Source organism: Falco rusticolus, chromosome 2 (genome assembly GCF_015220075.1).
Source record: "Falco rusticolus isolate bFalRus1 chromosome 2, bFalRus1.pri, whole genome shotgun sequence".
In the NCBI taxonomy this organism is placed as follows: Eukaryota; Metazoa; Chordata; class Aves; order Falconiformes; family Falconidae; genus Falco; species Falco rusticolus.
In genome coordinates, this window is record NC_051188.1 from 53,193,927 (window position 1) to 53,266,015 (window position 72,089).

At 36.9% G+C, this 72,089-nt stretch overlaps 2 long non-coding RNA genes across 3 annotated transcripts; both read left to right on the forward strand.

Annotated features, from left to right (window-relative positions):
• The first annotated feature begins 14,272 nt into the window (after positions 1-14,272).
• LOC119143626 lies at positions 14,273-34,950 on the forward strand. 2 transcript variants are annotated; one of them, XR_005102757.1, is made up of 6 exons: positions 14,273-14,548; positions 17,531-17,626; positions 18,619-18,727; positions 23,862-24,035; positions 29,326-29,389; positions 32,982-34,950. It is a non-coding gene; the product is annotated as an uncharacterized LOC119143626 (long non-coding RNA). The 2 variants fall into 2 exon arrangements; XR_005102756.1 differs by having other exon boundaries at positions 29,326-34,950.
• A 1,136-nt stretch (positions 34,951-36,086) lies between these two features.
• On the forward strand, positions 36,087-37,810 carry LOC119143857. The gene is made up of 2 exons (XR_005102852.1): positions 36,087-36,460; positions 36,722-37,810. It is a non-coding gene; the product is annotated as an uncharacterized LOC119143857 (long non-coding RNA).
• The last annotated feature ends 34,279 nt before the right edge of the window (positions 37,811-72,089 follow it).

A 72,089-nucleotide genomic window follows, 5' to 3' on the forward strand; every position in this document is an offset into this window, starting at 1 on the left:
ATGCTTAGTAGAATTGCTCTTACCATGCTTAGCTTGAGGGAATGATGAATTTCCATACTGGGGTGACGCCTTGCTGTATACTATTTGAACAGAATTTTCTTGTAAGAAATATGATTTTGGGGGGGTTGACTTTGATGAAATGCAGAAAATAAATATATTATAAAGCTTGCTTTTTAGAGTTTGGAGTCAGGGGAGTAAGTACCTATGAAGGCAGTTGCATGCTTGGTATCACTACTATATGCCATTCATTACCCCCAGCTTCTTATTCTATTTATTAGATTACAGATTTTTCACCTAATAGTAGAGATAATAAGCATTTTATTAGCAATATGAAAGAGAAAAAAGCTTTAGCATCTGCATTATGTTAAACTCATTCTTTCATTGATTGAACTTCCCAATAATTTCACCACAGACAAAATCTAAATATTTTTAAATTCTCCCAGAACATGCAATGGAAAAAAAAATATTTGTCACTACTGGGGGGAGAGGGGAAAATTAAGTAAGTGCATCCAAATAAGACTTTCTGAGTCAGAATCAATCACCTAAATCCATATTCAATCAGTCACCTAAATGTACATTCTAGACCAAGCAGTGGTATAACACTTTGCTTCAACTAAATATTGATGTGGAGCAGAAAAACTGACCTGGGATTCTTATTAGCAGGACCTGTAATTATTATTATTTGTCCTTCCGGGGTGCATATGGAAGTGGAATATTCTGCTTGAAATAAGGAAATTAAGAAATCACATATGCTTCAAGGGTGACCGAGACTTCATAACATAAATAATCTAAATTAATATGCCAATAAAAGTTATATCTCCCTATCAAAATACAGGATATGAAATGTACATTTGGTCACAAATATAATTTAAGCAGAATTAAATTTTATGCATAATAATGTTCTCATATCACTATATATTTAAAAATCTTAAAAAAATTACAGAATGTACAATGAGTGCATGTTTAAGATTTTGAATCTGCACTATATCCTAGTCAGCTGGCTAGACATCAATCGCCACTAAAGTGCATTATCTATAAAAAACAAGTTGTTAGTCAAACTTTTAATTGGCATGTATATTTTAAAAGAAAACTGAAATAAATCCTACTTTCACTTGACATAGAAACTTCGATGTGACCTTTCTTTCTGGGTTAAGTTTGATAGTGCATTCTAAAATACCATTATCTTCCAGATGGCCAGAATAATATCAAAGATATAGGGTGTGAAGCTGTTTAGAGAGTTCTTGATTGCACCTGAGAAGATGAGAGCAGGCAGCTGACATTTCCAATGCCTTGATAACATCTGTTTTTTCCACAGTATCACTTCACAAGACTTTCATTATTTATCTTTTTTACTGCACTGCTACCAATTTCTCAATTCTTTAAAAAGAATCTGTGATATGCATTTTCTGCCCAGACTGTCTGATGTTATACTGTTCCGGCAGTTATTTTCCACTAGTCCCTGACATTTATTAACTTCCTGTTACTGATGCATTTGTTTAGTTTCTAGAAAATAGTTTTCACTACTTTCAGTCTTCTACAGGGATGACAGTATTGCTTTTGTTCCTTAAACTACCTTGTTTCAAGTTTTCTTACTGTAAATCATCAGTTTATGGAATAAAGGGCAATATGGTACGAACCCCTTGGTTTGACAGAGAGCAAGGCAGTGAACAAAGTATTACATTTCAAATTCATGTTCATTTTAACTTTTTTTCTATACAGCCTTTCACCATCTTCATACTTAGTAAATCAGCTAATCAAACTCCCCTAGGTTTTCTGCTGCAGCTCAAGAACTTTGACAATTACAGACACTTATGAGATGATTTTTCTCACCTGACTTTAGACACCTAAAACCTAGATAGCTTAAGAGAAATATGTTGAACTGTTCAAGTTGCTTTAGGATCTCTATTTAATCTACTAAGAAGAAAAAGGATTTGGTGCAGAAGGGCCACCTGGACACTTATTTTGGGATGAAAAAATTAACTATTTCTAGAGGTATGCCTTTATTCTACTTCCTGAAAAGGAAAAGGGAATGTAGTATTTGTAGCTCAGAAGCAAATGGTTGACTTGGGATATCTAAAACAGCTGAATTCTTTCTCAAGTAATTTCACTTGATGCTTGATGTTTTGGCCTATTATTATTATTTTTTTAAATTTCTGATAAATCATTTGTAGCTGTAGCTGATACATATTATGTGAAGCTGGTGTTTCCATATGTAACTTAAGAGGAAAACTTGTTAAAAAACATGAGAACACCTTCATTGCTAGTTTGATTTTTAAAAGCCTGTTCAGGAGGAAAAAAATTGAATTATTGTTATATTCTATTTTTCATTCAGTGAATTATTTTATCTGTTATTAGCAAAGGCTAATTAATATCCAGGTGGGTTTTTATTTGTTTGTTTGTTCTAACTTTATTCATTTAAGTTTTACTTACTGTGTTTTACTACACACATGTAATAAGTGAGATAACATATGTAGTTTGATAACAGCATACCTGAGTGAATGACTAATGAATTCAAGTTGTTAATCTGATACAAGTCTGAAGAAGTTTTCATACACTCATGTATTTAGAACACTTGAAATCCTACCACCAAGCAATATGAATGTTAAGCACAAGAATTTAGGTGGAATTTATATGAGCTGAATTTCAGGAGTTTATCCTAGCTAAATTTATATTGCTTATTCTTGTATCTACTCTGGGACCTTGTCACCTCTCCACTACCTGTTTGCAATAGGGTAGCATGGTACAAATCTGTAAACTGCTTATTTTCTTTGCTGCCTTTTTCCTAAAATGTCTTAAGCAGAAAGCTAGTCCCAGTCAGAATTGTGTTTTCTTTTAAAAAAATAGGAGATTTCTCTAAACCAGCTCCTTTCTTTCTGGCTTTGTGTTTCAGAACTGTGTAAAATAAATAAATAAATAAATAAAAAATAAAGCAAGGTCAAATGGACTGGTAATTAACAGAAGTCAAGAATTGCTGAGTTACTGGAGACAGAGAGGTGGAGGAAAAAATAAGGGACCAAGAAAAGAAGTTTAGGATTATTCATGATTTTACCACCTAAACAGTTGACTACAGATCAGAAATGAATAAAATTACTAGACAATGAATAAAGATTTATTTACTTTTGTATGGCTTGATCTAGATGTTTCATTACTAGATATAATTAATTGACATCAGCTTGTGTGAGATTCTTTTTCTATGCCATAAGGGAAGTAATTCAGACATACATGTTGGATGTCATTTTTTCCTAGTGTATGGTTTGGAGAGGTGAGTTGTCTCCTCTTTTTTTAAGAGGAGCTGATTTATTTTTATTTTTTACAGAGGGAAGAAACAGATAGTGAGGCTTTAGAGAAATACTGAATGTGTGGGTGGAAGAACAGGAATGAAGGACCCAACATCAGCTCATTAATCAATAACTTAGGCCTAATATTTTGAGTTAAAGTGATGTCTGTTGAATCACTGTCTCACCGGTAATATTAAAACTCATTCAATCCAGAAAGAAAACAGAATATAAATCATAGAATGGTTTGTGTTGGAAGGGTCCTTAAATAGCAGCCAGTTCCAACTCCCCTGCCATGGGCAGGGACACCTTCCACTATTTGAGATGCTGCTCAAAGCTCCATCCAACCTGACCTTGAACACTTCCGGGGATGGGGCACCCAGAGCTTCTCTGGGCAACCTGTTCCAGTGCCTCACCACCCTCATAGTGAAGAATTTCTTCCTTATATCTAATCTAAATCCACCCTCTTTTAAAACCATTACCCAAGGTGTTTTCATTTATATGTCATAAATAATTTGAGTAAGTCTCTTATTTGTTTGTTCCATTTTTTTCAGAGCCAAGATGGAGAAATTTTTCATCTATGTCCCTTTAAACCATAAGAAAACAGCAAGAACTCACTGTGCTTGCTGCAGTAGTTGCACTGGCTTGATGATGTGATATAAGGAAGTAAAAAGACCCAGCAAATTTTAAGAGCTAAACTCTCTAACCAGTTCACCAGAGACAACCAATCTGTATCATGTCAAGAAGAAACAGAGTGGAAATGCAAGCTAATGAATAGCTAGTGCAAAAATTTTAGATGTTATGATGTGACATAACGGGTAAGCACCTACCTGTAAATCAAAAGAGATTTAAAATGCAGATTCAATTTTTCTCTTTTGTTATGAAAAATGCCTCTGTCTCTTTATATCTGAGTATAAATAAATTGTTAAAATGAGAACAATTCTACATTACATTGCAACTGAAAATATGTGTATGTATACACACATAGAAAAAAACTGATTGCTGTGGTGAGAATCCTTAGTATACAGGTAAGTCAGATTGCCCTTAAACTTTAAAATAAATTTCTGCTAAATTCACTCCTTAACAGCACTTTTCATGCTAATGCTGAGTTCTTAAACATTAGAAATCATCAATATTGATACAAAATGTGTCAAAGCGCCTTCAACAAAGTGTCAGTACAAACAAAGTGTATCAAAGTGTATTCAACAGTTTATATTCCAAATTAGCTGGGTGTATACAACACCACATCACTGGTGACTATGGTTCATGGCAGTCTTTGGTGAGATCAAGGTGATCAGGCTTTAGAGATCTTTGAAGTCAGAAGTGCAGTGTCATGTCTTGTTCTACAATTTTCTTCCCTTGTGCCTGATCTTTTTTCTGCTATTTGCCACTCACCTCCTACCCTCAAGGGGGATATCATTTCCTCCTCATAATGATTATTTGCGGGTGAGGGGTGTCTTTCCAGTTATCCTGGTGTACGTGGTAGGAAGCTCTGTGAATTTGAATACAAGTGATTGTATTGTCCTCTGCAACTTTTTATTGCTTGGTTGCCTCCTGCATGCAACCTGCCTTTTCCCTCTTGGTGGTCACATTATTCTCATATTATGTAAAATGCTTAAGGATTGTGTCTGGCTATGCCTTCACACTGTTAGAAAATGCTTGCATACTCTTGTTGTTGTTTACATTATTTCAGAATGGTTATATTCGGGTTTGTATTAACTATACCCTAGTCAATACATTTCTAATTTCTAGATGTCACAGGGCTCTGGTTTGGCTACAATTAGTTGTGATATGCTGTCCCTATGCCTCCTGTGGAACATACAGGCTTCCCAAAATGAAACAAAAGCCTCTTCATTTTAGCTACCCAAACTGCATAAAGGCTTCCTGGCAAAGGAGTTTCAGACAGTATCTCTCTGAACAGGGACTGTAGAAACCTTCAGCTTGTGGCCATCTATCTTTTCATAATTCATACAGTTTAGAAAGTGCTATTTATATGTATTTCCTCTTTGCAAAGATTTTTTCTAGAACTTTGTCCATACCAGAGGGTAAATTGTGAGGAACAAACAAGCATGTGAATTGGAGGTATACAGTTAAGATACACTGAGTTCTTTGTGCCTTGAGGGGTTTTCTTCTTGCCAGAAAACCTTCAGTCTTGCTAGCTTGCTAAAATAAATCATCTCTGCCTATGCTATTGTGACTTGCCTCCCATTCCTCCTAAATAAAAAGCAGATTATAACATCAGTGGCACTTCAACGTCAAAAGCCAAGGAGATTAATGTCTGCAGTGAAGAGCCTTGGCTGAGCAAAGGTGAGTGCTGAATAAAAGGGAGGTGGCTATTTGCAGATGGAAGGAGACTGAAATAGAATGTGGAAGTACGAGTGGAAGTACAAACTAAAGATAAAATAAACATATTTGGAATTCTATTGACATTAATTTCCTTTCAGAACTTGATACTGAACCTGCACATAAAAATCCTAAATCCAATTCAGTACCTGTAGAGATGCCACATTCTGTTGGTTGTCCAACCACAGTAATTAGGTGCAAAATGGTGACATCAGCTATGCTCCTTCTCTTGTAATTTAAGGGAAAAAACCATGAAATTCCATCCCACAGGTCATGAGTAGAGTTGTTTATATAAACAACTGAGCTTTGTTCCAATCATCCATTACAAGTAAATCAAGCATTCTCTTTTTTTTTCTCATTTAATAAAGGGCTGCAAAATTATTCTGGTTCCTCCACATGTGTTGGAGAATTATTTTTCAAAATTATTCACTAAATAGTATGGGTAAAGCACATTAATCTCTGGAATTCTTCACAAATTATGCACATTAAGTATTTGCAGTCACTGTTACACGTTTTTGGTATCTGATGACCAATTACATTTAATTGTTTCTGCTTCTGGCTACTTTGTCTTATTTAGGTGAGAAGTAAATAATAAACAGTGCATGAAAAATACTATGTCTGCATTAGAAAGCTATTTTGTACCATAGGAGATGCTCTTTAGGTCAGAATACCAACGGTAAAGTGACTATGTTGACAATGTTTTATATGCAATATGGCTTTTTCTTCCTCCAGACTAAATTTAGTCTGTTCCCCAGGATGAATGATCCCAGCATTCTTATGATTTGAAGACATCCAAAAGGGCAAATCTTTGGTTCAAACACTTAGATCTGCATCATCAGTTTGAGTGCACCTGATGCATATCTGAGAGCAGAGATTCTGCTGTGGTTATCTCCAAAACCAATCAAATTCTTGTGAATGAATATCACTTTCAAACTGAATCAATGCTCAGGGATGGCCAGAAGATTCACTTTGAAACCTCACTACTGCTCTTACCAAGCATGCTAATGTGGACACAAATAACAGATTTTTCCTTCTTTTATGTTAATAATTTTTGCCTATAAATATAAGCTATTACATTTAGAAATGTAGTACAAACCATATTAACAAATGTAATAAAATATAACCATTCCTCCAAAAGCATGTTATTTTTAGGAATCTTATTCTTAGGGATTAAAAGGGGTGTGATACAGATTGAAGAGAAAAACCATACGCAATTCACACAAATAATCACAAATAATCTATTTTTGCAGCTTTTTTTTTTTATTTTATTTGTTTGGTTTCATGGTGTGTATTGTTGTTGGGGTTTTTTTAATAAATATAATGTTATTACTTGTGGCTTACCACTATCTAATTAGCTTCTGCTTTTCCAAGGCAAAATCACATCTTGACAGACTTTTTGTATTTTTTAATTCATAATTCCACTTAGTTTCTTTTAACTTTGAAATAACTGGAGCTGTCTTAAGTCTTGTTTAACTTTGTCTATATAATACTTTAACCTGTCATGACTTGTATGTGTAGCAGTCATTTAGTCAAAAATTGTAACTATGTCCTGAAAGATTAAATGAAATACCATCATAGAATAATTTCTTTTCAACTAGGCCCATGATTTATTGAGCTAGACAGAAATGCATGCTCCTTTATGCAGCTTCTCAACCCTACCAATGAAATGACATTAGTAAAGCATCACTTAACTGTAGCTCAGAACATACAGAGTACATCTATAACAGAATTAATTTTGCTTTTTCTATCTAAATCAGCTTATTATGTAAGTAGCACTCTAGTAGCATTGTTCCAGTAATAATCTATAAATCAATATATCACATTGCAGCACTGAAGAAACCTGTAAATTCAAAATCTTCATCAATAAAATGATAAAAGTTTGTTTGCGTGTTTTTCCAAAAAATCAGTATAAAATATAATGTGTATTATAGTGATAGGGCTAATGTAACTGTTAAAGATATAGATACACTTGAGAATCTAGTCAATATGGAAGCTTCCTGAAAGTGTGTATATTGTTTTCCTGTATGAAGTTGTTCTTTTCTTTTTTTCACTTATGTTTATGGGTTTGATCCTTTTACGATTTTTCATTTTCTATCCACAAAATTTATATTAATGGAATGCTCTGATAAATAATATTACATTTATGAGGTGTTTAAACTTAAAGCTAGAAACAATTGAGTTGGTAGTGATTTCAATGCCTGTGAAAATAATGCTGTTTTAATCTAAAAACAAGTATTTTAGAAGCATGAAATACCTCAGACTTTAGAAATATTTGTATCTATGCTTCCTCCTATGGTGAACTGTGTTATGGTTCAAGCTTTCCCAGTGACCTTTCCATGTGCTACCACCACTAACTTGCTGCCTCTAGAAGCAAGGGGAAAAGTGTTAATTCACCTGTATCTACTAAACTGTTTCACTCAAGATTTGGGTGTAAAATACATGATATAAAAAGGAAGAAGATGTTTAATGGGAAAATCTATTTATTTTCTCTGAAACAAAATGAGATCAAATAAATGTACTCATGTCTTCCTCTGCGCAGTGCAAGGCTGTTTACAGATTACCAAATTAACATGTAGCTATTACAATTCTGTAATAAATCCACTGAAGGCTTTTTTTTTTTTTTTTTTTTTTTTAAATTTAACTCTCCCACAAGTGATGCAGAGGAATCATTCTTCCATTGGTTTTTGCCAGTTTCATGCTAGGTTTAAGCTTGTTTAGCCTTAGTTCTGTGTCATACTTTGTTGCATCGCTCTAGGTGCTCCTGTCTGCCAGGCCGTACTGCTGTAGGTATAAAACTATCTTGATATAGTTATGGAAATGCTTCCCTCCTAACTGAAGGCATGTAAAAGTTTGACAGTCAGTTTAAACTCTCATCATAGTCATTGCAGAAAGAGAGAGAGAGGACAAAGCATCTCTGAGGGAAGACATAAACCAGCCTTTGGAAGAGCTCACTCCACAGACTATCAAGGAAACCTAGATTACATTAGATTAAATTCCTACCTTTTACAAGGTTAAAGTAAATGAGCTAGAATTCATTCTTTATACCAAAGCTATTATAACTTTCTCTATTCCTTATCCTAACTCCTTCCACGCCTCTTTGATATTTATTGGTTTCATTCTTAAAACTCTGCCCTTTAGCTGTCTCACTCTCTCTCCTTTGTCATCTTTCTCCACTCTCCCCTTCACCATACAGGTGAGTAACAAACTCTGATTTTTGTTCTTAACAAAATGCCTTCTTCCTCTGCTCCTTGAAAAGTTTTCCAACTCCTGTAACAGCTAGTCTATTTCTTCCCTGCAATTTCACAATCGGAAATCATTTTTATATTCTATTTATTGCAATTCTATAAGTCTTCCTTCTTTAATTCACTTAATTCTTCAATACACTGCTATTGAAACTGGAAAACATTGTGTCTTTCTGGTCTCAGGAGCTCCTCAGTTTTCCTCACTGACCTGAATATCATTTTAATACACTGACGATAAGTATGCAAAAACTATATATTTATTGAGTAGCATTTTCCATGCAACATTTTCAGAATAAATGATGGCATAAATGCATTGACAGCAACTACTCTCAGAGGATGAGGTATGCATCCCCAATAAGCTCTTTATTCACCTTAAAGGAGAGTAAATGACAGGGAGCACAAGATCTTATCTAAAAGGCAAAATACATTACAGCACATAATGCACATAACAGGTCTGCTCAGATATGAACTATGGAAAAATGCAAGAAATCACTACAATAATATGCCTGAAGACAGAACGCTTATTCTAGTTATGGGTGAGTGTGCTGTTCAGATCAATTAGATCACGTAACTCCTACAGACAGTAAGAACAGCAGTAATAAAACCTAAAGCAAAGAACATATTGCACAGTGTGTTGACAAGGTCAAATTGATAGTAATGATGTGTGATGGCAGCACTGCAATAAGGTCTAATACTGTATGCATCTGATATTGGCTTTCATTACCTATACCCTGGAGTACCGTCAGAAGCTCACTAAAATGATAGTGATTACCCAAAGGGCAAAGGCAAGTAAGACAGGCAGTTTGGTACTTGTGCATCCTGCAAACTGCATGAAGGCAGACAAAATTGTACCTGAAGCTAGATCTACAAGGCTTACTACCACTGGGATCAAGTTGAGTTTATACTGCCTTTTATTCATTTTTAAATTGATGCAGTGCTTTAAAGTGTATGCTTAGTGACTTTATTAAGACAGTCCATCAGAGACTGTGATAGCTCTCTTCAGAAGTCTACAATCTACATTATAACTATGTACTCTAAATCAGACTGTAATGCATACCAGACACAGGGTATACTGCTGCTCTGGAAGCTCATGTTTCAAGTCAATACTGGGTGACACTTAAAAGCTTGGGGCTGTCCCTAGTATGAATAAAGCTCAAATGTTTGAATGAGTGTCCAGTAGTTTTGTAATACAGCTTCTCTTTCATTCTTTAAAAGCCAAAACAAAGTCAGTCCTATGCCTTACTGCCAATAAAATACCTCCTGCTACTTCCTGATATTCTTCAGTATCTTTTCTTTACTTCTTTCTTACAAAAGAGGTGATTTAAATATAAGTAGCTTTAGTCTCTACTGAATAAGACATGCTCACACAGAGAAAGGTTAATGAAAAGTAAGGAGTGTCCTTTGGAAGGGTATATAAACATTGCAAAGAAATGCATCTGGGAAGTTACTTCTGGCCTTCTTTAATGTCCTCACAGCTCATGCAGAATGTGAATAGTTGAATAGAATTAAGCGGAGAATTTTTCTATGGGGTACTTCTCTGGATCATTTAGGCATTTATACAAATAGTGGATTTTGTAATGTCATCATGTACAATGATCCCCTTGCCACCCCCGTCCAGAAAAAAACAAAAACAAAAATAATAATCTGAAGCCTGAAAATTTGGGGGTGACAATCAAAGCAGAGGTGAACGTTCAGAAAATGGGAACTTAGGAAGATGGCTGCTCTTGGCTTTCCTCTTCTTTCCAATATTGACATGAACACCTGCTCTTTCCCCAACTACATGACATTTCCTGGGTGTTGTGACCCCTTTGTTTTGCAATGTTAAATATTCAAGGAATCAAGGCTGGCATAACAAGATTTCAACAAACTTTGTTAATCAGCTATGTGCACATACTCTGAATCTTCCTGCCTTTGCACATCACGCTGCTCTGAATTTTTGTCTAGCTTCTCTGACACAGTTTGGAGGATTTTTGTGGCTGTAACTTCTTGTACAGTCCTGAAAATATGGGGGGAAGGGGTGTCAGGTTGGGGAAAAGGAGCCCTGTGAGGAAGGGGCTGGGTGCTGACACCAATTCAAACACAGTAGAGATGGGTGGGGACAACAGAGATGTGGTGTCCATAGCATTTGGATCACCCAGATGAGCCACCTCAGGTATTCAGTTGTTGCAGAAGGAAAATATAGCAGTCTGGCACCTGCATGTTTCAAACCCTAATGTAATGTTTTAAATAAAGGCCTCTTTGTATCAGATGCATGAAGCATACAGACTGGAGGCTTCTGGAGAGTTGGTCTTTAAACCAAGGCAAGCCTATTTTCTTCTCTCTGCTCAATGGCCCCATTTCTGCCCCTCAACAATCTCTTACTATGCAGCAGTACCATGGCTGCAGCTGTGATGCTATGTCCTACCATTACATTCATAACTCCTTCAGAAACTTAAGTGTGTGGACTCTCTCTCTCTTTATTCATTACCTAATTGGGAAGTTATATTCTGTTTGGAGAATCACTACTGGATATACACATTCAGGAAATCCAGTCTCATTGGCATTATGTTGCATATTCTTGGCAATGCTCTCTGAATATTGTTTAAGTTTGTATTTGTCTGGTTATACCCTTTTTCCTCCCAAAGGCCTGGGTTTCTCACAGAACTTGTTGGGGAATAACAAAAAAATATTAGAAAAACCCAGACTAACTTGTCCCTGTAAGTAAGAGCCTAAGAATTCACTTTCACATCTGCAAATATTCAGAAGTTAATAACCCTTAAAGTGTCCAAACTCATAAGTGTAAAAAAGTCTTTAAAAAATCTTAGCACAAATTTGTCAACATTATGTTTTAACCTACGCATGATTCCTGTAGAAAACTGTACATACTGCACTTTTATTACTAAGCATAACTTTTTGTTTCCCTAGGTTTTCTTTCTCAGAGGAGAAAAGCCGCTTGCTTTATACATGCCTTCTATTATTTTACTCCTTTCCAGCTTAACTATAAAAAGCCAAAGTAATTATCTACGCAGATACATTATTTTGAGGTTTGCTAATATCAGTTTATTGTTGACAGAATACTATCCTAACACCTTCTCTTACATATATTATGCACTTTCAATCAAACAAAAAGCTTAAAGATTTGTCAGTGCTTCGATTATTCTATACGCTCTTCTTGTAACAGCAGGTATGATTATGACTAACATAGCCTGCATCAAGATGACTTCCCTAAAATACTTATATTAAAAAGGAGAAACAAAACCACATTAATTATGTTGCAGCTCAGAGTTTTGTGCTGAATAAGAAAACATATACATGTAAGCAGTATTACAATGGTTGTAATTAGTTCTGCAGTAAGAAATGTATTAAAATCTACTGTTCTTTATCAGCTGGGAAGCCCTTTTTTTCTGAAGCATTGTACATGCTTCTGTGAAGAACAGAACAAGAGAGACTCCTGCTGGCTCAAACTCAAAAATTTAACACTCTTACCAACTTTATTTTTTCCATTCTTTGTGCACTTACAATTACTCGTTTGTTATATAATAATACCCAAAGGCTTGGAAAATGAGTGAATGCACTAGACACACTCCCGCAGCTCAAAAGAGCTGACTATTGGAATTTTTTTTAAATTTCTGAGACAAGTAGAAGGAAGAAGGGCAGAAATTGAGGATACATACATACAGTCACATAATTTATCACCTAGTAGCTTATGTGATCTGATGCTGTAGTGAACTTACATCTGTAGTGAACTATGAGGCTACTTATTCACTGCATGCTGTTGTTAGTGTATAAAGTGATCATTTGGCCTAAATATTTATATATATCCTATGCCAGAGTAAGCTAAACCAAATCATCAAGTGCACACTTCACAAAATTTTTGTTCAGCTTAATTCTAGTCTCAGGCTAAACTGCAACTTATTTGGGCCAACTATTAAGAGTAACAATGACATTATCATATACTGTTTTCCTCACAGGACATTGGCTTTATTCTGTGCACAGGATGATGGCCACTGCTCAGAGAATGAAGCAACAATGCCTCAATATTCCTTTATACTCCGCCTGCAGTATGTCCCTACGTACTATGCAAACCTGCACTGAATAAGGAATTATTCATCTCCCCTTGGGCTTTTTTTTTTATAGTGCTCACTTCTGTATCTGAGAGCTAGATCCTTAGAAGAATTTAAGGGGTGGACAGAAAAAGTTATTTAATATCCAAGTCCCAGTTAATGTAGTGGGAACTACACACTTTGAGAAGCACAGAACCACCAAGACAGCTCAAAGACACCTATCAAGCCCCAAATCCAGGCTCATAATTTCTAAATAAAGGAGCAAACTGCTATGCAGACAGTAGCGGCACTCTATAAAATACTGAAAAAGGCAGTCCACCTGAGCCACCAATTCCTGGCTCTTGGAAGGACAAGTGATCTCAGTACCTCTTGCTTCTGGTGAAGTGTTTCTGCCCCTTGCTGGTTTTTGTACACTACAAGGAGATAACCCCATTCCAACATTAAGATTCTCAAACCATTTACTTGGCTGCCTTCCAACCCTAGAGGTGCCTAACCTCCACAGGTTAAGTTTCTCAGGGTGTGTATCTGCATCAAATTAATGTGTTTTGTCAACAAACAGGCCTTGCCCACTACTCAGCCACCACTAGAACTTAGTATCAAGGATTTTACACACTATGTCACCTAGGGTGAGAAATATGTTTTCTCAGAGATGGTAAACCTCACAGAACACAAAGCTGGGAGAACAGTAACATTTTCTTTTATTGAATAAATTAGTAGTTATGAATTCTTCTGGGAAATGGGAGATTCGAATTAAAAAAACTTCTTTAAGGGGACTTGAATGCACATTTCCAGAGCCCTCCTGGCTCTTACTGGTTTAAGATTACACCTACCAGGATGAAACATTTCTGAAAATAAACGTTACGTACTTCAACTTGAAAAACACACCTTCACCACATTACAGCAAAAGGAGAAACATCTGATTTGCTCAGTATCACATCAGATACTTATAAAAGGTCTTACCACAGAATCCATTTTGCAGAATATTTCAAAAACTTAAGTTGTGAGTCTCCCACTCTCAATCCTTCATCTTTAATGTCTTTCCCATCTTCTGGGAATAGGCCAGCGACTTCACTATCACGTTCATGTTAAGGGCAAGAAGGCAGCGGCAAAAAAAGAAAGCTGATACAGTGACACGAAATTGAAGTTGGCATTAAAGTGCACAAGACCCCACGACTGCAAACGGCAGTCTCTGCGATCACAAGCGTTGCCTCAACGTGGCGCACCCCAGCCGGGGTCACTGAGCGCCTCCGGGCGCCGCCGCCCGTGCTGGCTGCACACGGCCCGCTGCCAGGGTGCGCCCGGCCCTGCTGGGCCCTTCCCGCGCAGGCAGCTGCGCGCTGCGAGCCCGCAGAGAGCATGGCGGCGGGGGCCCAGCGCCCCGTCGGTGGCAGCCGGCCCCAGCACGGCCGCCACGCAGAGCCCTGCAGCCAATGTGATCGGCTCTGTCATCAGGGGGGCTTACCAAATGGCGGAGGATAAACGGGAAGAGAGCCCAGAGCAAGGGTAGCATGGCAAGGTGTTCACCTCTGGGGGAAGTTCTGCCTCCCCTGTAGCTCACTGGGCTGAGCTGACGGTGGAGGCAGCGGCCAGTTTTGTTTCAGGTTGCTGCTGCTGATGGGAGGTTTTTTCCCCTTGTGAGAACCAGGTTAGTAATTTTGCTTTGTGGGTACAACGGTATGCCAATTTGCTACAATATATGCTTTCTGAATAATTATTGGCTGTTCTATTATTTAATGGCACCAGCTTTTTTAGCAGTCAGTTAAAGCTTTAACTCACTGCATCCATGGGCTCGGCTAATTTTCAGCAACTCAATAACAGTAAATTATTTAAAGCAATACAGAGGACCTGTGTTTTCTCACCACTTGACAACTTGTGAAGCAGGAGCCAAGGACTTAGTAGGGCTGGGAACTTCCATAGCAGAAGTGGGAGATCACAAACACTTTCCTCTGAAGCCTGAAACCACCATGAATAAGGGCACTTGTGATTGACAGCTGTCACCTATTGAAATTCATTTATGTTGCCTTCCCTGATGACACTGGAGGTGCAAATGAGCTCAGAGAACTCAAGTCTGGTTATATGGTTTAATTTTGTGCTATTTAGAGATTCAGCTTAGCCTTCAAAGCAGAGGCTGAAGCTAAATGTATGTTGCCACCTAAAAAGTTAAGCAGGACCTTGATGTGTTACGTTGAAAACACATATTCAGGTGGGAAAAGGAATTTGCCCTGCTCTAGGGAGTCAGGGACAGGGCACTGGCAAGGGAGAAGCTCTCTCTTGGTCCTTTACCATCATCAGAAGAGGAGATGGAAAGAGGTTCCCAGGTATCCCCTCAGTTGTTCCACTCCTGGGTTCCCAGAAAAATCTGGGATTCATCTGGCAGATGAATCTATTCAACACTTTGAAGGAAAGGTTTTGGTGATATCAATATTGCCGTAAATACTTCAGAACTTGCAGCAGGAAATCGATGCTCCATGAACAAGGAGCATGCTTGACTTTGCTAAGCCAGGTGTTAATAAAGAGCTAAGCAGAAATTACCTGTAAGTTAGAAATCATTAACCTCAAATTTCAAAAGCACTGCCTACCTCTTCTGAGTCTATGACATTTTCTGCTGTTGGGCGATGTAGACAGGTTCATTAAATAAAGAAGTGATGGACTCTTTTATAAATGTAAATTGATGTACAAAGCTTACTAATGATGTATTATTTACAAGTACATCACCAGAGTTACAGCAGTGGTTTTTTACTTTTACATTAGTGCAGGTAGCAGCAAAAACTATTGTAGGTTGCTAAAGCTGTCAAAATGTAAAAATAAACCAGAGCTAAGTCTTATATAAATGGGAACTATCTTCTACTATCTGAAAACTTCTAAAAGAATACAAAAAAGTAAACATTTTTCTATTGCAACTGCTGGGCCTGATCCTGGTGCTGTTGATCGGAACAAAAAGATTTTGAGACACTTTTTCTCAACTCAGCCTGGATGTAGCCAGGAGCTTTGCTGTAATATGCTGCTGCATGTGTTTATTAATCTTTACATTGCCCTGCATCAGAACTTTAGACTTGTTAAAAGTAACAGTCTGGCTTTTAAATGGAGTGTGAAAGTTAGATAATAAATGTTATTGCTCAAGAAAAGACAACAATGTATTTATTTGTTTGACCCAGAGGGATTGGCACAAGCTTTCAAATTAATTTTTTAAATTATAGAATCCCTTAGGTCACCATAAATTCAGCACTCCCTTGTTTCTGCTGAGAATATGCTAATTTCAGATTTCCTGCTGATGAGCATCCTATTGTATAATAAATATGTGAAAAACTCAGTGAAGCATCCTTTCTTTTCAGCATCTTTGGATGCAGGGGACATTCCCCAAATATACAGATTCAACTTTACTAAGAAAGAAAAAATGCGTGTTGGTTATAATTACAAAGATATAATAATTTTGATTTACAATTTCTGACCAGAGATGCATGCCAAATATTCTTTTTAATGTGGTTCAAAACTATGTAATTAGTAAAAGAATTAGATGCGCCTGCCTCAGCTAGTTTGTCCACCAATGTATGACTGACATTGTTAGGACAACGGGCAGGGTACTGAAGATGACTAAGTAACAAGATCTAGTCCAAATGTATTGTATTTCAATGACCATCCTCAAGTATTTTAGGCTGAAGAAAACTTTCCAAGTTTTCCAACATTTTTAATCATTTTCTCTCATCCGAGTTGCCAAGATGCTGCAAGTTCCATTCAAGCATGGAAATCTTGGTAAGATTGAAGTTTCTTATACTTAGAAGAGACTGTACTTCCTTCTGCATCTGTACATTCACAGCTCATCTTCACAAACAAATAGGAAAACAAAAGATTGGTAGTGATCATTTCCATTACATTTGAAACACAGCATCAGGTATTCTGATCTGGAAGCAGTAAGAGGAGGTGAAATATGTGATAGAAAGATGTTGATAAAACCTAGACTTCACAAAAGTGTAAATATGCTTGGTGTCATTTTTTGAAAAGTCAGCACAGACTTTTTAAATACAAGTTTTCAGTATGTGAGCATAAGAGCACACAAATCAAGAATTAACAGTTCTGGTTTCATACCAATTGTTTCCCATTATGAACCTTTAGATTTTTGTTGCAGTATGGGGAGAAAAAAACAAAACTCCAAAATGAAACCAAAGCCACAGAACTGAAAAACAGATGATTCCATTATTATTTGCACCATTTGTATAGTGCAAGTTTTAGACCCAGGATATTAACAAACAAACAAACAACCACCAAACCCAAAACAATAGACAGACTAAAGAAGTATACTTTCTTGCTACTTATTACACTTTATTGGTGTGTGTACAATTTTAAAAAGACTGCTTGCATCCTGTTTCAGGTAAAGTGTTGTTTGATAAATGAGTTTAATATACACGTCTGCCTCAGAGAAAACTCTCCCTAAATTTCAGAGAGGCATTTGTGCATAAAATCCGTTTATCACATTGTCTAAGCCAGGATGCGATCAGCTCTTGTACCATGGAAAAAGCAGACAGACTTCCCATTAGTCTTTACAACAAATTATTTGTGAGTTACAGAAACTGAAGTAAATATAACTAAAGACTTCATGCATTGAGAAACACCATGATACTTTTATTTATAGGTTGTTTCAGGAAACAGACATACATACCTACACAGAAGACAGTGCCGCCTTGGCAACCAACGTACTAATCCAGCTCTCATTTCACAGGAGACCAGAGTAAGTGGGGTTTTGTTTCTTTGGGGGATTTTGTAGCTTGGTTTATTGTGGGGTTTTTTATTAGTACAAGGCCCACATCCTTCAAAGAAAGAACTTCTTACTAGATAGAAGCTGTTTTTCTCTTGTGTGCACTATCATTTCAAGGGTCACTGTGATGTCACTGTCATCTGAGATTGATTGAATAAATGAGAATACTTGGAATTTGCCCAGATCTCATTTTTTCCAGTATTACCTATCACCTCCAATAATAGTGCCATCCATTACTTTCTACTTGCATCTTCATAACAATTCAGAATACAGACAAGTTCCACAGAACTTGCATTTTGTGATTTTTCCCTTGTTAAAGACATGATGGTTTCATATAGTTCCTGCTCATATATTCTCAGTGTAACTACCTACATCCAAAAATCAATCAAGACTTACTGCATTTTTTCAGTTTTTCTGCAGCAATTCAGACATGGCTATGAAAATAAGGAAAATATTTTAGCAGTAGTTCTTACACAAAAAAAATGCATATTGCTACAAAATCAGAATATCGTGTCTCTATTATTGCAAGATAATAGGTGACAGGCATTGTTTTTAAGATAAACAGTAAGAGGGCTACACAATCAGAGATCATAAAAAGAACTGGACATTACATCTCCTGATATACTTAAAATAAAACTCTACAACAAATTAAAAAATCTGTTTGTAAATCATACATGAACTAGTGGACTTATGGAACTCTGTAATTTAATATTTGAACAGCTATTGATTTCCATGCATGCCATAAAAGTCCATGCTCAATACTTTCTCAATAATGACAATTTGTCTTTAATTGCCAGTATTTTCAAAAATTGGTTGATGTAAGGCTGACCAGTCTAAGCAGTAATGGAGTCTGACAGCATTATAAAGTAAAAGCTTTATTGTGGCAGCAAGAAAGGTGGGCAACAACATGCCCATAAAGTGTCTCACTAGGTCACCAACAGCAAACAGAGGATGGTCACCAACAGCAAACAGAGGATCACGAGCGATGATGCCATGGCTCCAGCTGATGGCCAGGGATGCTATGTGTCTGGATCACCTGGCAGCAACAGCCAATCACACAAATGGCTTCTGAAGGTGAGGAGGAGTCATACCACACCTTGGCTTCACCGGTGGCAGTGCGATTTGATAGCATAGCTTACATGGATAATGTGGGCAGCATCCTGCCTACACTGCTGATGTCGGTCAAAGGGCAGGGTATCGGGGGTAGGGTGTTGGCAGTCTGCCTATGCTGACTGCCAGCTAAGCAGCAGGGTGATAGGAGGCAGAGTGTCACTTCCACCTCTTGATTCTCTCAAATCATCACTTGACATGAAGTTGCAGGCTACAGGTAGAAATATATATAATAACCTGGGTGAGTTTGGTGTTCTGAAACCTGCAGGGTACAAGTTACGTGTCAGAAGTTGAAAGCTAGCACATCACAAGATGGATATCGGGGGTGTCACATTCCAAGTAGCTCAAAAGTCTGTGTCTGGCATAACTGTAAATCCCAATGGAGTATCTCTGAAAATGTATTTCCTGTGATTTTTTTATGTCTTAATGCCATCTCTGGAAACTGAAACTTTTGAAAAACTTTGTAGCATGTCTTACACATCTCAATACACAGCTATGTAATGTGATCTGATTAAACTGAAGTTAATTAACAAAATCCTGCTCACTTCAGTGAATTTTATATTGGTTCATATGATTGCATATCCTTTTGATGAACGGGAGAAAAATGCATCCAGTACAAATTATAGATATTTTACGATATTTAACTCTGAACTTCATGAAGAACAAGCAATTCATAATTTAGCTCTAAAATTTCAAATCTGGTAAACCCCTTCGATTTCTGTTTTTCATGATAATAATAAAATTTCAGTGCTCAAAAAGAAATAAAGGATGAGAATCTAACTGATTTAATGTTAATCAGTTGGGGTTTTACTGGAAATTAGTAATCACTGTTTCAAAATATTTTTCTCAATGGTCTTACATCAAATTCTCAGAAGATACAAGCACTTTTTAGCTCCTACTTTAACTTAGCACTGCCTAACTGTTTAGAGATGCAAACAAAATCGACTTTGAATATGAATAGTTTGTGAGTTACTACTGAAAATACCAATTAGAAATGAAAACTGTATTTCTGTCCACTGTTTTCATCTTACTTACGCACATGCTACTTATAGCTACTTTTCTTCAGAACTCTTAGGGATTCAGGGAAAAAAAATAAAGTCTGTTTTGGCTTTTTGCTACATTCTTTAAAGAATTCTTCAATGGAGTTCACCTTGCCTTACAGTCTTATCAACTGCTAGATGTCATAATTACTTCAGCTCTCCTGATGTGATTACCTTTAGTATTTCTCCTTCCTCTCCAGGGAAATTTATGTCTATTTCTTAGAGCTATCCTCTATCATCCTTTTTGAACACTGAAGCAAATCCATTTCCTTTTAAGTGATATCCGCCTCTTTTGACAATAAATTTGCCATCTTTCATAGGGTGTGGTGTTTCCCTTGCTGACCTTTTTTCCTCGTGTACTTGAAAATTGTCTTCTTAGTCATAGCCTGTGTGTGACCTTCCTTCTACCTCCACACTTTTGATTTTCTCATCTTCTTTTACAATCAACTTCATTCTCTGGTCCTTTCTCTTCATCTTCTACATTTGGGGTTTTATACCACTTACATAGGTCTGTTTTACCCTTAGATACATTTGTCTGTATAAATACTCCTTCATTACTAGCATGGTTTCAAGTTTGTTTTTGTTAGTTTACCTGGTTTTGGTTTTAGCTCTAAATAAATTGCACCTATATTGTTTATATTCATTTTTTCCAAACTTTCTTTTTCCTCATGATAGTAAACTATTCTCTTTCCGTGTTTATTCTGAAGCCTAGAAATCCACCCTAGGTTTTAGAGATGGTATTTTTCCCTTTTATTTCAAATCAGAATCATTATTTTAGCAAAGGAGTAGCTTCATAGCTTAAGGTGCAATTGAGTTTCTGTCTTTTTAAGGTCATATCTCTGAAAAAAGAAAAAGTCTAACAAATCAATTAGTTTTCTTAAGACAGAACAGTGTAGCACTGATAGATAATTCTGAAGTTTTCCACTAAAGACAAAACCAATACAGGCACCATTTCAAAGTCCTTAAAATAAAAACAGCTGTAGAAATACTAATATGACTGCTTTTAAAAAATGAACCTTTCTAACTTAAGGTATGTTACTAAGCTGAAATTCTTCACTGAGGTAAGAATGGAGCTCAGTATGGGAATTTCTGCCACTTTGTCAAAATGTGTGCATTTGTGGGAGCCCCAGCTTTCCAGTGTCCTATGTTTTGGTTTCATATGACTACATAGCAGGATGCTTTCTGTATCAGTCTTGACGAGAAAAGTGCCAATAAAAGAGGCATGCAGCATTCAGTGGAATTAAAACACCAACACTCAAAATATGGTTACATAAGGATAAATTTATCTTTTAAAATTAACCAAGGCAGGTACAAGATACTACGTTTTCCCTGTACTTATTAGACATTAAATAATGACTGAGGCTGGAGAAAGTCTATCCCTAAAACAATTAAAAAGCATTAACTCTTATCATTCCTGGATAGATAAAAGTTTTCATTTTGTTTAAAGCAAACCCATGTAACAAAAAGTTATTGTAATGTCAGAAATAGAAAACTGGTATTTCTTCTTATCACTACTGTCTAGGGACTTTTCCCCCCTTATAGACAGCAATGTGAATGGGAATTAAATGCATTCATTAATTTAGAGAATATATAATATTCTAATATATTTTAGATATTTTAATCTAAACTATAATAAATCTGTTAATTAGAATCAAAATATTCAGTTTATTTTGTTCTTTTGAAATGAAATAAACTGAATACCATGGTTCTGAACAAGATTGTGATTTAATGCAATCTAAATAGCCTGTTTTATGAATTGTTATAGTGAATTTCTTTTAAGTTTCCCACTTTCTTGGTAGTGATTTGATAATAAGAACAATGGGATTAAGTAAAAGACTTATGATTTGAGAGAGTGACTTTAGGGAATTACTCTTTTTTAGGATACCTTACATGACTTGTGACTACAGAGAAAAAAATAGAGATGAGAGTAAAGTATCTAGATTTTCTAATCCGTAGTGATAACCAGAAAACTTAAGAGTTATGTTTATATTTGGAGAATGGACTGTTGACCAGGCTTTGTGCAGTTGTACTCTTGCTGTTGGTCTCTTGAGATTTGAAATCCTGTTAGAAGGAAAAGCATGCAAAACCAAGGATGTTTCCATAGATCCCACAGGCTCAGTCTGAGATTTCGCAAAAAATATGCAGCCTTATTTATATTATTTAACTTTATGCATAATACATAAAAGACCTCATCAGAGTGGAAATTCAGTTATGACATCACAAGAAAAGAATCAGAAAATCTCCCCTCTCACCTAAGCACACCAACATCAAGGCTAAGAACTGGTGCTGGCTTTGGCTGGGGTAGAGTCAATTTCCTTCACGGTAGCTAGTATGGGCCTGTGCTTTGGATTTGTGCTAGAAAGTGTTGATAACACAGGGATGTTCTCCTTCTGGCTGAGCAGTGCTGACACAGGCAAGGCCTCTTCTGCTTCTCACCCCACCATACCAGCAAGGAGGAATTGGGAGGGGGCATAGCCGGGACAGTTGACCCCAGCTGGCCAGAGGGATCTCCTATCCCATATGGCATCATGCTCAGCATACAAATCTGTGGGAAGAAGGAGACACATTCACCGTTATGGGACTTGTCTACCCCAGTAACTGTTACACATGATCGAGCCCTGCTTTTCTGGGGATGGCTGAACACCTCCCTGCTGGTGCAAAGTAGTGGATGAATTCTTTGTTTTGCTTTGCTTGTGTACACAGCTTTTGCTTTACCTGTTAAACTGCCTTTGTCTCAACCCATGAGTTTTCTCACTTTCAACCTTTGATTTCCCATCCCACTGTGAGGGGAGTGAGTGAGTGGCTCTGTGGGGTTTAGTTGGCAGCTAGGTTTAGACCAAAGCACAACTATTACACTTTTCCTTGATTATGCTGTCCTTGAAATTCTTGCATTTCTGGCTCTGAAGCAGTTTGGAACCAAGAAAAAATCATGCTTTACAATTTTGGGGAACGTGGAAGAGGCAAGTTTAAATCAGGGAGCCCTACTGAAGCCAATCTAAATCAAAAGACAGTCTCAGCCTGATGTGTCGTGCTAGAGACAATAACGGTACGTTACCTCCCCAGCTGCAAGCAGACACAGCTGTTAACAGACTGTGCCATCAGACAGGCTTAGGGAATGTGATTTACAAAAACTACTTACATATTTAGTGAAAATATTGAAACTGAAATCATACCAGAGTTTTTCCTGAAGACAAGCCAGAATGAAATTAGAAAAATATATATGATTACAATTTCAGAATAATGTAAAAGACCTCTTATGGTACCTTCACTACATACGTTAATATCTACTTTTTCCAGTCACATTGGCTCCTGATACCATTCAATATGACATTCCCTGCTTACAGCTAAGGAGCTAGCATTGTCCAAGCAAGGTGGCAGTATATGGCTAGGACAGAAACACCAACCTGTAATGAAACCATAGCCTTAGAAATTCAGACTTGCTTCTCTTCCTGGAGCTTGCTGTTGGCTGGCTGAAGTTACCCATTCACACATCCAGGTAGCTGGTCTGAGTCCCGTTCCCCACATGTTCTTCCGTATTCCTATTCATTGCAGAGGGTTTCAGGGCTGAGCTTGGCACAGAGCCTTACAGAGCCTTACAGCTCAGGTGTGATGGCGCTGAATGTCTACCTCCTTGGTTTTGTTAGGGAACACACTCTTATATGCCTTCAGAGAAAAAAAGAAGAAAAAGTTGTTATTATTTAACCAATATTCTCTTACTAGTGGACTAGCTAAAGGGACAGAAAGCAACTACTGACCTAAAGTTTATGTTCTGGTAGGTTACAAAGACTAAAGTAAGAAAATACATTTTTCGCCTCAGTTTGAAATATAATAAAAAACAGACACAAGAAGAATAAAGCTAGCAGTGTTATCTTTGCATTACTGGTCTTACCTTGAATCCCAGAACTGTCAGCGTTACTTTTGAATATAAACACAAGAAGAACATGTTACCACAAAGGTGACTTTAGTTTCTTTGCCACTGAGTTCCCAATTGCATTATGACAGAAATGCAACATGACTAAACCTGAAATGTATTATTTCTGATCCTTTTTCCAAAATAGAGTGACAAATGAGTAACACAAGACTTTCATCGTACATACAAATACTTTCACCATGTGAGTGTTGCTCAGAGTATCATGGCCAAAGATACCTTATGTCTGCCATAACCTGGGTGCATGGTTGTGTGATAACATTGCAAGAGAATCATGTCCTTTAAAACATTGAGATTGAACAAGGTAAGAGATGAAAACTTCTATTTCATATATCCTCCCACTTATCTCCAGACTGTAACAGATTCCACAGTTACATCCTACCTCTACATAAGAAAATGAAAATAGTTTTATTGGTGACATTGGGAGGGGGTCTGTATCCAAATATATGTTTCTTATTACAAACACATGGTCAGATAAAATCGGATTAAATGGAATATTGATATTCTGCAAATATTTCATTTTACGTCTATGGTCTATTTCAATTATTTTAGGAAGATTTATTCTAGTGGTTTTTTCTCCATATATGTAATTGTAATAGCATTTGTTTTCAAACCCACTGCAACACCCTGGCTGTGATTTAAAGTCCATGGAAACTATGGGGAGTCTTTCCAAGGAAATGTCCAGTTGCACTTCTCTTAAGCTAACTCTTCACAGTATGGCAAAAATTCCCAAGAGGTGAGGATGTGAAGTATAATACTTATTCTATTTATGTCTTATGCACATTTCTAACTGCCACGATTTCTACTCCCACAAAACATCATAGTGTCTTCCTTTGTGTACAGATTAAAATGAACAAATCATCAATTCAATAACCTTGTTGCATATGTGAAAGTCCTTTATTTTTATTTATTATTTTTTTATAATTTATATTTATAAATAAATTATATTTATTCTAATGTTAAGCATTAGAAATGTTTAACAGCAAATAATTGCCAGTTGCTTATGTAAGAAACACTTCAAGGAGAAAAAAAATAGCCAGTTTGCAACACTGGAAACTAACTAATTTTCTGATAACTGGAAAATCAAGCTGTGCCCAATTCAGAAACTACAAATCTGCAATACTGTAGTAAATTATTGATAAAATTGTATTTTAAAATTCTTCTGTTTAGAATTAGGATTGCAAGCTGTTTATTTTCCTGTACTACATTTAATAGCTTGCTCCTGAAGATGCAGAGTTCAGTACTTCCACTGAATGTAATAAGAATGCAAATGTAAATTAAGTTACTTGCCTGAATATGTTTGCTGAATTGGGTCCTAACATCTCAATTTTCAGGGTGGAGTGTGTACATTTAGATATGTGATACATTCTGATGGGAGTCATGCTACTAAATCTCTGTGAATCCCCTTGAAAATTAAGTCATGGAAGACAAGGCATTTGAAGCTTTTATGCATAATAGTACCATAGTTATTATGATGGATAAATGGCTTATGCTGTTTGACCTTTTTTATGAAGAGGCCTAAATCTACTTTGTCCCTTAGCTATACAGGAAAAATGACCTTCTTTTTTTTTTCCAAAGAATGGGCTGTTAAGTTTACCAGGAATATGTCTGTATAGTGCAAATTATGTTCATATTATATAATTCTATATAATATGTGTTTGGGATTCATACAGGTATTTAATAAAGTCTCTAATGTATGCAGGGCTCAGAATCTAGCAGCTTGTTTAAATCAGTCCAGTGTTTTTCATTATAACTCTAACAACCTTCAAGACAAACATTGAGGTAATGGCAAACCAGTAGGCTTGCAAAGATACAGGAAAGCATTACTTTGTCTAGACTTCTCTCTAGATCTCTCCTCTTCAAATAATATTAGTCTTTGACTCCTGTTAAATAAATAATTAGTACAGAGGAAAGGTAGGGGGTCTGTCTTTTTTATGTTCGGAGCAGACTCTTACAATTCTTTGGCCTTCCAGGTTTGTCTGCCAAGTAGCTCAGCTCAATTCAGCAAAGAATTTGCTGGATATTATTTTATCATATTTTATCAAATTACTTTTCCTGGTATCAAATTCATTTACTATGAATAGTGTCAATAATATTTAATACATAGCAGCTGATGTATTTCTTTGGCATCAGTACTACCTGTTATTGAGCACTCGTGCTGACCTGGATGTTCTGGATATTGAGGCACAAGCCTCAATTGCAATGAGGCTACGGCCTTTTCTTCATGTATATCTGGTAACCTACAGATTACTTCAGCAGTATTGTCCATCTACGCCATTTCCTTAACTACCGCTCAGCTGATATCAGTCTCTTTATACCTACAACAACTCTGGCACTTCTTTAAACCACCATACGTTCAAAAGTAAATTACAACTATCCTTAAAGCTATAGAAAATGTAAGTGCAGTAGTCGCATTTTGAGATATATTGACTGTATTTCAACTTCTTCCCCTTTTTCTGTTTTTATTCTTTACCTTTGTCTAACACAGTCCTATTGCTGTTGCTGCAGATATCTCCTCCATAGTTTTCACTGTCTGAAGCAGATTACTTTTACTTCCCATTCATTTATGTGTCTTTATTCGTTTCTCATTTGAAATCTCCCATATATCTTTATCTTTTGCTAGAGTAACATGGGTCAAATTAAACTTACTCTAGAGATATTTATTTTCCTCCAATAGCAATAAATTGGGCCTTGGGTGAGTTGCTGAGACACAGGTTCCCAGACTGTAGTTCTATTAATTATGTAAAATTAACCTTACCATTAGGTGTCTTTCCAAATCCAAAACACAAATTCCAAGGCAGTAAGTCTTGATCAAGATGCACAGTAAAACAATGCTTCCTCATAACCTTCTCCTTTGCATCTCAAAATTTCAGCTCTATAAGGAAATTGCTTTAGCTGAGTTCATCTCTTAACACTAGTGTTTCAGTAAATGATTAGAGTACAAGAATGTTTTGGGGAATATTTGAAAATACTGCTAAAACATGGATTTTGAACTCAGTAACATGAATATTCAATACAGAAATACAGTCCCAAGAGTTTACTTCTTTAGTTAAGGAATTTGAAGCGTTGCATAACTGAAAACTTTCACTTAACATCAACTTATTTATTCTCCCTGGAAAAAAAAACCAGAAAGATCAGAAAACAAAGGAAACAAGTGCAATCCATGTGCTGACTATGTGATACTCATTGAGCCAGACAGAATCTGCCCTCATCACAAAGTGTGTGTGTGTGTGTGTGTATATATATATATGTATACACACACACACATGCACTTACATATGCGAACACAGAAGGAAACACTTGATTTATGATTTTCCAGTATATTTTGCTCCTGAACTAAATTGCAAATAAATTGAAAACAGGACAAACAGAGTCTACATCTCTAACCATTGCAAAAGACTGATCACAGGCAGCTGGTCCATTCAGTTACAGAAAGCTTTTTTACATGCGCAAAGCCAAAGAAACCAAAGAATTTTTTTAAAGGCCTCATAGATCAGGGCTACAATGAGCTGCACATTTTTTGTATTTCCAGAAGACTGTAGGAAATTAGATATTTAAATTGGTATGTCATCATTCCTTGAGAGTATCATAAATTGGTTCTGTTTGATTTATTTGAATGTGTTTATGCAGTTCCATTTTCAGAGTCATCATTGATTGAAAATGTGCACTTATCTTTAAGATAGCTATTTCTGTTACTGCTGTTTAGTATTAATAATTTAATTACTACTTTATCACATATGTCTACATTACATTCAGATACTGAAATTATGTAGCCACACAAAGACATGAATCACTTGTAAAAAAAATGCTCCTAGCAAAGCTAAAACACTAAAGAGAAGCTTTCAGAAACACAGATGTGAGGAGATATAAATGACAAATATATCTATTTCTTGTGTAACCTATTCTATTAAGCTTTGAAACACTATGGAAGGTTGTCTGCACACTTGGCAAGTTATTCACATTCCAAAACTGACTGTGTTTTTTAAGCGCAAATATTCAACCTTCAAATATTGACTTTGCTAAACAAATTTGTCAGTAAGTCTTTTTTCTTTAACAATTAAAATTCTATTATGTTACAAAAAGACTATAACATTCTAGTAACCTTTTCCACAAAATCTTTTGTGACAGGAAACTGACTATAGCACAGAACTTATATTGCAAGACCTAAGAGTAATTTTCATATGAAGTGAAGAATTAGAAACTATATATATATATATATATATATGCTGTTTCACCACCACACATCCCACGAACATATGGTGGGTTGAGGTGATATATACTATTTTTAAGAACAAAGAAGGATTTACATGTGAAGAAGAAGCATTAACAGTGAAGAGAAGAAATGAGCACATGAAATGTATGAATTGGCAGCAAACTTAAATGCCTTGATTATTACTGTTAGTACTACTGTGAGAAATATTACAACCACCACAATTCAAAAGCAGCAATATTATAAAAATTATAATATAAGAATTTTTAGAGCATGGATTAGTTTTAACTGCCTCTTTGGCAGCACAAAGTGCTTTCAGTATATCCCTGGACACTTTCCACAGGCTCACTTCTGTTGGATTTGCTCTCCAGTATTACCTTGTAGATTGTCCCACTTAGAGGCTCTGTATTGAAACCAGGATTGTGCCCGTTCCTCCCTTGTACTCTGACTACCCTCATCCATCATAAGTGTCCATGTGCCATTTTCAACTGTATCTTCCATCCACACTTCAATCCCAAGGCTGCAGCTGCCCCCACCCAGAAAAAAAAATCCTTTAGAGGACGAAGAACTAAAAGGACAACATCCTATAATTTATGCTACTACGATCCAACTTCTGTTCTCTGTGCCATACCTACACCACTGAGAGTAAAGTGGAACAATGTTGATAGTCCAACTGAAGTAACACTACATTCTCTGAAAAGAGCAAATCTGAATTCCTATACTGAAATACAAATCTTTAAATATTTAAAATAATCAAATAATTACTTAATACTTGGTACACTTTCACATAACCTGCATATTAATTCAGCCAAAAAAATTACCTAAAATATAGTCTGTATAAGTGTAACTCTTAAAAAAAAAATATTTAATGTTCATTATCTTTATTTGTTTTGCTTCTAAAATCCTGAGCCACTTGGTTCAGCATGCAATAAATCCTTGAAGCACAGTGAGGAAACAAAGTAGGAAGGCATTTTATTTAACAGTGGATAATTTAAAAAAAAAATTATCTTGCTTGTTAAAGTGAGATGAGAAGTTTTCTATTAACTAGGCTGGGAAGCCTTAGGGGCCACTGAAAGCTTTTTAATTGCATATTTAATTAGAAATGTGCTAGAGAGCTGGTGTTCAGCTTTTCTGAAGCTCATGGCTCCTGACAAAATGTCTGCTTTTAAGCCATTTTGTCTCTTGAAATGTTTTCTAAAAAGTGGGTTAAACAGAAGAAGCTTTAATTTGGCTATTTTCACTTCAAAGGGATTTTACTGTTTTATCAATCCTACCATAAAGCCAAGGTGAAATGACATGTTCAAAAGTAAGCATTTTCAGGTAAAATAAGACCTCTAAAAAGAACAAACTTTAAAGATTCTTATAGTTTGTTGTTCTTGCTTAGCTCACCAGCAACAGTGGAAGATGAAAGAAGGAAAGAAGAGAGGGAATACATCTGGCTACTACAGGTACAGAGTTTGCAAAAACACAAACTGTCAGCCAGTTTGTCCAGCAGCCAGTGGCTGAAGCTGAAGAGAAATAAATTAATGAATAATTTCTTTGTATTCCGGGTAGAAGAATGTTGACAGCACTGCCTGCAGTTATCAGGGTTCCCAGCATTTGCTCTAAACCTGGACAAAACATGACAAGCCCAGTATGTCTTCTGCCAGTGCTCAGTCACACCACTTTTACCCCAAAGTTATCTGACAGAAGTTTGCTTGAAATTTAGGTTGCCTCAGAAGTGCTAGCTTCGCCTGAGGTAATTTAACGGGTAAAGGAGGGCAGCCCCAACAAAAGCTGACAGCACTGCAACTCCTAGCATTGCAGGTATGAATACACATTAGTTATGGAGGGATAAAAATGCTTCTGAAACATAGGCTAAACTAGTAACATAAGCTGCTGATTTTTTAATCCGTATTTGAATAAACACAGTATATGAATAAGTAGTCTTTTAGAGGAAGAATGGAAAGCTTTTTTGTTGTTTTACATGACAAGCCCTATTTTCAATGTAGTTTGCATTAAAAAAAAGTTAGAAATACATGGAAAATAGTTAATTAAAAGTGTGATTTTGTACACTGAAAAATAAATACATTCTGAAAGACAACTAAATAATTAAATCACATATGAGAGAGCACAGCTAAATGGAGAGAATGTGCAAATGTCCTTTGATAACACACAAGAAATCCACCAAAATTGACATGATATATTAGCGGTCACAAATCTTTGTAAGAACATGTAAGTGCTAATGCACTGCTGTCCTTATTTCACCTTCACTCAGTAACACAGCCAGAGACTTGAAATTCCCTGGAGTATCTACTTAGATAACTTCATCTATGCGTTTCATGACTAGTAAAATCCAGCAAGAGTGCCCAGACCTTGTATTAACACTGTAGGTTTTTTATTTTCTGAGTGAACCACATCCATTACTTTATGATACTCCATGTGTTTGATGATAGAACATGGCAAATATATTTGAAAGGGCAGGAAATAAAGTTTGTTAGAAATAACTTGATTTGAGGAAGTAGGCTTGAATATCACCCAAACCCAGCTCTTATGTGGCACACTCACTTAATTTCTGTCATCCACTATTATCAACTTACCCAAAATGCAATCCTATTAAAAATACTTGAACTTTACATTTGAATGCTCAAAGACAGGTCTTTGAGAGTAATAATATTTCTGATTATCCTCTGCTCTGCAACTTTACCATTTCGTTATTTATTTATAAATGGGGATTATCTTTAGTATGTGTGTTTACAAACTAACTCCAACAGTAGAGGCTAAGAAAAAGCCTGAGAATTGGCTTTGGAAAAGTGGTAACTAACTGTGGTTGGTAGATACATTCACACAATAGCCAAAAATGACATCTCTATTAATATTAGGTGCAAGAACAGCATTCATGTTTTTAATCATGACTTACACAAGCTGAAGTTACAGATCTGACAGTTTTATGCAGAGGAGGTTGACTTAATTCATACCTCTCCTTATGGAATTAGAGTTGTATACATTCATTCATTGTTCTCCCATTCTTAAGATGAATAGAAGTAGCGTTGTGCAGGGTCCAGTCTTGTCACTTGTTACACAAACCTGTAAAACACAGGTGTCAGGTGAGACAAGCTCCACCATCATCAGTACAGCAGTGATGCTCAGTTCTGTGCTTCCACATCAAAAGTGAACAGAGCTGATTCTCTAGTAATTCTGTGTTTGGCATAGGCGGAGTCCTGAGGGAAAGCTGGCTGGTTTAGGCCAAATCCTTTTAAAAAGACATGATGTGGCCTGGCAAGAAAAATTCTTTAAAGTAGTAGCTGGTAGCTATGACCGAACCTTCTGCTGAAAGCACTAGCCAGTGGAGTTCCAAGGTTATGGACAGTCCTAAACTCTTACAAAATTACTGTTGATCTTTGATGCACAAATAGCCACAATGGCTGAAAAAACCTGAACTCCAAGTGGCCAAGAGTGACTCAGTTTTTGCTGTAATATCTTTCCTTCCTCTCTCATGTTCCCAGGCAAAGTAAAGCTTCTCTAACACTGTCCGGGTAGGATGACCTGGGTAGGCCGTAGGATTACATGTTTGCATATATGGGGATCATTATATACTAGATATTACAGAAAGAAATTGAAGGAAAGCAAAAATGATAATGTTTGTCTTGGACTAAAATTAACTTAGTAGCCCTCCAATTAAAGAGACATCCAGCAGATCTACTAAAAACCCATTTGCAAAAATCCCCAAAGACTAGTGCAGTATCCAGTGAAAAGGCACATACAATAAAGCTGAAGCTATCATCTGTCCCTATCCTTTTCATTAAAAGCTATAGTGAAAGTTATCCTGCAAAAGTAAGATTCACTGGGTATTTTGTTGCACCACAGCAGCTAATTTAAGAATCAGACTCACTGTATTTATCTCAAATATTTTTAACCTAGATTGACATTTTAGAGATGAACAATGGAGAATGAGATACAGTTGAAAGCACTATGAATAAATGATAATGTTTTACTCATTTCATATTAATTCCACATTCTTAAGCTTTTTAGCAACCAAATTAGTTAACACATCTCTGCAGATACACTTGCTTCATAAAACTTAAAATAAGAAATGGCTTAAATTGAGCAGGAATGAAAAGTGGGCTGGCCGCTTGCCATACTGTCTTAGACTACTGACATATTTTACCCAGCACTATGACATTCAGTTTTACCAGTTACAAATGGACAAAACACTGTCCTTAATAAAAACCATGCTGCTTTCAAATAAGACCTTATTTATTTCCAAGATAAAACCCCACAACTGGGAAAAACTACAGCTTACAGTATTTAATACAGCTCTTTTAAGGCTTCCCAGATTAAGTCCTTCTCTTTAATTTAGAAATAAATATTGTCCTAACATTGGATGAGATCCTCAGGCAAAATCTCTGTAATATCTTCCATGCCTTGTTCATCAAATTTAAGAGTACCCTATTTACATGTGTTGCTTTTACAGTAGGAAAGGCATAACTCTTTCAACCTATTAAACAGGCTGAGCACCACCAATGCTTCCTGTTTTCAGTTCTTCCAAAGCATTCTGGATAAAAGCAGGTGATACTATTTGCAATACCTTTTCCCTTCTGTTTTGAAGAGAGATGAAGCCTTGCATTTTTTCTGTTTCTTTCTATGGGCTGTGAGGTTGCTCTGGAGGCTTGTGGAGCACGCTTCTAGTTTTAAGAGGCTTCAGGGGAGAGGTAGGTGCCTTTGAATGGCTGCTTATTGCTATGCCTGCTCATTGTTCAAGCAATCATGTCCTAATATCAGCAAATTAAAGACATTAAGGGCATAGCTTGTTTGTAGCTGGATGGAATCTACAGAGGGTTAGAGGACATAAAAAATAATGTTAAGACAAAACTGAAGAAGCATACTTCTATACAATATTTAGACATATGGAAAGAGATCTGAAGTTAGATACAGAAGCCAAGGAAAATCAGTAATGATTCAGCATAGGTGGTGAAGCAGGGTGGTATGTCACTCTACTGCGTTTTCAGACATTTGGATTCTCAGTGGCAATTTCTATATTTTTATTTTATTTTCTGACAGCACATAGCTTTTGCCTCACAAAAAGAAAGGCAATCTGCTTCACAAAATCTGCAAGAAGTCAGCAAGAGTGAGAAGCTTTTACTTTTACAAGAATAGATGATCGTGTACACCTAACAAGGCACCTGCTCCTATCTGATGGTTACTATAAAGTTCTCATTTTGCAAACTGACAGCTTGTGGTAAGAAAGGCAGCAGTATTCTCACAGTCAAGAGCTCAGTAGGAGTTCTGGAAGGTAAGATACTATCAATTAGTTGATCACAACACCAGGGATGCTGATTTACACAGACCCCAGCATTATCTTTTTGCAAAACAGCAGATCTTGAGTCAACAGGAGCTCAGTGGCATACTCCCACTTCCCCCATTACCTAATCCGTCAGAACTGCTAGAGAAATGATAGCAAGCTAAACACATATGTTTATATAAGCATGTGCATATCTTTGTATGTATGTGTGTAGGTGTCTCTATACATACACCTATGCTTCAGGATACGTTGTAACTGTTTTCTTTTTCAGATTCACTTCCTTGATACCAAAGAGGCTGCTTGCAATCTAAAGTGATCTTGTTGTCTAATCATGCCCCTTATGTTAAAAAATCATATATGATTTCAGCAGGTTATCTCCAAGGAGAAACTCAGAGGAGCCAGCAATTTGTTTTTCTTCATCAGTGTTGAATTTTGTCAGTGCTGGATTCCTAGCATCTCTGAGACAGTGAGGTGCAATACTTGAGTTTTAACTCACTTTGCATCTTCCCTATTTAATTAAAAGAGAAACTACCTGTTGCAGCACAACAGACAATTTCTAAAGTGTTTATTAATGTTGGTTGCAACATTTGCAGTTGGAATAAAGGATTTCTGTTTTACAGTTCCCCATTCATTTATTCCTTCCTGCCCTCTGGAGGTCTCAGATTTTATCATGACATGTCTACATTTCAAATTTAGCTATCTTTTTCAGCTGTACAATCCCATTTTGGTGATCCAATCTCATGGAAAAGTAGTTACATTTTACTTTACACTCAGCAATTTTATTCTTTGCTTAGTGGATACTAGGTATCAATAGATTCCTTTAAATTATTGCATATATTTGTTGGTAGGAGATAGGACTTTCTAATAGATTTTTTTCCTAGTGTGTTATTATTTAAAAACAGGAAAATTAATTTTAAACCTTAGGAAAATGTTAGCTTAGTAGACAGAAACTGATACTTGTGGTAACATTCTTATGACTGTAATTTGTCCACTGTAGAGCCAAAATGCATTAGAGCTGCACTTATATATAATATGAAAGATAACTGTCATGTGCATTGATTGCTTTAATTAAAATCTGAATCATTTAAGATGTGAAACATTTAAGATTATTGTATTAGTCTTTCACTTGCTAATTCTCTCTCCTTGCTTCTCATGTCACACCATTCTAAAGAATCAAATCAAAACTATGTATGCATACAAATTTCCCCAAACAGTATATACTAATTATTTATCTGAGGGCAAAGCGTTTCTGGAGGGTTTCTTGATGAAGAACCAGATGCCTACCATGAAAAATAAATACTGTCTAATTTTGTATGAAATTCCAAACCAGCATCTAAAGCCTTGGAACACCCTTTTTTTTTTTCCTGAACAGCCAAGAACTGCCACAGACAATTTATGACTCCTTGACTGGCCTTCAGTGAGCAAAAAGAGACCACACAAAGGATTGTGACCCTCAAATGTATTAGCTGTGTGTTTGACCTCTGAAATACAGTTGAAAAGGAAACACCTTGCCCCTTTCCTGCTGTGACTGAAATTTATGGAGCAAATGATGCCCAAGCAGCTTAGCAAGACTAATTAAGGACTACATAAAAAAAAACATGGCAAATTAATAATCTGAATTCTAGTAGCACTACACAGGGTACTGAACCACACTATGAAATGTTACACTACTGGGCTTTGATCCTGTCTGAGACTTCATACAGAGAGTAAAAAAAAAAAAAATAATAAATTGTATTTTGAGAAGGAGTAAGAGTGATTGCTTATGCAAAACAAGCCTATAAAATTTGCCACTGTGACAAGTCAAGAAGCTGTGGTATATTTAGTAGCAAATTAGTAATGATATGGTCTTCAGACTCCTCTGAATGCACAGTAGGAAGCAACATCAATCACTTTTCCTGCTTCTTTCCACTCTTTCAGTTGACTTCCAAACATGTGTCTAATCCATTTATATCATAATTAATCCTGGTGTTCCCTTAACTTCCTCTTTTCTACTTGACATCCTCTGACTCCCACAAACTTATATTAAGTTGCATCAGAGAACAATATTTTGATTAAAAATAGATCACATAAGTCTTCATATAATCTACATACAAACAAGTCTTTTGGAAATAGTATTTGTGATAAGTTGTTTATCTTAGGTAAATCACAGAATCATGGAATGATAGAATAGTTTGGGTTGGAAGGGACCTTAAAGATCATCTAGTTCCAACCCCCCTGCCATGGGCAGGGACACCTTCCACTAGACTACATTGCTTAAAGCCCCATCTAGCCTGGCCTTGAACACTTCCAGGGATGGGACATCCACAACTTCTCTGGGCAACTTGTTACAGTGCCTCACCACCCTCATAATAAAAAATGTCTGTCTTCTTTATATCCAGTCTTAGTCTACCTTCTTTCAGTTTAAAACCTTTGCCTCTTGTCCTGTAAAAACTCTCTTTGTTTTATAAGCCTCCCATAGATATTGAAAGCTACAATAAGGTCTCCCTGGAGCTTTCTCTTCTCCAGGTTGAACAACCCCAACTCCTTCAGCCTGTCTTCATAGGAGAGGTGCTCCAGCCCTCTGATCATCTTTGTGGCCCTCCTCTGGAATTGCTCCAACAGGTCCATGTCTTTCTTATACTGGAGACCCCAGAGCTGAACACAGTACTCCATATGGGGTCTCATGAAAGTGGAGTAGAGGGACAGAATCACCTCCCTTGACCTGCTGGTCATGCTTCTTTTTGTGCAGCCCAGAATACAGCTGGCTTCCTGGGCTGCCTGTGCACATTGCCTGCTTCTGTCAAATTTTTCATCCACCAGTATCCCTGAGTCTTTCTCCACAGGGCTGCTCTCAATCCTTTCATCCCCCAGCCTGTATTGATACTGGGGGTTGCCCTGACCCAGGTGCAAGACCTTGCACTTGGCCTTATTGAACATCGTGAGGTTCACATGGGCCCACTCCTCAAGCATTTCAAGGTCCCATTGAATGGCGTCCATTCCTTCAAGCAAATCAAATGCCCCACTCAGCTTGGTGTCATCTGCAAACTCCCTGAGGGCACACTCAATCCCATTATGTATGTCATTGATGAAGATACTAAACAGTAGTGGTCCCAGTACAGACTCTTGAAGAATACCACTCACAACTGGTTTACACTTGGACGTTGAGCCTCTGACTGTAACTCTTGGGACACAGCCATCCAGCCAATTCCTTATCATTCTAAGGATCCATCCATCAGAACCGTATGTCTCCAATTTAGAGGTAAGAAATTTGGGGGGGGACCATATCAAGGGCCTTTGAGAAGTCCACACATTCGTAGTTCTTCCTTTGTCTGATTCTGTGGACAAGGGAAAATTAAAAGGAACATAATTTCATTCCTAAAACTATTTCTATGTCATGTGGCAGATCTATAAATTAGAATTGGGTCATACCTGACAGCCAAGCAAAGAACTTAAACCCAATTAAAAGAGATAGTGAATTTTTCAGGGATTTTTTCTTTTTCTTTTTTTTTTTTTTTTTAAGCACATCAGCAAATGAATCAGAGAAGAAGCACAGCATGGAAATCTAAGCTAGCCCATCAAGGTCCATTAGATGCTGTCTACACTGTCATGATTTTCCTCAATTATTGTTTTGCACAAACAGCTCTCTTACATTCCTGTCATAATAGCGGCCTCTTTCTAACCAAAAGACTGCAGTCTGATCAGATACTCCCTGTGAATGAAAAGACTACTCGGGGAATGAAAATGAAAATGTGTAGATTTTAATCCTATCAAGACTATTAGGAAAAACATAAATACTATGAACTGCTGTGTTTCTAAGTGGTATTTCTGAGCACAACCATCTTTCAAAAACTTAGCACAAGAACCTTTACTTTGTGGATCCCAAACACCCTCACACACAAGATATTTGTCAGATACCCATCTATCTTTCTCAAAGCTTTCAACAGAAGCCTTCTCAGATATTAGAAAAGGCTACAGGGGGTATGGGTAGGGGTGTGGGTGGGGTGTTGGATCATCTAAAATCTTTCAGAATTTACATCTAGGTGTTCAATAACTATTTGGATCTTATAGTAAGTGCAAAGGTGTTCTTAAATCACTGAATTTTACTTGCAAAAATAAAATAAATTCAGTAATTGTGAATGTTTAGACTGGCCACCAGGTCCACTGATAAATCTGAGAAAGTAGCCCTAACTGGGAAACCATTACAGACTTGTGGGATGTCTTCTTTAATAAATGTATGTATGAAAATCACCTGGTTTAAAATTCTGTTTAAAGAGCATTTAAATTCAGTATTTATTTATTTCTCTATCTATATATCTGCAATCTGTATTTGAAATCTTATATTTTCTGTGCTCTTTTTTTAAGATACAGAAAATGAAAGAATTTCTATTTACTGTATCATGCACAGGTTACAGGCTCCTGTGATGTTAATTCTGTGAGTAAAAAGTTATTGGTTTTATTGCCTCATTTTCTTTTTATTTAAAACTTAACACATACACTGATAATGATTTCACAATGTCATGAGCAATGTCAAAGCATTTTCTAAGCTGAAATGTGAATGTTATGTAAAGCCCACATTAGCCCCTATTAAAATTCAGCTATACTAACAGCACTTTTTGGCCGCTATCTAAGAATTTTATTTCTAATCAAGCCTTAATTTATCCAGAAGGGCTAGTCTGCAATGCATGCATTCAGGACATTACATTATGAATTCAATTATCTGTTGTATGTCCAAAAGGGAAGAACCAAAATGTAATATAACAGGATACTGCTTCACTGATCTAGAACTCGTTGCCATATATATATATATATATATATATATATATAAAAAGCTGATTAAAATGCATACTTAAATTGCACAAATCCCACAAATATTTTAAACGTAAATAAAGGAATATTTTTTCCTACAAATGTGATTCTACTGGAAAGCACTCAGTTTTGAAAGATGCTAGCTATTTGCAGCAAGAGTCTGAGAAACCTCACTCCCTTTCCTGAAGTTCAGCATGAACTGAAAGGTTCTCAGAACCTCGAAGAAGCGAGCCAAAAGCAATTACTTAATATGAAATTCGTCCAGGTGCCTACCAGGGATGATGGTGAGTGGGAAGATTTATTTTTATACTGTGGAAAGTGTGCTTTATGCTTTGCAGACAGAATCAAGAAAAACTGTTTGCCCTGAAGATCTCACAGGCTACTTACAAAAAGCTTTCAGTGTTGCACCTTCTGTGTAAGCCCTGAGGAGCAAAGATATTTGAACATCAGGGAAGACTCAGAAAATGTATAAACTATGTCATCAAAAAGGGCAAGAACAGGAGTTTATAGTGTAAATGCTAGAAACCCCTCCTGTTCCAGGCAGGGAAAGGAAATTGAACATGGGAGGCAAGAAATACAGAACCTGATATAAATCATGAAAAGATAAATAAAACCCTCTCATTGCTTTCCCTGAACTTTGCACACAGGTTACAGTTACGTGTTTAATCAGTGTGTTATTCCTTCTGTTAGACCTCTGGAGAACCGGGAGCAGCTTCACATCTATCAACAGATAACTTCAAGTTCTCTTGATTGATCACTATTTTTCTCAGTGAGCTGGAAATAAAAATAAATCGTTCTGTCATCTTTCTTTACAAAATAACATTTGGTACTTTTCTGATCCCTCCAGAAGAAAAAACGAAGGACTTAGAGAGAGAAGAATATATGAGCTTTCACACAAATTATATTAACCTACATTACTAATGACTGGAAAGACAATTTCAACATTCCTGAACTCATGAAAACAGATTCACGTTTTGGCTATAATAGGAAAGGTTAGTGCCTGTGAAGCCAGTTGAGGATTTTACTTTGTTCTAGAAATCTCTATTTAAAAACTCTAACCTCCTTCTGAATTTGAAGTCTTAAATGCTCTTATTTTCCACAGCTATACCATAATAAAACAAAGAAACAAAAATACATCCATACTATACTATATTTTGAAAATACTATGGTATCTATCAGCATCTTCAATTTTTGGGTTGAGTAAAAGGTATCCAACATTTTACAAGATATGTCTGTCTGTGGTTTACTGTCGTCACCATTGTGAAGAAAAAGTTGAGATAACACACACTATTTCAATCTGGATACACTTTTAATCAAAATAGTCTGAATAGTTAGACTTTTTTTTTCCTTTCTGAATCTGAAATTAAGGAATGTTTAAAAATGTCTAGTTTTCCCCTAAAAGAAAACTTGACAGGTGAGTTCTGTACAAAGATAATATCCTTGTAACTACCTCATATGATCAGTATTAATTTTTTTTTGTTGTTCAGTGAGGGATTGAAAAATAGTGCAGAACTTTAAAATTGATGGAATATTTTACATCTAGGTTTATATTGTCCTTCTAATAAACAGTGTTCTGAACAAAGAGGAGGACTAGTGTTTAATTTCTGTCTCAATGTATTTTATAATGTCAGCCCACTAGGCTTGTGGCATTGTCTTGTATCTCTTTTTTTGTTTGTTTAAACCTGTCAGAGTTGAAGAATTTAGATTCATCAACTTCATGTTTTAGAACAGAAGGAAAGTAACTGAAAACTGTTGACTCCAAAAACCTTGAATATTTTATCCCGCTACCAGGCAATGCTTGTGTTCATGATGATGGTAAGGAATTGCCAATCAGTCAGGTAGAAGTAAAGAGATTTTCAAACCATAAGACCTTTCCTACAGGAGAGATTTAACATCATTATATTTGAAATATGACCTTCCCAGTAGCATTTGTAATTATACTTCCAAATTAGAACTAATACACTCTCAAAACCAGTCTCTCAGTTACTGAGCCTGTCAATTCCAGTCCACGGAAAAAGTGAGCTTTCAAAATAATGTTGGAAACTTTATACTACAGAGAAATGCAGATATTCTTGAATCCTAAATAATAAGTATCATCAACTTTGTGAGGGACTAGCAATGAATATTAAATGCAGATTTTTCTTGCTGTCAGACTTGAAAGTAAGATGTAAAATGAAATAAAATAAGTTTACTAATATTAGGAACACTTTTTACTCTTCTGCCTACTTCTATATATTAATTTAACAATAGTGAAATACAAATATCTATACTGTTCATAACCTGGCACATACAGTTATTTGTTGCCAGATTTGTTTTTGCAGATAATTTAATTTTTATTATTTATGGTGTATGAATGAATCCTAAACCATAAGTTGATTAAGACCTTATGATAAAAAAGGTGGAAAACACAGTGGGAATACAGTGGGATATTCTAGATGTTGCTACTGAACATCTTCTCTCCTGTGGTAGTGGATCTTCACAGGAGAAGAACAGTTCAGGTTAACAAAAAAAAATAAAATCTGCTTTCTGACACTGAAGTGATGGATTAACCCAGAGTGAGAAGGTAAACATTTCTAAGAGGTGTGCGAACCACTTTCCAGCTTTTTTAATTTTATTTCATATCATAAGATTTGGTTTCATTCCAAACTTCTAGGAAGCTAACTTCTCTGTAAATTTTCTCAAACATTAACACAATACAGATAGAGGTCAGAAGTAAGAGATTTCATCTTCTACCTCTGAGGACAACCTGATGCTCAGCTTGCAAAAAGGTACTCATCTGAGTACCAGGTACAGGTGTTACACACCTAGTGGCACACATGCAGCTTTCAGAACATTTATCTCACACATAAAGTCATACGCACTGTATACAATTACATTTTGAACAAATTCACGTACACCTTTCACATGGGGCCCGCAGAGGCATAGTCTGTGACAGAGAGGAAGGAAGGACACCTGGAAGGAGGACTCAAAACCTCCCACTAGCTGTGCCTTAACTGCCAGCACTACAAATCAAGTATATCTGATCTGCTCTCATTTTCATCCTATTATTATTGTATTTGCACCCCTACAATTATTCACCACAGAAAAAAGGCAGGAGACTATTTTATAGTACACAAGGCTAGTCTTTTAACTGCCAAGGGGCTTTCTTGGAGGATGGCAACAAATCATGTTGGGGTAGAATCAAGCTGTTACTCTTCCCAGGAAAACATTTTTACCCAGTCACACAGCAGTATTTCATCTGTCTTTTGTTTTGCACTAACAGCGAATGCAGCTACTGTGCACTGAACTCACTGCTGCCTGCTGTGCATACATCTACATCTGAGGTTTAGTTCCCATCAGGATTATTTTGAAGCAAATCTCCCTGTGTACCCCACTTACTATACTTTTTTTCATATCACAGAAATTAGATCTTTTTGGAAATCAAAGAAGAAAACACACTCCAGAAGGTATGATACTGTTGTGGTTTAACCCCAGCCAGCAAACAAGTACCATGCAGCTGCTTACTCACTCCCACTCATCCAGAGGGCTGGGAAGGAGGATCGGAAAGGAATGTAAAACTGATGGGCTGAGATAAGAACAATTTAATAGGTAAAGCAAAAGCTGCACACACAAGCAAAGCAAAGCAAGGAATTCATTCACCACTTCCCATCAGCAGGCAGGTGTTCAGCCATCCCCAAGAAAGCCGGGCTCCGTCACACATAATGGTTACTGGGGAAGACAAACGCCATAAATGCCAAATGTTCCCCCCTCCTCCTTCTTCCCCCAGTTTATATTCTCAACATGACATCCCATGGTATGGAATATCCCTTTGGCTAGTTCAGGTCACCTGTCCTGGCTGTGTCCCCTCCCAATTCCCCGTGCCCCTCCAGCCCTCTTGCTGGCAGGACCCAAGGAACTGAAAAGTCCTTGATTTAATACAAACATCACCCAGCACCAACTAAAACCATCGGTGTGCTATCAACATTGTTCTCACATCAGAGCCAAAACACAGCACTGCACCAGCTACTAAGAAGAAAGTTAACTACATCCCAGCTGAAACCAGGACAGATACCTAATGTGGTCTAGCTGCTAACAGACATGGTGTTCATGGGACCAAACAAGAGCTACTTAAAAATGAAATACCTGAACTGTGCAGTGGGGACACCAGGACCTCAGCACCAACTGGTTTACTTTGTGGATCTACACTGATTCCACCACAGACACAGCCTATATGCATTGACCAGTCAGAGCAAGACCAATTCATACTGCAATTTCAGAGACCGAGAAAAAATTGAGGTATTTTTTTAGAGACTTGTCATGACAGCATTGAAGTAGGAGCCTAGGAGCTTGGCTAGGTGAACTGGTTAACTTTTGCACATGCTCAGATTCTTGGGTGATTAAAAATTTTTGAGTGGCTAGCATTTAGTGTTTAGCCTGGTTACATCTCTACAAGCAAATAAAACAGAGTAAGGGCATTGGTGCAAACACAGGTACAGTCATCTGTACGATGTCACCATCAGCATACTCAAAAGGTTTTGGTCTGGGCAGGTGTCGTGGTTTAACCCTGGTTGGTAATTAAGTGCCATGCAGTTGCTCACTCACACGTAGTAGTTCTACTTACTCACTTAACATTCCACCAAGCCCAGGAGGTGTAAACCAGACTCAGTATTCCTAGCACCAGGGTCAGGACCTGCACTATGGTGCTGGCAGCAGACCAAAGATACTCAAGATCTCCCAAACCCCTAAATGTTTCACTAATTAGCCCTGTGGAGAAGGGGGAGGTGTGGCCCCCACCCACAGGCTAACTCTGGGAAAACAAAGCCCAAGGTGCAATTGTTGGGTTGTTGGCGTTACCCCACAGGGGCCACCAGGCACATGGAGGTGACACCACCACCGAGTGCACAGACCAGATTCTTTTCATTCATATCACCAACCAGTGCTATATAGTACAACACTATAATAACTTTTACCCAGGTCCCAAAGTAAACAAAAAACACAATAGGGAACACATGCTGTAAGCAAACTAAACAATGCAACCCTGGGACCATGAGCAGCAACTTCAACAGCAGAGAAAACAGCACCGTAACCAATAAGTATTGACCTAATGCAATAAGCACTGACAACAGTTTTGTTCTAACACAGTCTGATCAGGCCTGTCACTATCTCAACCCTTTGGGCACCAAAAAGGGCTGTTGTGGTGTAACCCAGCTGGTAACAAAGTGCCACGGAACCACCCGCTCACTGCCCCTCACCCAGAGGGGTGGGGAGGAGAATAGGGGAGGAATGTAAAACTCGAGGGCTGAGATAAGAACAATTTAATAGTTGAAACAAAATAAAAATGAAAAAACAATAATAACAATGATGACAATAACAGTTACAACAACTAGGGGAAGGGAAAGAATAACATCCAGAGGGAAAGGAACACCTGGTGCACAATGCAGCTGCTCACTGCCGACCGATGCCCAGCCCTTCCCAGAGCAGTGACCTGCCCACCCCAGCCAGCCTGGCAGGTGTGTATATATATATATATATATATATATACCGGGCATGATGCCCCATGGTATGGAATACCTCACTCCTAAGATAATTATCCCAGCTGAAAACAGGGCAGCAGGTTAAAACATTTCTTAGATGATGGGCACACACAGTACAAGGGAAAGTGAAGCCCAAAGACTCTTCCCAAAATTCCTCATACTGTATTCTGATGGAAAAGTTCACCTCTCCATAAAAGCTGTTAAAGAGACATAGTATCTTTCTCATGTGATGCTGTTATAACACATGCTAATTCCTGCCCACATTAGCTGGGCTACTCCAGGGTAACAGGTGGTGAAAGAAGTGGGATAACTCTGTAAGCAGGAACCTCTAAAACAACAGTTCATACAAACTGTATTCTTTACTAAATCCCAGTATTTTATTCCTTCTACCTGGAATTATCTGATCTCTACAGAGAAACTTCTATGATACTGAATACTTAGCAAGGAGAAGACTGAAAATGCAGTCATCCTCCCAATACTGGTCAACTTAGCAGTGACACAGAGTTATATCTGTCAAAAGTTGCTTTAAATGATAAATCCAAGAAAATACCAAAAAGTGTTCTGGTGTCAATGGTTTCACAAGGAAAATTATACTTGTATAAATTAAAACAAACAAAAGACACAAAAGGCAAGTTTCCAGTTAGGCAAGGACAAAAAGACAGTATGAAACCTAAAAAAAACCATGAATGACTGGGAAAAAGGACATTCTTGAAAAACATAAGAAGCAGTACAATAAATGCAGTTTCCAGAGCATGGCATTTATTTGGGATTCATGAGACACTAATAAGATCATCATTACCTAGTGCATACAATTTTCAAGTGCTTATCTTATTTAGGAAAAAAAAATAATGTCTACTTTGGAAAAGGGTTCTATATTTTTTTTGAAAAAACAGGTTCACAATATCTGCAGTTAATAACTGTAGAATTAGTACATATAATAATATGATACTTGAAGGGAGACTTTTAAGCATTGTTTGCTTATGCTTGTAGCTTTCAAAACAGACCACAAACCCTTTGAGCTAAATTTTTCCATGCTTATTTTCAACTTAAAAGTGATTTTTTTGAAAGTGTAAGAAAATGTGAGTTAGCTACTTTGGAGTTACCTGAGCATGAAAATGTGTTTTTCACACCTAAATATGACTTCTTTTTGCCCTTTGATGATTCAAAAGTAGTTTAATTTTCAAACTTGGCATATAGCATGTACTGTCACCTACAGCAACCATATGCTTTGAAACAGAGCAGAAATAAAAGATAAACACATTGAGAGAAAAAATAATTTTTATATGAACCATAGTCCGTTCCTGATTTTGTTACTGTTATTCTCCTTCTGCATGGCGGGAATCCTGCTAAAATGTTTGTAACTGTAAAATCCTATATTGGTGCAATTTTGCTGTTGACTGTGCACATATTTGGAAGTAAAGGAGGCAAAACAACTGCATCTGTTATTTCCTCTGTGCCAAAATGCAATAATGTTAGCATATAAACAAAGACAAAACAATACATTTATGCCAACAAACTAAGCTGTAACTTTCAGTACCTTGCCTTCTTTATACTATATTACATTGAAGTATATTATTTTGTTGTGGGTGTGCTAGACTTTATAATTCATTTTAATTATGAGACATCTCACAACAAGCAAACCCTTATTTTGAAAAATGGATTCATTATATAAATTGTACAACTGATTTAATGCTTGGACTTGTTTATAATCAATAAGTCAAATTTTCATAAGAGGGTCAGTCAGAAACTGCAGCATCTAAATGTCGTTGTGAAATTACTATGAGCAATCTAAGGATAAATCCGTACTATACAATAAAGTACCCTGAGGGATGCTGAACCAGGCTGGGGTGAGTCTCTGACATCAGGTGGCACAATCAAATCTTGGCAGAGGTTTTGGGAGGTGAATTACCTGCATCACCTATGCTTGAGTCTCACCCAAGAACAGGATTGCGCTTGGCAGCCACATTATGCTCCCACATGTCGTGATGATTGCAGTCATAGAGCTAGTGCCATTGCTACCAGCTGAGAATGAAGGCTGTGGTCAAATGGGGCATGTACCATCACTCCATTATATAGATAAAACCATTGGTTGAAAGACAAGAAAACAGAGAATATGAGTAAAAGGCTAGTTTTCACAGTGTAGCAAAGTGACCTACAGAGCTTCAAGGTTATTTTGATATATGCATATAGATGCATGTATATATTAAGATAGCTGTGTGTATATGTATTAAATAATAGCTGTATTTTATACATACATATAACATCTGGAAAGGTGAGTAAAGAGTGGAAATTTGGCTGATTATATGAAGTTATTCAAGGGAGTAAGGACACAGCAGGTTATGAAGGATATTATGAGACATTATAAAGCAATAAAATGGAAGACAAAGTTGACTGTAGATTAATATAAAATGCAGCACACATGGAGAAACTATTCCAGCTTCATATATTAAAAGCTGAGCTGGACGATGACTGTTACTATTCAGAAGCATGACTGGGAGTTTCATAACATCGGGTCAGTGCTTGGCAGAAGTCAAAAGAAAACAAGTGAAGTGTAAAGAATTATGTCTTGGTTTCAGCTGGGATAGAGTTAATTTTCCTCCTAGTACCTGCTAGTGTTGTGTTTTGGATTTAATATGAGAATAATGCTGATAAAACACTGATGGGTTTTGTTGTTGCTAAGTGGTGTTTATACTAAGTCAAGGACTTTTCAGCTTCTCAGGCCCTGCCAGTGAGAGGGCTGGAGGAGCACAAAAAATTGGGAGGGGACAAAGCCAGGACAGCTGCCCCAAACTGACCAAAGGGATGTCCCATACCAAATTATATCATGCTCAGCATATAAAGCTGGGGGAAGAAAGAGGAAGGGGAAGGAGTTCAGAGTGGTGGTGTTTGTCTTCCCAAGTAACCATTATGTGTGATGGATCCCTGCTGTCCTGAGGGTGGCTGAACACCTGCCTGCCCATGGGAAGTGGTGAATGAATTCCTTGTTTTGTTTTGCTTGTGTGCATGGCTTCTGCTTTACCTATTAAACTGTCTTTATCTCAACCCCTGAGTTTTCTCACTTTTACGCTTCCAATTCTCTCCCACATCCCACCAGGGGCAGGGTGGGGGGAAGTGAGCAGCTGTGTGGTGCTTAGTTGCTGGCTGGGGTTAAACCATGACAAATTACTAGGAAAGAAATAAAGAATATAACCAGAACAACATGCCAGTGTGCAAACTCAGGGCCTGCCCACAGTTGTGCAGTCTTTTCCCCTCAACTCTGAAAAGGATACAGGGGAACTTCAAGAGTTTCAAAGGGCTACAAGACCTAATGTAACCTAAAGGTAGATTATTAAAAAAAATGCAAAACAAGTGGGTTTAAGAGCATGGACAAGAACCAAATGTTCTCTGTCTTTTCCCATGTAAAATTTAGAATCATGAAATAAAGGGTGTAAACGCTATATAACACATAAAATTGGCTAGGTGTATCCTTCATAATTTAGTCTTTATTATATTTTGGTGCTCTTACTGAACAGACACTTTAACCTTTCCTAGACTGACTTTCATCAACCTAGATAAAGCAGGTAGTTTACACATTGAAAATGTAAGTTAGGATTCTTTTTATCAAATGGATGTTTTAGAATAAAAGTGAAAAAAAAAAATGAGAGAGCTGTTTATATTGCAAGTTTCTTTGGCAACCATCAAAGTTTAGTATGGTGATGGGTAGAGTTCCTGAGTATTGAAGGCAACATTATTTAAGTCCACAAACTGCAGGGCTCTGAAAGGAGCTGCATTGCCATCATGTCCTTCAAATGAATAAGGATATCAGTGCACATAGTCCTGAAATGTTGCAGAAAGTTTGGTAGACATTACTAGGTACTATTTCCGCTTGCCAGTTTTATCCCTATTTAATATTAATCATTTTGTTTGTATATCACACTATGGAAGAATACTGTTCTGTATCTGGTATCCAAAATAGTCTTCACATTCACGTAGCAAGGGTAAATAAAATAAAAAAAAATAATTTAAGAAAAGAAGTAGCAGTATAATTTTCCTTGATGAAAAGGCCTCAGATTCATCTACATAGATATCCAAAAATATTTAGCCATGGCTTAATAAAGGCCCAAACAATTTGAAAAACAATGTTCAGAGACAAATTTAGGTAGAATATGGATGACTAAATCTGTACTGTGTTCCCCAAGCCCTCTTAAAAATATGAATCCTTGGGATGCTCAGATTCCTCAGTTGCTCAAAATTCTGCTTATCTTTTTGTCTAAAGGCACTTTGAACTTGACAGTAATGATTTACTGCCTTCTAGATCAAGCCTGTCTTCCACAAGAATTCACAAGAACTTCTTCTTTTTTTTTTTCTTTTTTTTTTTTTACTTTTTCACTTTCAAGGTCAGAGGTTTGAGAAAAGCACAGGCAAGAGGGTGTTCACAGAATACATTTATTGAATGAACGCCATAAAGCAGATTTAACTACCATTTTCCTGAAGAAGGAGGGCAGAAGAGTTGTCAATGTCCTTTAGATAAGGATTTAGTGCTTAGAACATTCATCGAGGATATGAGATATTCTTGTTTTAATTTCTCCTCTGCGTGAGGAGACTTGAAACCAGAGTTTCTATTTATGCACTTTACACTTCAAATACTTAATCAGCCCTTGGAGCTGAATCCAAACTCCAGATGTCCCAGAGGAAAGTCGTAAGCACTAAATTACAGCACTTGTTCGCTTACTTTTCCTTTATCCCTCCAACACAGTTAGTCCGGAATTGCTTTAGATCAAGTGGAAAAACTTAAGACGATGCAGATGGGACTCCTCACACATTCAACCCTCATTCCTCAGCCTAATGCACCGTTACCTGATTCGAGAGGTCCAGCCCACTGCTCTAGATGTAAAAAATCTGCAACCTCACTGGGCAGTGCAGTGGTTCAGTACTTGCCTGACTTGATTTAGGCTGAGAGATCTTTAGTCTGCCTATTGCCTAAACTGTTTTAGCTTAACCTGTTTTAGATATGGTAAAACCCCAGTAGTCTGCGTAACAACCAAGAGCCCTGTTGTGCCAGGGGAGAACAGGGAAGGCTGTTCTGTAGCATTCACAATTTAGCCAGCAGTTAATGAGTAGGAAGCAGTCTGCTAATGAGAAGGAACAGGCTGTTTTAAGAAAATATACAAAAAGTCATTCAGACAGACCCAAGACTGCAGTGGAACGGGCCCTCAGGACTAGTACTGGACTCCTCTAGGCAAATACCTTTGGACACTGATGACTTGCTGTGTCAGCCCACCTCTCTTCCAGATGAAGACAGTCACCACTGAGCTTAAGATCAAGGGGGAGCCTAGTCCCAGAGAGAAAAGAAGATACAGTAGGCTGTTCTGTGTAACAGTTTTAACTGTTTGTAGCTCTTATATTAATTCATAGAATCATAAAATGGTTTGGGTTGGAAGGGACCTTAAAGACCACCTAGTTCCAACCCCCCTGCCATGGGCAGGGACACCTTCCACTAGACCATGTTGCTCAAAGTCCCATCCAACCTGGCCTTGAACACTTCCAGGGATGGGGCATCCACAGCTTTGCTGGGCAACTTGTTCTGCTGTCTTGTCACCCTAACAGGGACACATTTCTTACTAATATGTAACCTAAATCTACCTTCTTTCAGTTTAGACTATGACTGTTAGTGTTACTGTGCTTGGACTACTATAACTGTTGAAATTTTTATTAGACAACTAAAACATTAATGAGACTTACAATAAATTCTTGTCTACCTATACATGGGGTGTTCTCTTTTGTCCATGATAAGATTTTGTTTATAACAAAAAAAATTATTACTGTCCAATTTTTTAGGCTTTTGCTTTGGAAGAAGGTTACAAGCTATAATGCCAAATGTAAGGAGATGCTAAATATCCAGTGTGCAAAATGCTTAATCCAAAAAGGACAGGGTTTAAAACACACTCATTCCTTATTACTTTGTCTTCCCACATGAAGTTCATGTTCAATTTCTGACCTTTTGCCAGTCTACCATTTCTTGTTCTTACCATGTTCTCGTGAGAAACCTGTTCCAGTGGTTAGGCAACTAATACTTAACATTGTGATGCTCAATATTACACTATTTACATTGCTCTTGGCTTTGGACCTTTCTTCCAAAAGTCACCTAAAGCTTACAAACCCATTCAAGTTAAACAGAATTTTAAATTAGGTTTTTCAAAAGAATTTTAATACATAAATGTTCACATATGGCACAAGATGGCCTTTATATTATAAGCTTATATACTAAGCAGTGGAAACATCTAAACTGCAATGAAAATAGTAAATAATCTAAATCTTGTAAACAAATTTGAATATTCCATTTGGTATAGATTATCATATATCATACACTTAAATGCATAAATACTCCACAAATTTGAAACAATCGTTGGAAAACATAAATGCACAGATTGGTCTACTATGTCAAGTATCATTTCATTTGTGAATCAATAGATTTTACCCAGCTTGGAAAAATCAAGAAAGTATTTTGTGAATCAGAGCTCTGAGTTTCAAAGTCTAGACCCAAAAGAGTTGTGTTTGTTGACAAGTCACTGTTAATAATTACTTTTTTCTTTCAAATATTCTAGGTACTTAATCAGGAATCAGGCTGTACAAAAAAATACATAAGTGATCAAACAACATGCAAAACCAAAGAGGTAGCAAATCTAAATTATTAGTTTGCGTACCATCTGTATGTTAGAAATTTTTTATCTAGTCTACACAGTCAATATTGAACAGTGGATTCAGAAAAATATTTGAAAAAATTTGCAAGAGATGTATTGAGAAAATGGACAAAGTTTACTGTAAATGTTAAAAACCGTCCAAACAGCCTTTGTTATGATCTCCTTTTTTATGGAATGCAAGAACTACTGAAAAGTAGCTCTGGTTCAGGTTTGGTTTTGGTTTTTTTAATTGACCTTTCAGTACCCCAAAATCACACTGGAAAGTATGTGTGGTCTGAAAAATAAACATGGCTCCCGAATTCTTATCAGGTCCTCTGCTACACAAACAAATGCAATTTAATTACCTTATTTTGTAGTTTAAGATTAAAAGTTGGTGATAATAAATGTCAATAAAAAAAGAATGTTCAGATACTTAAGAAACATGTAAGTTAATTAACTATTAGTTCCCTTCTTAAGAAAATGCTTCTCAAAATCTGTTACTAGCAGTTAACAGCTGGTGTATTAGCTAATGGGCAGAAACAGTTCCAAGGACAAAGATAATGCTATAAAAAAGCAACTAACTTTAGTAAAGATGGATTTTTCAGAAGACTGCTGATATTGTACAGGGTAGCAAGTATTCTGTAAAATAAGAGCATTTTACAACAAGGAATACTGCAATATATCTACACAGCATCATTAAAGAATTCTGTTACAAAAATAAAATTATTTTATTAAAGTTAAGAAGACTTCTTGATACAAATGTTACTATTTAAATTTATTGCATAATCTTAGGTATTAGTTTGATTCCAATAAGAATATTCAGCTCTTTTAAACACAAAAAAGTTGTTTTCTTGAATAGCAAATGGTAAAAGTATTAACACAGACATTGTCAAAAAGATGAACTTACTACCAGTGTAGTAATTTCAGCAGTGAGCTCACGGCATGTTTTATCAAATGAAAAGTGAAGTAAAATGAATTAAAACTTGGTATATTGAATTCACAGTTTGGCACACCTTTGCAATTATAAGAAAATGCATTTTGTTTATAATTAGTACACAGGAATGTATTTTCGAAGTTCACATGAAAAGAAGGGTAAGTCAAAGCAAACTTTAATGCTGTTTTTAAAATGTTTGGGATTTTGCTCTTTTATTTTGACTTTTTTATTTAAGAAAACCTGTAAACTGAGATATTTAAAATGTTCTAAATCTATGACATTAAAGAAATACGATATAGGTTTTTTGTTTAAGAAAGTATACATTCATATAAAAAAAATTAGTTTCAACTAGCAATTATCTTCATCTTTAGAAAAGGGGCAAGGGAGAAGATTTTTGCAGGTGCAAGAAATGTAAAAAGTAATTCCAAACTAATTCTTTTTTCCCCAAAGTTAACAACTACAGCTTTTCAGCCAGAGTGTCCCATTTTGTTTTGTGTATTTCTTTCTAGAGATTGAAACAAATAGCAGGTGATCACTGGAAACAATACGTCAGATTTATAATGCAGTTGTATAATTTTGTTATCTTCAATAAACTGAATAGAGTTTCTACAACCAGGGAATTAGAAGTTTGCTTTCATGAAAATTTGGATTTTTCTGGAAAAAAAAAAAAAAAAGACAGCAAAATCTGTTACGTTGTCTAATAAACCACTTGAACTGTAGAATTTTGGCTCATACATCTATATAATTTAAGTAGAATCCCAAACAGTTATTTGTGTGAACATGAAGTTTGCCTTACATAGTACTTTCTTTTATTTATTCTTTGGAGGTCTGGCTATGGATTCACAAAATTACATTTAACTTCCAGCAGAACTCTAAGTGGTTTACAGCTACTCTCTTTTTAAGTAATTGCAGTTAGCAGTTAGATTTCCCATTTTCATCTCCAGGATTAAAACCCTAATCCCTCAGACTCTCCTCCAACCTCCTGTACCCCAGGCAAAGGCCATCTTGGTGGCTCCAGTTTGTCTGTGCCTCTTTTGTTCTGGGCAGCTCTCTGGTTCCTCTCGTCCTACTGCTTGTCACTTAGGAGAAGAGGCCAACACCTACCTCACTACCACCTCCTTTCAGGTAGCTGTAGAAGGTCTCCCCTCAGCCTCATTTTCTCCAGGCTAAGCAACCCCAGTTCCCTCAGCTGCCTCTCATACAACTTTTGCTTCAGACCCTTCACCAGCTTCCTAGACCTTCTCTGGACACACTCCAGCACCCCAATGTCCTTCTTGGAGTGATGGGCCCAAAACCAGAGTAATCAAGGTGTCCCTCTTAATGTAAACTATTACCACATTATGTATCTATGCATAGCTTTACTCTTGTCTTTGGTAGAAGTGTGAAAGAGATCCTGATCAACATTTCTCATTAAAGACCTCACATTTTCACTCTCTGAAGCAGAAAGTTAATTAGTTTTCCTATGTGACCATAAATTCCAGCTGAATCACTTCTATTCACAACGCATCCTCCAACTTCAGAGCTGTTATTACATCTATAATATGTAATACCAACATTATCCTTGAATAAGTGATATTCATCTTAACCTATGTGTGGGAAAATTACTTCGGAGTGCGGGGAGGGGAGAATCAGAGAAAACTGGGACCTAATAGAAACGTAGTATAACAGAAAGCTTTTTAGGGTAAAAGACAGCTGTGGCTTTCGGGATGGTTAGCATGCAGGGAATCTACTTTAGCAGGGCTCCCTAAGCTACACACCCTGCCAGCTCAGCTCATGCTGGTAGGAGTAAGGGGGTAGAGTGGAGTGGAGACCACTGAGCCAACCACTGTGGGCAAATTACTTTCCTCAGATGAAATAATCTCACTGTAATACCAACACACACCTCCACCCCAAAGTTACCTGCCTCCAAGGTACCACCACACCTCACTGAGCACGTGATACCAATCCGTAACAGTATGTATGTATGACTGGAGTCACTCAAGCCCCACCTAAATGTAAAGACAATGGACTGATCCTGGACTGAAATAAGTCCAAGAGGGGGCAACTGTTGTCTGAACTGCCAAATTACCACACACTGATTCAGTGTTTAACACAAATTTAGGTCAAGCTGACCCAGTCTCTACAAATGAAGGGACTTCTAATCAAGAGTCAGCCTTGGGAAGGATGAGTGACCAAGAACAGATGGTGAAAAGAACACGGTTCACTAAGAAAGGAGCATTCAAGTGAGGAGGAGACAAGCTGGTAAGGTGTTACAACCCCCATATATCAACAGAAAATTGGTCAAAAGTAGGACAAAGGAAATTGTGGTAGTGGGAGATCATGACCTCCAACTCAAACAGCCCCCCTGCAAGGGACCAAAACCCCACTTGGGGAGCATGTGTAACTAAGTGAAAAACTTCAGCAGTGCTATCTGAGGATGTGCACTAATTTACACTAGAAGTGAGAAACTTGGAACCTGTCCTGTGTATGATAAATTAATATGAAAGTGCCATGAAGTATAAAAAGTGGGAAGAAGTTAAGGAAGACTCCATCATAACTTGTGGGACCAGTGGACGGGCTGAACCCACCTTCTCCCCCATAGGGACACCTGTTGGGTAAGCACTTCATTCTATGACTAACTCTTGATGGCTGTTATGAAGTGTTTGTTTTGGGCTTGTTTTGCAGTCAGTGTATTATCACTGGCAATCTTCAAACCTAATTCTGTCACAAACTTGCATTTTGTATAATGAAAGTCTTCAGCTGAAGTTCATTTTGTGTAAGTCTCTGGAGATCTGAGCAGTTGTTACACGGGATCTGACTCGGTGACGCTACCAACAGGGGTCCCTGAATAGATCAGTGGAATCACCCCCCAATACAGTGGGCTGTCAAAATGCAGGTAGCGGGCAGGCTGGTCGGACACAAGGGTCTCATCTTTCTTGGGAAACTGACAGGCTGACCAAATGTAAAGGGTTCAAGGAAACGCCCTTCTTAACGTGACACTATGTTAATGCATATGATGACACAGCTGACCATGCTGAGTAAAATAACTCCACTGTATCACTCACCTCTCAGGATGGGTATACTTAATTCCTATTTAGAAAGGGTTTTGTAATTTTCAAAAGAGCTACAGATTTGTAACTACTGCTTTAAAAATAGTCAAAATTCTTGAAATGTAATACAGAAGAGGAATTCACAAGGCTCAAAAAATGTATCATTTGAAAAAAGGAAAAAGCATGTGTATGATGACATGAATAAATCATAGGATTGACTGGGGAAAAAGTTCAGTAAGATTCGGCAAATTCACTCTCTGATTTGCTCATATTTGGTATTGTTGAATTAATTACCCAAGATTTGAGCTTCCAGATGAATTTTTTACCAGTCATTTAGGTACCAGCAAATACATTGGTGTTTTTGTATATCAAGGTCTGTTTTTCTTTTTTTTCAAGTGAAAATGATATTATGTGATATTTATAGATTATATTAGAGAAAGTTTATTTATTATAAATAATTCAAAAATCTTCCCTGAAGTGATTTGTATATTTCCAATTTAATTAAGACAGGTGTTCAGCAATGTAAGCAAATGAGTTGTGTATCTCTTTTATCAGTTTCTGTAATTTTTTCTACCAACACGTTAGCCATGACTTATATAAAAAAAAGGTGGGTTTAGTCCTGTCTTGTCAGTAACATACATAGAAACAATTTATTTTATGTGAGCAAATAAGGCATTAAAGCAGGTCACCAAGTTTCTTGTGGGATTGAGTCAAAGTTGAAAGTTCTTTCTAAGGTTGCTGTGCCAATTTTAAACATAGTGTAAATATGTCTTCTCCTGAATGCAAGTTACAGTTGCTACTATAGAATGACATTATCACCTTGTGCTAGCAGAACTTTGGCCCAACTCCAGCTACTATATATGTTCATATCTGTGTTCAGAGAGTCAGAGAAGAAACAGACAGAGGTTATCATATCTTGATCATTCCTTTGAGTTCCCTTGAGATCAGCTAGGTGTCTCTCTCCAGATACTACTGGGCAAAATATGGTGAACAATCGGATTTGAAGATATTTTTTTTTTCTCTGACCAGATGAAACCATATAAATAGAAAGTCTTCAAGACAGAGATATGAATGTTTTCAGTTCTAATAACATTCTAGCTACATAAAAATAACTATTGAATTATTCAAATGCTGAAGTTACCATTTGGTTTAGTACTGGTCTTGGGTATCATTTTTTTTTGCCTTCAAGAACACAGGCAAAAATATGGCAACCCTGAAAACTGAAGAAAAATAGAAGGGTAACTGTCGCGACGGAGGGAAGACGCAGTCGCTCAATATGAGTGATCAGCAGACTTCGTTTATTGTCCCTTACAGTCACCTTTTATGCCTTGTTATAATTAGCTCATACATATTACAAAAGTTAAGCTCATTATTGGTTAGTTGCCTAAATACCAAGCCCACCCCTAGTTTCTCTTCTGTAGTTTTCTGTTCCCACCTGCAACATTCTTTTCCCACCAAAATCTTCCTGTTATTGTGTAACAAGGACAGCCAAAGACAGTGTATTTTGCTTTACTTCAGATAAGCTGAGAGCGATGTGCATTTTTGTCCAGCCAGCTGGACTATGTCTATGTGACCTTTTTCAGCTAGCCAGTTATCCACAGGTAACCACATATGAAATCAAAATATTGAGAAGTGCAAACAATTCCAAATATAGCATGCCCAAATAAACCTCATCTCCAGATACTCCCAATACATTTTTTTCTCCTTATACAAGAGATTCAGTTATTAAACAGTAAAATCAACACACTTAATTCTAATAATAACATATTCATAATGAAAAAAAGGAAATGTTCATAGTTCTTAAACTTACGACTATTGCTTTTGAGTCTTTGTTTTGAATATTTTTTTTTACATATGTCTTCTCTATTTTTTCACTGTAAGATTTATTTGAGAAGCATATGTTTCCAGATGGAAAGACAGTTTCCAATTTTTAGTTGTAATTAGCCTTATGTGGTTCAGTGCTACATGGTCCAACATCTTAAAACTGAGGCCAGATCTTGGAAACACACTTTAGCATCATAATAACCAGGTCTGCAAGGCCCAAAAGTTGCACTAATAGGTGCAAGATTATAAAGCAAGACCTAATAATTGATTATGCAAGACCTAAAAATTAGACAATTATGTACAAGGTACTGATATTTTGCAAGTTTGAGTTGGACTGTAATTTCTCTAAACATAAAAGAGGCGATAGTCTACTAATTTGGGATTTGCAACATCCACTGGGTGAGAACTGCAACAAAATCACAAGACCACAGAATGGGTGAGGTTGGAAGGGACTTCTGGCAGTCATCTGATCCAACCCCCACTGCTCAAGCAGGGCCATCTACAGCAAGTTTATCAGGACCATGTCCAGATGACTTTTGAGTATCTCCAAGGGTGGAGGGTCCACAACCCCTCTGGGTAGCCTGTGCCAGTGCTTGGTCACCCTTCAAGCGCAAGAGTGTTTCCTGATGTTCGGGCAGAACCTCCTGTGTTACAGATTGTGCCCATTGCCTCTGGTCTTGTCATTGGACAGCACTGAAAAGAGTCTTCTTTATACCCTTCCTTCAGATATTTGTACACATTGATGAGATTGCCCTTTGAGCCTTCTCTTCTTCAGGCTAAGAAGTCCCAGCTCTCTATACTTTCATACACCCTCTATAATAATATATGACTTGCCCCCTTCCTTAAGCATGAATATTTATTATCAGTGTCAATGGTAGCATGTATACCTTGCTTTCTAAACACCAGGCTGCAAACACAAGTCCATTTCACATCTCCCAGGGGGAGCAGCTGGCTCACGAGGCACCCTCAGTGTCAGATAAAACAGCTGCAACCTGTCCCTCTCTCAGGACTATGTTAGAAGGTGGCTTGTGTCCTTTTGAATTCAAGTAATGAGGGCTTGGCTGGTTGGTTCATTTTCTTCTGCCAAAAAACTATGTAGCTAAAAATAATTCCAAATTATGGGGAATTTCCATTACTTTTCCTTTTGACAGTTACTAACCCAGATTTGGGTATTTCTTGCCTTGTATTCTTTAACTTCTAAAACTGGGGGGGGGGGGGGGGGGGGGGGGGGGCGGGGGTAGGGCAGGCCAATCTTTCTTATTGTGTAAGCCAAAAACCAAAACCTGCATAAGACTGACAAGTGCAAGACCTGTACTTTGGCTCTCTCTTAGTTGAAAAGTATGGAGGCTCAGAGGGGCTGGGCTATGTGTCCTCCTTGATCCCATGATAACTCCTTAGGTTAGGTTTTTGGTTATACCGCAATAATTTGGAAAAAGTTTCATATTTTAGTGAAAACCTTATGCTTTCAAGTTTTATATATTCTCTTCAGATATAATATTTGTTGTTCTAACTATAAAAATGAAAACATTGTGGTGTGGCTTGTTTTCTTAATCTTCCTAATGCAAAACATGGTCCTTACATCAGTAAACAGCCTGAAGCATTGCCAAATGTCTTTGTTATCGTTTCTTTTAGCACATACAAATGAAGTATATCTGTTGGGGGTAAAAAGTCAAATAATGGAGGGTGAAAGCCATTGCAGGTGTATGTTTTACTGTGTTGTCAACTGAGAAGCAAGTAGAGAAAAACAGGTGTCACAAGTGGCATGCAGAAGGCTGTTACAGGTAAAAGAACAGTGTAAATATGGTGCATGGGCCCATTAAAAATTAAGGTGAGTTACATTTTTCTTCTCTTCTAAAAAAATTATAATCAAGAAGGCAGCTGCTATTCTTGAAGTCATTTAGGTTTTGTTTGTGTATATATATCAGCTTCAAATTTTTGCCTAATTTGGCTCAAACTAAGGAGGGGAGCCTTTTTTTGGTCCTCTTTTTGCATTGTAAATTAGTACTTATTGACAAATGGTGAGAAAACGTCACTTCATATATTGGGTGGATTGAATACAAACATGCTGTTTCTAAGAGGTATTTAATAACTGATGTTGTACAAGAGACAAGAAACAATTCCTCTGATGATAGAAAGGTAACAGAAAAGAATTAAATCAAACCAAAGGATATCTGTGGGTGTAGAATTGGTGCTTAAAAGCTTTCTTTCAGCATCTCCTGATGCTATGTGCAATATGATGAGGTCAAATTGTCATGTTTCTTCCCTTGGTTTCCTAGTCAAGATGAGGGTCTGCAAAACCCCATTCTAGGCAACAATTTGCCACTGTGCTGAGCTGTGATCTTTGCCAGCTTGCTGCATTTCTGATTCCTTTCTCATTCTTTTGAGCACTATACTTTTTTAAAAATGAATGTAAGATCTTCAAGGAAACTAATTGTCTCATGTATTTCCATAGTTCTTTGCACTAACAAAATTGTATAGCATTAAGTGAAATGTAGTGGGGACTTGGATAAGAGGAAGAGAATTAAAATTTCAGATGTCTATCTGCTTTTTACGTTAGTTTATTAGAGGGTTTAAAATAACAACCAAAAGAGAAGTTCAGGGATTTTAGTCTCAGTTCCCTAGATAGCTGGATCCAGGATCATTTATGTCTTCTTTCTCCCTTAACTGTTTTTTGGCTCCACAAGCTTCAACAGGAACAATGGGAAAAGCTCCCCTGGAAATAATGTATAGCCTTATCACTACAGCACTTGAGTGGGTAAAGATTTCCCTTTTCCTCTGTGAGTGATGTAACTGCTAGCCAATTTACACTTCTATTTTTTTATGTTTTCAGTGGAACTTGGCTGACCTTCAGGTGGCCTGTCTACTTAAATTTGTTTCATAACAGAGCTAGAGGCAGGAAGATAAAAGCACCTATCCAACTATCTCCTCAGAATAAATACTTCCAAACACATCTGGAAGACATGTAAATCATGTAGTCAGGAGCCAAAAGAAATATTTTTAACTTTTTTTGTATTACATTCAGTAACAACATCACTTGGGCTAAAAAAGTACTAAAACTTGCACTTCTTACAGATATTTTGTGGGGTTTTTTTATTATTCGCTCATAAATCTGAGTTGATAGAGTTGGCAAGAGTCCAGTTCACAAAAAAAATAAGAAGAAATTAGTCATGAAGCACTGTAGTTGTAAAAGCTATGAAACTCACACATTCTCTTGTGTGGAGATTCACACAAGTAGCCTAATTGTTGCACCATAAACTTACACACCTTGAAATGTTAAACACAACCTAATCTGAGAAGTCCTAGTTTTATAGAACTAGGAAGCATGTGGAAAAGGTAGTGGTAAGAGCTTAGAGTAATTATAAAGGTCTTATTTTGTAGTTAATTTTTTCTATTCTATTTATTTGTTTGTTTTGTAACAGAAGGCACATGTAAACCACTGTGTTGTATTACACTGTTCATTATAATTTTGCTGCCTTTCTGCATCTTGTAAGCCTTCTCCCAAACTTCTTTCTTGACACTAAAGAGAGCTCTGAAACCTGGATGCATGTTATCTTTGTGAACTCTTACATAAGAACCAACTGATACAACAGTTTTAGGATGAGTTCCTTAGTGTCTGCCAAATGATGTATTCTAGAAATAACATGCAAGGTAAAAGCACTTGACATACATACTTAATCAAGAATTAGAGCCTTGACAAAGTATTACTATGTTTCTATAAAATTATTCTAGTTCACGATGCAGAAGGATCATCCTACAGTGGCTTAAAAAATTTGTATTCGGTTAAGAGTGACTTCCAGCAATTCCTTGGTTTTCTCTCCCTCCATCCCTTATCAAAAACTATTAACTTTACATATTACATATTACAAAATATTTCATAAGATACATGTTAGAACACTTGTAAATGCTCAAAGTGTTAGATTCTAGCCTTTTCCTTGTATATGTTATAGTTTCCCAAAAGGTCAGCTAACGCCACTCTGCTGCAAGTCTAGCCCGTTCTCCACAGGGAACTGGCTGGCCACATAGGTCTCAGACTTTCCCTTCTCATTGAACTAGGTTTGAGCCATAGAAAAACACATATATATTTCCTAATATACTTTTATATATATATATATATATATATATATAAATAAAAAATATAAAAAATATATAAACTATTTAACTCTTCAATTTTAACTATGTCTTAATTATGAACCTAATTTCCTCATATACTTTTCCATATAATGCATATACCAATTGGTGCAATGGAAGTTTCCTGTAAATGCAAGTCTCCAAGTCCATATTTTTAACAAAATGCACTTGATGGTATGAAAAACAGCACTGTAATGGGCAGTACTGCCTAAAAGCATCATCCTTAGAATGACATGAAAAAGAGTGCACAGCTATGATTTTAATACATTTTAATACGTATACTTGATCTTCTTTCTGTTTTTCATTAAGCTTAAAGAAAAGTTTAAGTTCCTTGTGCAGCCCTGTTGGCCTAATGAACTATAAAGCAGAGACAGTAGATTCAAATCTTCTTTGTAATATACAGTTAGGTTTTTTTTAATAAAATGGAGTATTTTCCTTGTTTGATCATGCAAGAGGCAGCATGCTTAAATGAGTAAATCTAGTCTTTATTGTGGCCCCAGTGGCCACTCTCCTGTTAAACTGGTGTCTGCTGTTAAACTTGTTATCTGTATCTGTGTCTTTGGACAAGTGTTCAGACATCCTACAGGTTCCTACCATAGGACTGGCTGCTTTTTTCACAGATGTTTTCACTGACAATATGACCTTGGGTAGAAGATGGTCTCAAGTATTCATTCTGCATTTTGACAGCATGCTAGCTACAGTGCTCCGGTTATGAACCTTCATCTTTATTTTTAAGACTGACTGAAACCAGAACATATCCTAAACTTTGACATTTCTCCTTCTGTTTATACTTTCAGTTGTTTTATTTTGGGTAAAGGATTGTCTTTCATCATGTGTATATAAAACTGAGGCATAGTGGGACAGAAAATCTCAGTATAAGTATTTTTAATTATGGCAAGATTTCAAATTAGCTGACATTAGGGGATCACATCAGATGAATAACTGTTGGTATCCAGTCCCACTGAAGAGCTTTAAGATACACAGTTTGGTATCCAGGAATCTGTTTGGAAAGATTCGTGGTTCCCCTGGGTCCTTTGTTATAACTGCCAGACTGTGTGGATACTGTCACAGTTGGCAAAACTGGTAAATACAAGACTAGCCATCTATAGCACTAGACAACTACTCTTACGCAACTGAATAAAAGCCCTTAGGTTCTCCCCTAAGCCAGATAGACATAGGCACTTCCATCTCAAGATTATTGTCTATATAGATCAATTTATCGACCTTTTAAAGATGGTGGTCTCTCTTCAGACACTATAGAAGACTAAAACATTTATATATTTTATGTGTGTTTGGGTTTTTTTCTGAACAGCTAAAGACAGTGAGATAAACGAATCATAACAGATTTTCTACTGATGAAAATTAAAAACCAAACTTAGAAAGAAGGTTAGGAAAATTAATTTAGAACTAATAAGCCTACCCCCCAGCTCCCTAACTAAATGTGAACACTAAAGAAACATGTGACTAAGATACCACTTTAAACTGTAGTTTTCCCACAGTGACATTTTCTCACGATCTACATAAATATTCCGATTTCACCTCTCAGTGCGTGCTGGCATATAAGGCCTATTTGGTCACTGAGCTAGTAAAGCAGTTAATGGTTTCCAGAGAAGTGAAAATCACAACAGCCACTCATGTTCACAACAAGCACTCAAATAATATGCTGAATTTGATCTATTTTAAGGCTGAACATAATGCAAAGAAGGAAAGCCTGTACTATAGCAACAGCCACATGAATCCTGACACGTACATGCATGTTTCTAAAAATCATATACTGTGCAAACTCCACTATATAAGAGCTATTAGATGGCCTTCCAATGCTGGAGTCTACCTTTTTCATCTCTTAGTGCATTTCCCAAGGAAATTATTGTACATAAGATATACTTTTATAAGGCTCTAAATTAATTTATCAAAATTTGAATGTGAATAAAATGCAGTCAATGTCACATAATTCAGAATTACTTTTTAAAACAAACTTTATATGACTGCGTTATAACAATGACTAACTTTTTAATTGCTAATAAGGGTGTCTTAAAGAGTTGTAAAATACAAGAACATAAATTGGCTGGTTCAGTAAAATCAGCTGCAGACTATTTTCCTACATTTGCTAACTAACAAATCAGGAAATATATTTAAGTCATGGTTCTGATAAAACTAGCAAATCCTCCTTCTCAATTGAAGAAGCTTACTACTGTCAGCAGGGACACAGATCATCCAATCTGACATTGTTTTAGAAAGCATATTTTATTGATACTGTTTATTGGTATATGTAGGCAAACAACACACATCAGATTAGGTCCTCATAGTAATACACCTCTGTTACTCTTTGCAAATGGCAAAGACTGACTAAAGGAAAAGGTATTCAGTAATCCAGACACAGAAACCAATACTAAGCAGTAATTGAAAATTACGTGTTTGCTTGGAAACTGCTGAGAGTACTGCTTTGTTTCAATGGAATAAAAAAAATAAAGTAGGCATTAAAATAGTAAAACCTTTTCCTTCCTAGGTACAATTGATTTTAGTTTTTAGAAACACCAACAGAGAATACTGAGTGTGGTTCTTCAGCCTCAAAAATCTCTCAAGACCACCCACATGTTAGAAGACTTAGCCTAAGATTAGCTAGATCACATTGGACAATTCAGATGGAGTTATTAGGATATGGATGCATAGACTTAGACTCAGATTAACAATAATGAAATATGCCTACTAAGAATAATGACCCTTTCAGAAAAGAGTACATCTAATCAAGTCTGTTATGCACCATTGAGTTTTTGTTCAAGGGGCTTGCTGTTTAATAGCTGTTTGGTAGCATTTGGAACTGGATGCAGTTATTAAACAATGTAAAAAACCTGATTTGTTTCTTGGCAGGAGGAGTTAGCCCTTTTACTCTCACTCAGATTCAAACAAAATGACCCCTAAGTTAAATAACTACAGAGAAGGTAAAGCATATGCATGTGATAATGGAAAACCTGACAGCCGATTACTCGCAATCTTGCAATCTTCTGTTGGACAATTTCATTGGAAAACAAATTTAGATATATTTCGAAGTACTCTGAATCTGAAAGTACTCTGAATAAAATAAGGAGAATGGGCACAGTATCAAGAATATTGTCTGTAAAGATAATTGTGGTTTGATTATTTCTCATTGTCTAATTGTCTAATGAGAATATGCTGCATTATAGCTCATAATACATCATAAGGTATCACAACAGCATAAAAACTGTAAGATGCAAGATGTCCCTGGCCTGGCACCTTTATTCAAGAAAATAGAGGAACAGTATTCATAAAAAGTATTTAACTGTTTCACTAATAAATCCCTTCAGCAATTGTGAGACTTAAAAAAATCTATATGTAATTAAGTCAATAAAACAATTAACTTTTGCCAGAGATTCAGAAATAATGGATAATTCCCAGTTGCTACTTTATGAAATAATATTAATTTAAAAAAATCACCACAGATGTCTATGAAAATCTGGTCACTTTTACTCAAAGACAGTCTACAACAATGATTTAGACAGTTAGGGTGGGCATTCCCTAACTGCCACACAGCAGTCGTTTATTGCATCAATTTTTGTCATACCTGGGATTCATCTGACCAAACAGGTAATTGCAAACACATATCATGCTAATACAGATTTGTATCCAATGGCTAATTTAACATTCTGTTCTAAATAGATCACATTAATTTTGTGCAGGAAGGTCACATCCAGTTGCCTAACCTTAGGTTAGGCCAGTTGAGATAGTAAGATGTTCCCTGTCATCACCATCTGCTAATTCAAAAGGTTGCAGCTTGTAAAGGACTTCTTTAGACATATGCCAGCCCTATGCAGATAGACATCCTAAAGCTCTAAAAAAGCTCAAGATGTCTACGTTTAGATAGTCGAAGTGAGCCCGCAGTGCCTAATCATCTCTATCGTTTCATAAAGTTTAAAATGCCTAGCTCAGATTGTGCTATCCACATTTGGTTAGATGACTTCAAGCAACAGTGACTGAGTACATCTGATCCTCCTAGAAGCCAAATCAAAAATGGAAAATTTAAATTGCCTCTGAAAACTCACATATTTAATTTTGCCCTTAAACAGACTAAGAAAATTCACAGAAGCCTATATACCTTCTACCTAACTGTGTATACTTAACTAAGGTAGGTCCACCTGATCTCCCTGTGTACGCCAGCCTGTCTAAAGCCCAAAACTTACAGGGGTAAGTCTGACCTCACTGTAGATGACCTCAAAGTACATGACTGAAATGGTGCGGGTTTAGTGCTCACTGTTGTGTAAATGTGAACCCTCATATAAGCTGCAGCTCAACTCAGAACAAGTCAATCATCCAACCATTAAAGTTGGACAGAACCAGCTCCTGGTTTCTGTGGATATATTTGTAAACTAGACAGAGACAGACCATTGCTTTTAGCAGTGGTATGCAGTTTCCATACTGTTGGATTCTTAGCATTGCTTTTCATCCAGTTTTAGCTTGTCCTAACTTGCATTCTTGCACCAGTGCCCTGGCAAGACAAAATCCACAAGTAACACATTATTCTCAATAGGTAGCTCGGTTATGACCACTATGTTCCATCAATATAGATGCAAGCTGTGCACTGCAACTTATGTTTTAAGGTCAGAGGACTGCCTTTGGTCTGTATCAATTTATACTCCCTCCATCCTCTGCAGTTCTCCAACACTATTCCAGCAGGCACTGGGCTAAGGCACAGCTTCCCCTTACTGCAGACATTCCCAACTAACATGCACACACACCTGCGCTTATGCCTTAGGGTCATCAGATACACCCTGGAAGAAACCTATAGGTGAGTACCATGAAGACATTCAGACTTGGCCTCAGAGAACAGTGACTGGCTCTGTTTTACATAGCTGTCCATCCAAGTTTAATTATTCATCTACACTAAATTATGTTGTTTCAAAGGTTTGAACAGTCAGTGATTTTTTTTTTCCATATTTCAGGATTAATATTTTGACATTACTTTTCCTCCAGAATTTAAATGAGAAGTCAAAATGTCAAGATTACACAAAATTAAAGGTCTCAGAAAAGTTCTATTGAACAATGTCATTCATTTACATTTCATTTTTTTAATCTAGGAAAAAAAATTGAAATTAGATAGGGAATTCTTCAGTCTTGAAGGAATTGCATGGAAGTATTTCATACACCCATTCTCTTTCTTGTGTCAAATACTTCAGTCACACTGTGTCTAAGATTACTGTAGCATTATGTGTCTATTATCATTTGCATAAATCCTTATGCACCCATGTGGAAAAAATATAGTATGGTAAACTGCTACTGCTGTTAGCCTGGTATTTTCTTCCAAAGTGTTTTAATGGATCTCTCCAAATAAAATTCTGTCTGAGATAGATGTGGCACAAAGGAAGTGATTCCACAAGATAGTTTCTAGTAATCACCACTTACGTCCTGGCAACAAAAAATGTCAGGAGTGCAGACTCAGAAGGCTCTAGATTAATTGCTGTCAAAGCCTCGGAGTTTCTTTTAAAGAAAAACCTGACATGGAAGAAATCGGTTGAATAATACGTGCTTATGGGATCTACAAGCATTCTTTTAGGGGCAGAAGACTGAAAGGACAGGCTAGTTTGAAAGGATACTTAGAACAATCCGTGTGTGTTAGAAGAAACCAAGCATCCCCTCTATGGCACAGTAACATTTCACATATATGCTATTCATTTTCTTAGTCCTTTCCAATTTTCTATAATCCTTTAGCAAAACATTTAGAATATTGTAATAGTAAAGGGATAGAATCCTAAACAGTTTAGATGTTTTATTTGTACTAATCTTATGGGAAATACTATTTCTGTCCTTGCGAAGTATTTACATCGTGAGGCACCGCCACGGCGCCACCCGGCGGTAGCGCAGCGCCTCGCAGCGCGGCTGCCCCGCACCCGGGGCGGGCGGAGAGCGGGGGGTGTGGGGGTGGGGGGGGGTGAGGGTGGGAACGGGTGGGAACGCGGGGGTGGCGACCAGAGCAGTTTAAGCGATGAGGTAAAATAAAAGCAAAAGCACAACAATCATAACGACAGTAACAGTCACAACGAGAAGGAGGGAAGGGGGAGAGGCGCTCCGTCCCAAGGGCAGGGAGCCGCGAGACCCGGTGACACGCGCCACGACCGCCCCCCCGCCCCCCCGCAGCGACCGGCAGCCCCGGGCAGCCCCCCGTTACACCCCGAGCACTTCGCCCCGTAGCACGGCCCGTCCCCGTGGCCGGCTGGGGCCCGCTGGCCCGGCCCTGCCCCCGCGCCGTGCCCGTGTCCCCCCCCCCCCCCCGAAACCGGAGCGTCCCCGGCCGCGCGCGCCCGCACCGGGGAGGGAATTAACCCTGTCCCGGGCCGAGCCAGGGCAGGTGTACGTACAGCTTTTCCCGTGCAAAAAGCAAGGCATATCGAAGCTTAGCGCCTCCCTTTCAATACATAAAAGAATAAAATTCAGTTAACTCAGAAAATACATTTCTCACGTTTTCAGCACACCTTTGCTGAAATATATTTTATGATTAACTCAAGAATTCCCATGCAAGTTCCTTCTCTTTCTGAAGTGCCAGCAGTGAATAAGCAAATTTAGCCACTTCAAATTCTTTGGAATACGGAATTAGGTATCACTTTACATAGAAAATCTGTTCTTTTTTAAAACATAAACCGATTTGGAAAATAGTTTCCAGTTCTTGGGGGAAGCAATCTCAATATGAAATCATCTGGACGGGTCCGAATACTTAGAATATTGAATTCCTTTTATAATTATTTCAAAATAACAAAAGAAACTTTGACAGTGAAATATGTTGTTTGTGAAAATGCTATTTATCACAACAAAGGAAGTCATATTTGGAAAAAATCAAACATAATCCTATTAGACTCATCAACTTGTCATTTTCTGTGGTACCTACCTCATTTGTATATAAGCTCTGTTCTGTGAAACCACATAATGTCTAAATTAAAATGTTAAGTGAGTTAGTGAATTTCAAGACTGTTGTGTTTAGTAGGAATTCAATGTCAGCAAAATGTGGAAGAATTTCTAATAATTTTTAACTGTTGATTCTAATATTTTTATGTTTCCATTTAATGATGTTACTCCAAAGTACAATCTCAAATGCAAGAGAATATATTGTCTGATAAAAGTCACATTCATTTAACAGATTACTTCAGGAAGCAATTTGGCACCAAATATTAATGCTGACTGCTGGGTGAGCTCAGCAGTCGCACTCTTAGGGATTTGATCCAATGTTGATCCCCATAAATGAAATAACTAAATGAGCTTTTGAAGAAATAATTAGAATCCACCTGAGAAGAAAGGGGTTTTTTCCCTATAAAACATAATATTCCAGGCTCTATATGAGGTGGCAGCTAATAACATGTCCTGTTAGAAATACTGGTCTTGACTCTGCTTCAGTCTGAATTATATTTTTGTACCTAGCACAGTCCAGTAGCAATCCTGTTATAACTCTATTTTTCTTTTCTAGGTCATGCCTAAAATTAACCACAGATGGGGCTTTTTAGGATGCCTACACTGAATCACTTACGCGTAGTATTTAACTGTCTGCTCACTGTCAGAATAATTTTGGACTATCCTAAACAGTTCTCTTCAAAACAAATACGCCACAGAAAAGCCCACTCCTCAGCAATGTGGGTGCAAATCAGCTGCTTGTCCTTTGGCTTTGGACCAAGGACCAGACTGCAGCCCTCCTTCATTTAACAATATCATCATAACTATGGGATTCTGCTGTCTCTGAGACATGCACAGTGTCACTTTTTCAGCATGTGTCCCCCACACCCTAAAGGGACACTTAAGAATATTTCTTTCACTTGGTTTTCTTTCATCAATTATTTTCATTTTATATAGAGAATTGAAAATGTTTTTTTTCTGGTGGTGAGTTATAACCAGAACATAGTGCAATGTCTAGGTGGCTATGTCAAAAAGCTTAGATACTTGTTTTCACCTGGTCTTCAATCATTTCCTGCCTCTTTGCGAATACAGTGTGCTTTTTCAAAATTGATAATTATTGATGTTTTCTGCTTGCTTTTCAAGGTAAGTCTGCTTATCTTCTTAATGGCTATATTCCACAAGTATTCTCTTCTTCAACTTCAACTGAAATAAGTTGAAACTGTTAGCAAGGTAAAAGACTGTCAGTTTTTTTAAAAAGTGATTGAATCTTCAATTTGACAGCTTGGCAGTCCTGGCATTTTTTGTTATCAGGACTTAAGTGGTGATTGCTAGAAGCCAAACTACTTGATTTAGAATAATAGAGAATAAGTAGTAATAGAAGTCAGGGATACAGAGAATGCTGTTTCAAATGAGTCAGCGGATTTCAAGGGCACCTAAGAAGTTGTTACTGCTAGATGCTTTTTTTTTTTCCTACTGAAAACTACTTATACCTATCCACCACTCTTGTGATGACTTGTCATATTTTGCTACTGTTCTTTTCCAAATGAATCTTGCCCTCGTGTCTGTTGCCCTTTTATTCCAATGAAATCATCTTGGATATCGATTAATACAAGCCACCATGGAATTTAAAGTCCAAACAAAGGAGAGGTTTGTGGGAGTTTTTTGCCAAGACATAATGTTAAACCATTTTGAATTTTTCATACTCAAGGGATAAGACCAAACACTATGCTCCATTTTAAGTGACTCTGGTCATATGATAAATGCCCTTTCACTGTAAGGAAACATTTTTAAGTTGTAGGTCAAAACAATCTAATTGGGGATTTCACTTCTAGTCTGTGTTCATGATGCTGTGAATGACTATAATGGCATAAACTAATAAGTATGCAGGAATAAGGATAATTTTTTGCTCAGGAATGTTATAGAACAGACAAAATTGCATGAACAATTCATTAGAACAGACATATAGGATTAAGGGGGTTTATTTCTATTGCATAAATATACTTTCTGTTGCATCTGGTCTACATTTAAAAATGTGGGAAATGTGAGTGGGAAACTCACTACTCATGGAGGAGCCTCTTAACAGAAAAAATATTAATGACTAGTACAGTCAGCATTCACTTTTATGCATTCCTATCCATCAGCCTCCTTTGCAACGGTGAAAATAAGTAAACTGGAGATTTTGCAGTATTTTTTTTTTCTCTTTAAGGCATTTCACAACTTCTAGAAAGCTGTTTCAGGGAGCTGTCAATCTGACAGTGTTCGACTTTTCTCATACTAAGCAGAAAAGCTTTATCCACACACAGACAAGATGCTAATAATATATGTTAAAGAGTCTGAAAAAGACTGTGGAAAAATTCTTGCAGATTATCAAGACAATTGTGACTTTGCAACTAAAAGGTGTATTAAATATTTCCAGTTGGTTGTTTTTCCTTGCTGTTCAGTATTTCACATATACATGCACAGCTGAGCGAGTGCACTGATACAGACACATTTGTAAGTTTTGCTTTAAAGTATTTTTTTCTTTAGTAAAACTCCTATGTCCCAGCAGTGTAGTATCATACTATATTCATTTTATATCAATGGACATTTTTAATAAAAAATTGTTTCAGATTTCTTTAACATATTAGCTCATTTTGTCATTTTATTGAAGAGAATATTTCCTGCTTTTCTTTTTAAAAATAAAATATTATTAGGAGGAACTAGTAATACAGAAGTTTTTTATACCTACTGAAAAAACATAAAAAGAAAAAATAGAATGTTTTAATCTATGATATTTCTTTCTAGACCCCTTCTTCCTACATGCAATTGCACATGCTAAGCAAAACAACTTCCATGCAGCATCAGTGTCCCATAGGAACACAGATGGGGATGAGAGGATTTTTGCCCTATTCATACACTGCAGTTAAAATTAATTAATTAAGAATTAAATTGAGGTTGTCCTATGACCTGATCACAGTGCTCCCTTCTGATTTGTTGGTTTAGGAGTACACAAATGCAGTGTAACAGATGTCCTACCTTTGCATAAAAGAAACTACCAACCACATATTTCTAACAGTGTCAAGAAAATCTGTAGGGAAATGTCTGGACCATATGCTTGATGTTACTTATCAGGCAAGAACTGACCTTCTAGACAGAAATGTTCAAGCCAAAAGCCTTAGCAGTGTCTTTTTCATTTGCTTTACTTACTTCATATTCAGCGTACAATAAGCACACTCGAGGATTGAGAGCTGATGGCTGTCACATCTGAGAGGTGGTAATAGCTCTCATTACATCTGCCACTGCAACTAAAAATGCAGATTCAGCTGATAAACCATCTAAATTTGGATAGAAAGCAACTTGGCAGATCAGAAATTAAAAATACTATGATCCTTCATTTTGTTACTCCAACTTTACGCGAGCACTGGACTGAATTCAGCAAATGTACACTTGCTCATAAATAAAATCATAAAACAGCAAGTCAAGCCCATATATTTTATTATGGGAAAGGAAGTTCATTTCATAAAATATACCCATGATCAAAGACAAGTGGATCTTTTGCAGAAATGTCAAACTTTTTTTTGAACACTACCTTCTCCACTGTAATGTTACGTGACCTGTAAAAGCAGTCTGTGGAAGTGAGGTTAAAAAGGCCTATACATTGCAAGTTGTCATAATCTTAAGGATCCTATTGGTGAGAATCAGCCTATTGGCCAATAGTTGTAAAGACCCTTATTTGAGCTTGTGAAGAGGTAATTGCACGCTTTCAAATGCTTCCAAAGAAACAAAATGGGCTCAGGTGAACTAAAATCACCTTCTTCTTTTAGAACAATATTACATCCATTTAAATGGAGACTGCTGATTTTTCTCAGAGAGATGTGCAGTCTATAGGCTTTCAACTATGCATCTACAATTTGGCCATCTCATATTCAGTAATCTGTTGTCATGAATGAAGGCTGCTTGAGGGGTTAGGGAATGACAGAGGTACTTCTCTGTCTCTGGGCAGAATATCTCTTAATGCATATGTGAAACATTAAATAGCCTTTTACTTCTGTCAGCCACTCTTTACATCTAGCAAATGGAACACATTAATCACAGAGCATTTTAATTTACAGATTTTATTATCTCAAACCACTGGAAACACTAACTACATGTAAACCTGATGGCTGATGTTTAAACTATGCAAAATCCTCTTATCCTCCAAACTGATTTCAGAGAACTCCAGAGAAGAGGACAACCCTAAAAAGGGAGTAGCTTGAGTGACACGTGTGGTTGTGGAAACCAAACTGTAAAGGCCAGTGGGTAGACCTTAGGCATGGTTGCTTTGATTGTATTGCATCTGTATGTTTGAAGGGAATTCCTGTTAAAAAGCCACCTATAGTGTAAGAGTGTTTCCAATGTTAACAGTGCATGGAAATCTAAGCCACCTAACTCTGCCTAAGCATAGTAAGGTGGGTTGTCATTCAGCCTAAAGAAATAGCTTATGACATTGGCATGCAGAAATCCAAGAGGCAAAGAAATCAGCAGCTTTTCTGTAAGTCTCCTTTAAACTAGGAGGAAATGGAAAAAGTTGTGCATATACTTCCTGTGTGATGGGAGATGACATTTATTTTCCGATTCTGTGCATATTCTTTTAAATATTATATAATATCACTTATGTGAGAATAAAACTAACTAACAAAATGTTAGCTATTTCAGAGTTTTCTAGAGGTGCCGGAAGAGTGTAGAGTTGATAGAGCCATGGCTAGAAGACATAGGAACAGCACAAGGGATAGACAGTGGTAGCTACTAGTAGAACAAGGAACTTCCAGTAGAAGAGGCTTTGTGCATCAGTACAGCCAATAAAAGCAATACCCACTGGAAGGTTCTCAAAACCTTAAAAAGTAAAGGTTACTGCAGGAAGGGCACGTTAACTAGATGGTCTGTTGCTTGCCTTCACAGAAGAAAGACTATAAAGCTATTATGGTTATATACTAAGAATCAGTTATTATTACCCTACTTATTTATTTATACCTTTGTTACTGTTTCATATATCCCTTGAATAAAAATATTATTTATTAAACTTTAATTCATGTCTGCACATGGGAGACTTAGTTACTTGAGTACCAAAAGCTTAATGCAATTATCCCAG